This window comes from Hordeum vulgare, chromosome 6H (assembly GCF_904849725.1).
Source record: "Hordeum vulgare subsp. vulgare chromosome 6H, MorexV3_pseudomolecules_assembly, whole genome shotgun sequence".
Taxonomy (NCBI): Eukaryota; Viridiplantae; Streptophyta; class Magnoliopsida; order Poales; family Poaceae; genus Hordeum; species Hordeum vulgare.
Window position 1 is genome coordinate 402,708,964 of NC_058523.1, and position 72,089 is coordinate 402,781,052.

Sequence of the window (72,089 nt, forward strand, 5' to 3'; positions counted from 1 at the left end):
AGCACATAAGCAAACAAAGAGCGGGCGAGAAAAAGGGCGAACGAAAAGGCGAACGAAAAAGGCAAATTGGTGAAGTGGGGGAGAGGAAAACGAGAGGCAACTGGCAAACAAAGTAAATGCAAGAGATGAGTTTGCGACACCTACTTGGATGAGTTCTTGACTTGATCTTCCTCCCCGGCAACGGTGCCAGAAATTCTTCTGCTACGGCAACAAAAGTCCTTCCTTGGCACTAGGAATTCTTCTTGTTACTTCTGTGGTTTGCGTCGGTTTTTCCCTTGAAAAGGAAAGAGTGATGCAGCACAGGAGCAGTAAGTATTTCCCTCGGTTTGAGAACCAAGGTATCGATCCAGAAGGGGAGTCTCGTCAAGTCCAAAGTACCTGCGCAAACACAAACAAGCTTGCACCCAACGCTTCAAAGGGGTTGTCAATCCCTTCAAGATTGTTTGCAAAGTGAGATCTGAAGGCAGAAAGTGCAATGAAGTAAAAAGTGTAAGGCTAAAAATATGGTGTGGAGTAGACCCTCGGGGCCATAGTTTTCACTAGAGGCTTCTCTCATAATAGCAAATATCACGGTGGGTGAACAAATTACTGTCGAGCAATTGATAGAACCGTGCAAAGTCATGACGATATCTAAGGCAATGATCGTACATATAGGCATCACGTCCGAGACAAGTAGACCAATACTTTCTGTATCTACTACTATTACTCCACACATCGACTGCATATGGAGAACTTTGTATTGAAGATCCAAGAGAGAGAAGAAGCCATCTAGTTACTAGGTATGGACCCATAGGTCTATGGTGAACTACTCACGCATCATCAGAGAGGTCATGGTGTTGATGAAGAAGCCCTCCGTGTCCGAAACCCCCCCCCCCCTCCGACAGGGCACCAGAACGTGCCCCATATGGGATCTTGAGGAGAGAGAATCTTGCGGCGGCGGAAAAGTACTTTCGATGATCTCCTAATTTTTTTGGGATTTTTAGGGAATATATAGGCGCAACCCCTAGGTGAGGGGACGCTCAAGGGGCCCACAAGCCTGGATGGCGTGGCCTCCCCCTGGCCGCGGGGTGGGGGCTTGTGGGGCCCCTGGGGCTCCCTTGCCTTGGCTCCCAACCTCCCCGATCTTCTTCCGTTCCACAACAAATCTTTTCAGGGATTTTCTTCCGTTTGGACTCCGTTTCAAAATCTCCTCTGAAAGGGGTCAAAAACATGGAAAAAACAGGAACTGGCACTTGGCATTGAGTTAATAAGTTAGTCCCAAAAAATAAATAAAAGGCATGCAAAACATCCAAAGTTTGACAAGATAATAGCATGAAACCATCAAAAATTATAGATACGTTGGAGACGTATCAGTTTGCCTTCAAACTGCCACGATCAAAGGGGTCCAAAAGGACTCTGTTGCATCTTGTACACGGACATTAATCCTAGTCCATTTGTTTGCATACATGTCCATCACCACGGATTGCAAGTATCTCTCCACCTTCCTTCCACTCACCTTCAAGACCGACTACACAGTATAACAAGCAAAAGGATTATAAACAAAATGCATGTATCAAAGTCATACAAAAATTTGGCGTGACCTTGCCTAAAAGTAGGACATCTCGAGTTTGCTCGAAATTCACTGATACGGAAATAAATTGACATTTTGGCTAAGCGTAAGCAACTCATGGGCATGTACTTGCACAAATCCCTTCATATCACACACACACATATTCCCATTCTTGAAATGGTCAACTTTTTACTCACCTATCTTCCAAGAGAGATCGAGGACGGTTAAATGAGGCCTTCGCCACCTTCATTAGGGATCAAAAGTGGATGGCTATAGCTAGCTAGATCTAATTGTTGGGAGGAGAGACGACTCCAGCTAACTAATGGAGACAGAGAGAGATGAGATAGGTACCTATGAGACAAATCTAGGAGTGGGAAAGGGATATATATGTATGGAAGGACGAAGAGACAAATAAATGAGGAAGATAAAGAAGAAAGACCATTTATGGAGGAGAATTATGGTGGAGGTGGCATTAATGGGAAGAGAAGAGAGGTAGAAGGAAGAAAGAAGAAGTGCAATAATGGTGGAGAAGTAACTTAGAGAGGGGAGAGGGGAAAGGAGGGCAGTGGGCAAAGGGGGAGGAAGGGGGAGGGGGAGAGTGGGTGAGTGAAAAGTAGGCACTAGCCACGCCTAGCAGTAGCACTGTATTCGAGTCGGCGCTACTGCTAAGGTGCTTGCTACCTCTTGAGCTTGTGTTAGTTTTTCCCTTGAAGAGGAAAGGGTGATGCAGCACAATAGCGATAAGTATTTCCCTCAGTTTGAGAACCAAGGTATCAATCCAGTTGGAGTATCAAGATGAGGCACCAATGTACCTGCGCAAAAACAAACAAACCTGCACCCAATGCTATAAAGGGGTTGTCAATCCCTTCACAATTATTTGCAAGATGAGATCTGAAGATGAAAAGTGCAACAAAGTAATTTTGTATATCTGAATATATGATGTGGAATAGACTCGGGGGCCATAGTGATCACTAGAGGCTTCTCTCATGATAGCAAGTATTACGGTGGGTGAACGAATTATTGTCGAGCAATTAATAGAATCGCGCAAAGTCATGATGATATCTAAGGCAATGATCGTACATATAGGCATCACGTCCGAGACAAGTAGACCCATACTTTCTGCATCTACTACTATTACTCCACGCATCGACCACTATCCAGGATGCATCCAGTGTATTGAGTTCATAACAAACAGAGTAACGCCTTAAGCAAGATGACATGATGTAGAGGGATAGATTCCTGCAATATGATATAAACCCCATATTTTTACCCTTGATGGCAACAATATGATGCGTGCCGCACTACCCCTTTTGTCACTAGGTGAGGACACCGCACGGTATGAACCCAAAACCAATCACTTCTCCCATTGCAAGAATTATAGATCAAGTTGGCCAAACGAAACCCATAACTCGAAGAGAATTACAAGGATACGAAATCATGCATATAAGAGATCAGAGGAGATTCAAATAATATTCATAGATAATCTGATCATAAATCCACAATTCATCGCATCTCGACAAACACACCGCAAAAGAAAGTTACATCGGATAGATCTCCATGAAGATCATGGAGGACTTTGTATTGAAGATCCAAGAGAGAGAAGAAGCCATCTAGCTACTAGCTACGGACCCAAAGGACTGCGGTGAACTACTCACGCATCATCGGAGACGCAATGTTGTTGATGAACAAGCCCTCCGTGTCCGAACCCCCCTCCGACAGGGCACCAGAATGGTCCCCAGATGGGATCTTGCGGAGACAGAACCTTGCAGCGGCGGAAAAGTATTTTCATGGCTCCCTTCTTTGGTTTCGGGATTTTTGAGAATTTATAGGCGAAAGAAGTAGGCCAAAGGAGCCACGTGGGGCCCACAAGCCTGCTAGGCGCCCCTAGGCCGTGACTAGGGGGCTTGTGACCTCCCCCGAGGTCTCTGATATGTCTCCGTCGTATCTACTTTTCTGAACTCTTTTGCCCGTGTTTTGGACTCCAATTTCCATGATTTGAATGGAACTAACCCGGATTGACGCTGTTTTCAGCAGAATTGCCATGGTGTTGTTTTTGTGCAGAAATAAAAGTTCTCGGTATGTCCTGAAAATTTACGGAGATTTTTTCAGGAATAAAATAAAAATACCTGCACAAAGATCCACCAGAGGAGGTGGACCAGTGGGCCACAAGCCCATAGGCCGCAGCCACCCCCCCTGGCCGCGTCGTGAGGGATTGTGGGGCCCACGTGGCTCCACCGCCCCCAAACTCAGCTCTATATTTTCCGTCTCGCCCGGAAAAAAATCAGAGAGATGGTTTCATCGCGTTTTGCGATACGGAGGCACCGCCACCTCCTGTTCTTCATCTGGAGGGCAGATCTGGAGTCCGTTTCGTGCTCCGGAGAGGGGAAATCATCGGCATCGTCATCATCAACCTTCCTCCATCGACAATTCCATGATGCTCTTCATCGTTCGTGAGTAATCTCATCGTAGGCTTGCTGGACGGTGATGAGTTGGATGAGATCTATCATGTAATCGAGTTAGTTTTGACGGGGATTGATCCCTAGAATCCACTATGTTCTAGATTGATGTTGCTACTACTTTGCCATGCTTAATGCTTGTCCCTATGAACCTATTATGTTGTCTCCAATATATGTGTGTTTTAGATCCTATCTTGCAAGTTGTAGTCACCTACTATGTGTTATGACCCGGCAACCCCGGAGTGACAATAGCCGGAACCACTCCCGGAGATGACCAGTATGAGGAGTTCATGTATTCACCATGTGTTAATGCATTGGTCCGGTTCTTTATTAAAAGGAGAACCTTAATATCCCTTAGTTTCCATTAGGACCCCGCTGCCACGGGAGGGATGGACAATAGATGTCATGCAAGTTCTTTTCCCTAAGCACATATGACTACATACGGAATACATGCCTACATTAGATTGACGAACGGGAGCTAGTTACATATCTCTCCGTGTTATAGCTATTACATGATGAATCACATCCGTCATACTCATCCATCACCGATCCACTGCCTACGAGTCTTCTACTACTCGTCCTCGCTATGTTACTTTGTCTAGGCTTGTCCCTTGCTACAAAAGGGATTGGGCCACTTTGCTGCTACTGTTTCTATTGTTGTCACTACTGCCGTTACTCTGCTACTGCTTATCCTTGCTACTCCGCTGCTACTTCTTGCAAGACCTTTTCTCGAGCCGTTGCAGGGGAAGAATATTTCCCGTCCATGTGCAACCTACTGGCGCCATTGATACAACAGTTAGGAATAGTCTACCGTCAACAGATCGTTTCTGGCACCGTTGCTATCATACTACTTTGCTACTAATACTTTGCTTGCAGACACTAATATTTCAGGTGTGGTTGAATCTGATAAACTCAGCTGCTAATACTTGATATTATTCTTTCGCTTCCCTTGGCGAACCAACAAATTTGTGTTGAATACTCTACCCTCGAAAGCATTCTGCGGTCCCATACGCTTGTGGGTCATCAAGGCTTTTTCTGGCGCCGTTGCCGGGGAAGCACAGCTATATTCTCTGAGTCACTTGGGATTGACGTCTGCTGATCACTATGAGGAATCCGAAAGATCCAAGAACTAAAATCTTGCCTTCCACTATGAGGAGAGGTAAGTAACTGCCATCTAGCTTTGCACTTGATTCACCTTCAGTTTTGAGTAAGTTTGCGACATTGCCTCCTGCTAGAAATCTTGATATGTCGCCTGTGCTTGATGATGCTACTTCTGTTGTCCATGATGCTATGCTTGATACTATGCGTGATGATGCTATGCTTGATACTAAGCCTGCTATGCCTGATACTGTGTTGCCACTAGGTGCATTCCTTGATGCACAAGTTGCTAGAGTTGCTGCTAGACGTGATGATACTTCTGAAACTGTTGATAGTAATGAAGTAGAGCCTGCTACTATGCCTGAATTTCCTGTTATGCCTGATACGCGATATGTTATGGAGGGAGAGATACCTGAGGATTTTCTTGCGTGTAAGGATAGCTATGATGTTGATAAACTTTTGCGCAAGTGGAAAGAAAAATCTCTGAACGCTAGGATGAAATACGACCCGAAGTTTGCCACTTCATCTATCTTTGTGACCGATAAGGATTACGAATTCTCTGTCGACCCTGAGTTAATCACTCTAGTCAAATCTGATCCTTTTCACGATTATGAGTCTGAAACGGTTGTAGCCCATCTTACCAAACTGCACGATATAGCCACCCTATTCACTAGTGAGGAAAAGATCTGCCACTACTACATGCTCAAGCTGTTTCCTTTCTCGCTAAAGGATGATGCTAAGACCTGGTTCACTTCTCTTTCTCGTGGTTGTGTGCGTAGCCCCCAGGATATGGTCTACTACTTCTCTGAAAAATATTTCCTTGCCCATAAGAAGCAAGCTGCCTTGCAGGAAATATACAACTTTGCTCAAGCTGAAGAACAGAGTCTCCCACAAGCTTGGGGGAAGCTTACCCAGCTACTGAATGCTTTGTCTGATCACCCTCTTGAGAAGAATGAAACAATTGATATCTTCTATAATGGACTTACCGATGCTTCCAAAGACCACCTAGATAGTTGTGCCGGTAGTGTTTTTAGGGAACGAACCGTAGAACAAGCTGAAATTCTACTGAATAACATCTTGTGCAATGAGAATGCTTGGACTATTCCCGAACCACCTGCTAAGCCAACTCCGAAGCAAAGAGGTATTCTATTCCTCAGTCCTGAAGATATGCAAGAAGCCAAGAAATCTATGCGAGAGAAAGGCATTAAATCTGAAGATGTCAAAAATCTACCACCTATCGAAGAGATCCATGGTCTCGATAACCTGATACAAGTAGTAGAAGTAAATTCTCTACGTCGGTTTGATGAGAGTGAGGTTCCTTTTGATAAACCTGCTAGCTTATGCATGGATGAATTTGATAACTTCGTTGCCAAACAACAAAGTTTCAATGATTATGTTGGCAGACAATTGGAAAAGAATGCCCGTACGCTTAGTCATTTAAGTGCTTGTGTGGACAGAAATGTCAATGATCTTAAGCTTCTGAGTAAGCATGCCTCTACGGTTACTACTCAGGTAGAACAAGTACTTAAATCTCAGAATGACTTGCTCAATGAGTTGAATGACAATTCCGTCAGAGTCGTTACTAGAGGCGGTAGAATGACGCATGAACCTTTGTATCCTGAGGGTCATCCGAAGAGAGTTGAACAAGATTCTCAAGGAGTTAGCACTGATGCACCTAGTCATCCTAGAAAGAAGAAGAAAGATGATAGGAACCTGCACGCTAGCAACCCTGTTGCTGCTACACCTGAGAGTCCAAATGATGCCTCTGTCTCTGATGCTGAAACACAATATGGTGATGAACATGAGCCTAATGATAATGTCAATAGTGATGTTCATGAAGATACTCAACCTAGCAATGATAAGGATGTGGAGATTGAACCTGTTGATCTTGATAACCCATAGCCTAAGAATAAGTGATATGATAAGAAAGACTTCGCTGCTAGGAAGCATGGTAAAGAAAGGGAACCATTGGTTCAGAAACCGATGCCCTTTCCTCCCAAACCATCCAAGAAAAAGGATGATGAGGATTTTGAGCGCTTCGTTGAAATGATCAGACCTGTCTTTCTGCAAATGCGTTTTACGGATATGCTCAAGATGTCTTCGTATGCTAAGTACATCAAGGATATTGTGACTAATAAGTGGAGGATACCTGAGGTTGATATTTCCACCATGCTCGTTAATTATACCTTCAAGGGTGGAACTCCTAAGAAACTAGGTGATTCCGGTGTGCCCACTATACCTTGCTCCATTAAAGGCAACTACGTTAGAACTGCGTTATGCGATCTTGGAGCCGGTGTTAGTGTTATGCCTCTCTCTCTTTATCGTAGGCTTGAACTGGATAAGTTGACACCCACTAAAATCTCTCTGCAAATGGCCGACATATCAACTGCTTTCCCTATCGGCATTTGCGAGGATGTGCATGTTGTGGTTGCTAACACCACCATCTTAACAGACTTTGTTATCTTGGATATTCCCGAGGACGATGCCATGGCTGTCATCCTTGGAAGACCCTTTTTAAACACCGCGGGGGCTGTTATAGATTGCAACAAAGGCAATGTCACTTTCCATGTCAACGGTAATGAGCATACGGTGCACTTTCCGAAGAAACAATATCGAGTACATTGCATCAATGCTATCGAAAAAACTTCATCGATTCTTATTGGGAGCTTCGAATGCCCTATTCCTCGCGTCAAGATGAAGTATGATTCGCTTGTTGGGGAGATACACATCCCCATTGAGGTGACCTAGTGACTACTCGAAAATTCTCCATTCTCTTTTGCGATTCAAGAAGTTTTGTCGAGGGGATTTGATCAACCCCATTGAAGAATTTCTTTCGATGACCATGAGATGGATGAATCGAGGAGTCACAAACCTCTGTTCCAAGCTTTCACTTTAGGTTGCTTAGAAGAAAAATGATAGATTTAGTTTATTTTTCCCTGTTTTCTGTTTTAGCGTCCGGTAGAAAAGTACCCCGAAAACAAAAGTTCTTTGAACGCTGTGAAAATCAAGTATGATTTTTTCTGGTTTTTTTTGTAAAATACTGGGACAAAGAGTCTGTCTAGGGGCCACACCAGTGGGCCACAAGTCCTAGGGGCGCGGGCATCCCCCTGGCCGCGCCACCCAGGCTTGTGGGGCCCACAGGCACCCCTCCACTCATTCTTGCTCTCATCTGCTTCTCCTACCCCCAGAAAAAATTGTTTCGCAGCTCAAACCCGTGTTCTTGCTCCTCTTGCTGGGATTCTCGATCTCTTTCCTCAAATCACCGTTCTCCAAACTGTTTTGGGGAAATTACTCCTTCGTAAGTGACTCCTCCATTGGTCCAATTAGTTTTTGCCCTAGTGCCTTATACTCCGCGTATTTTTGCTGCCTTGGTGACCATGTCCTTGAGCTTTGCATGCTGATTCTAGCTGGTCCCAAGTAGTTTTGATGCGTAATATGGTCTCTAGGCACTTGTTGGAGTAGTTGCTACGAGTTTAGTTGAGCCTTGTTCATTTTTCCTTAGGGTCACTGAAAATTTCAGAAAAGGAAGATGTTCAGGAGAAACTTTCATTGTGGTTCCTCAAGCAAGAGAGGTCCCCGTCTTGCAATTCGGGAGCCTGATCCTTAAAACCTAGGGATGTGCAGGTACAACCATGTGAATGGCCTTCTGATGAATTTATGATTGAGGCAGGTTTCAAAGATGCATTTGATGCACTTGTTCAGAACGTCGGACTCGAAGAATTCATCTCCGATAAATGTGAACAGTATGTTGCTCTCATTGCCTCTTTTGTTCGTAGATTCAAATTTTCAGCTGGCCGTGAGCTATCGGTACTGTTTGATCTCTATGATAAAATGTATACCATGGATTTAGAGGATTTCAATACAATTTGCAAAATACCTACTTGGGGTAGCATCAATGATCCTCCTAAATCTTCGGTTAGAGATTTTTTCTCTGGTATTACAGTTGGAGAAACTAGAGACATTATGCAAGCTACCATGGGGAGTATTCATTTTCCTGCCTTGCATTACTTTGCCCTCTTCATAGGCAGATGCATTAATGGCAAGATTGAGCATTGTCACCTCTGCACACCCGACCTTAGTATCCTTAAGAGCGCACTGACAGGTGACAAAAGCTTCAACATGGGAGCTATTATAGCAAGGAGGCTGAATAAGAATGCTATTGAAGGGGATTTCTTTGGTGGGATCTATGGCACTCGCATAGCAAATTTTCTTGGAGTACCCATCCGCGAAGGAGATCCCCCGCTTCATACAACTTTCCTTGATCGCGTCGCTTTGACACGCTACCAGTTCCTTGAGAGGGATGATGAATCCCTCCTATACCGATTGATATTTAACCGTCAGCGTGTTTTCCATATTACCCTTCCTGCTCCTGCTTTCTTTGACTTTCAGGTAAAACGGAGATATTACATAACCAGAGGAGAGGCACAGGAGTTTGAGAGGGAGGCAAAGGCTGCTCGTCTCCCTGAGGCAGCTATTCAGGCAGTGGCTGGAGCGCTCCCATATAACCGGCATTATGATTTTGGGTTTTGCCAGGACCATCCTTGGGAGTAGACCAAGTTAGGCCAAAAGCCTAAGATTGGAGGAGTACGTGTTCTCACCGACTTTATATTCTTGCGTATGCTTTCACTTTGTTAGCCGGTGTTCACACTTTTCCACTGTATCTTCCATGCTAGTTTATTTTCTTTTTCTCGTTTTCTTTTCGTGTGTCTGTCTAGTTTGAGAAAACCCAAAAAGATTTTCTTTTTCTTCTTTTGCTTGTCGGGAGCTTTCCCGTGTAGATAGTTTTCATTTTATTTGGGACAAGGTAGAAGATATTGGTTACAATGTTTAGTGGCTCTTGCATGCATACATGTTTAGCTTTCAAAGAGCCATATTACTTTGTCTTCTCCTTTGTGTTTGCCTGCAGATTCCAGCTTTAGTCCAATGCATGAGGACTGTTATTATTGTTCACATCATTCTGTCGTGCAAGTGAAAGGCAATAATGACGATATATGATGAAGTGACTGAGCCTGGAAAAGCTGGTATGAACTCGATCTATTTTGTTTTTGTAAATATGACTAGCTCATCATGCCTGATTCAACTTTCTTGTGAGAGAAACATGTTTGAAATGACAACTTAGAGATCATAGTTGCTTATGCCATGCTTACTTAGCTAGGAGCTTATAATGGTTTGTCTTGGTTGCCCACATGAATGTTGAGATGACTATGATGTAGTATGATAGGATGGTATCCTCCTTTGAATGTTTCAAGTGGCTTGACTTGGCGCATGTTCACGCATGTAGTTGAAACAAAATCAACATAGCCTCTATGATGTTCATGTTCATGGTGATTTATATCCTACACATGCTTGCACTCAATGTTAGTTAATCTCAATGCATTTTGATGACCGTTGTCGCTCTCTATTTGGTCGCTTCCCAGTCTTTTGCTAGCCTTCACTTGTACTAAGCGGGAATACTGCTTGTGCATCCACTTCTATAAACCCAAAGTTGTGCCATATGAGAACACGATACCTACCTATGTGCGGTATCTACCTGCCATTCCAAGTAAATTTGCATGTGCCACTCTCTAAATCTTCAACATATAATATGTTTTGCATGCCCGAACCGCTCATGTGGTGACAGGGGTTATTGGTATCTTCCATGCTAGGCGTGTTATCCTTCATATCTGTTTATTCACTATCATTCACGAGAAAGGGGCCGGTAATTGGAATTCCCAGTTCCATGCTCAAATCGAAAATATAATTGCAAACAAAACTCCCCCAGGATTAATTTTGGTATGGACGGTACCCGAGGATTCGGCTAGCCGTGGAGTGTGATTGGTTGGTGGTGGGGGAGTCAAAACTTTACTTTTCTATTTGGGAACCGCCTATAGCATGTGTAGCATGGAAGATGTTGAGAACTCTTAGTCATTGCGTTGACAATGAAAGCATGCCACCCAAAATTATTATCTATGTTTTCAAAGCTTGAGCTTTGGCACCTCTGCAAATCAATGCTTCCCTTGTTGGAATTATGCCCTAGAGGCAATAATAAATATAGTTATTATTATAATTCCTGTATCAAGATAATCGTTTATTATCCATGCTATAATTGTATTGAATGAAGACTCATTTACATGTGTGGATACATAGACAAAACATTGTCCCTAGCAAGCCTCTAGTTGGCTAGCCAGTTGATCAAAGATAGTCAGTGTCTTCTGATTATGAACAAGGTGTTGTTGCTTGATAACTGGATCACGTCATTAGGAGAATCACGTGATGGACTAGACCCAGACTAATAGACATAGCATGTTGATCGTGTCATTTTGTTGCTACTGTTTTCTGCGTGTCAAGTATTTGTTCCTATGACTAATAGATCATATAACTCACTAACACCGGAGGAATGCTTTGTGTGTATCAAACGTCACAACGTAACTCGATGACTATAAAGATTCTCTACAGGTATCTCCGAAGGTGTTAGTTGAGTTAGTATGGATCAAGACTCGGATTTGTCACTCCGTGTGACGGAGAGGTATCTCGGGGCCCACTCGGTAATACAACATTACACACAAGCCTTGCAAGCAATGTGACTTAGTGTAAGTTGCAGGATCTTGTATTACGAAACGAGTAAAGAGACTTGCCGGTAAACGAGATTGAAATAGGTATACGGATACTGATGATCGAATCTCGGGCAAGTAACATACCGAAGGACAAAGGGAATGACATACGGGATTATATGAATCCTTGGCACTGAGGTTCAAACCATAAGATCTTCGTAGAATATGTAGGATCCAATATGGGCATCCAGGTCCCGCTGTTGGATATTGACCGAGGAGTCTCTCGGGTCATGTCTACATAGTTTTCGAACCCGCAGGGTCTGCACACTTAAGGTTCGATGTTGTTTTATGCGTATTTGAGTTATATGGTTGGTTACCGAATGTTGTTCGGAGTCCTGGATGAGATCACGGACGTCACGAGGGTTTCCGAAATGGTCCGGAAACAAAGATTGATATATAGGATGACCTCATTTGATTACCGGAAGGTTTTCGGAGTTACCGGGAATGTACCGGGAATGACGAATGGGTTCCGGGAGTTCACCGGGGGGCAACCCACCCCGGGGAAGCCCATAGGCCTTGAGGGTGGCACACCAGCCCTTAGTGGGCTGGTGGGACAGCCCAAAACGGCCCTATGCGCCTAGCAAAGAAAATCAAAGAGAAAGAAAAAAAAGGAGGTGGGAAGGGAAGGAAGGACTCCCACCCACCAAACCAAGTCCAACTCGGTTTGGGGGGGGAGCCTTCCCCCCTTGGATCGGCCGACCCCCTTGGGGCTCCTTGAGCCCCAAGGGAAGGTCCCCTCCCTCCCACCTATATATACGGATGTTTTAGGGCTGATTTGAGACGACTTTTCCACGGCAGCCCGACCACATACCTCCACGGTTTTTCCTCTAGATCGCGTTTCTGCGGAGCTCGGGCGGAGCCCTTCTTAGACAAGGTCATCACCAACCTACGGAGCGCCGTCATGCTGCCGGAGAACTATTCTACCTCTCCGTCTCTCTTGCTGTATCAAGAAGGCCGAGATCATCGTGGAGCTGTACGTGTGCTGAACGCGGAGGTGCCGTCCATTCGGTACTGGATCGTGGGACTGATGGCGGGATTGTTCGCGGGGCGGATCGAGGGACGTGAGGAGGTTCCACTACATCAACCGCGTTCACTAACGCTTCTGTTGTACGGTCTACAAGGGTACGTAGATCACTCATCCCCTCTCGTAGATGGACATCACCATGATAGGTCTTTGTGCGCGTAGGAAAATTTTTGTTTCCCATGCGACGTTACCCAACAGTGGTATCAGAGCGAGGTTCATGCGTAGATGTCTTCTCGAGTAGAACACAAAAGTTTTTGTGGGCGGTGATGTGCGTTTTTCTGCCCTCCTTAGTCTTTTCTTGATTCTGCGGTATTGTTGGATTGAAGCGGCTTGGACCGACATTACTCGTACGCTTACGAGAGACTGGTTTCATCGCTACGAGTAACCCCGTTGCTCAAAGATGACTGGCAAGTGTCGGTTTCTCCAACTTTAGTTGAATTGGATTTGACCGAGGAGGTCCTTGGATGAGGTTAAATAGCAACTCATATATCTCCGTTGTGGTGTTTGTGTAAGTAAGATGCGATCCTACTAGATACCCGTGGTCACCACTTAAAACATGCAACAACAAAATTAGAGGACCTCTAACTTGTTTTTGCAGGGTATGATTGTGATGTGATATGGCCAACGATGTGATGTGATATATTGGATGTATGAGATGATCATGTTGTAATAGTTAATATCGACTTGCACGTCGATGGTACGGCAACCGGCAGGAGCCATAGGGTTGTCTTTATACTAACGTTTGTGCTTGCAGATGCGTTTACTATTTTGCTAGGATGTAGCTTTAGTAGTAATAGCATGAGTAGCACGACAACCCCGATGGCGACACGTTGATGGAGATCATGGTGCGGCGCCGGTGACAAGAAGATCGTGTCGGTGCTTTGGTGATGGAGATCAAGGAGCACGAGATGATGGCCATATCATGTCACTTATGAATTGCATGTGATGTTAATCCTTTTATGCACCTTATTTTGCTTAGAAGGACGGTAGCATTATGAGGTGATCTCTTAATAAAATTTCAAGACGAAATTGTGTTCTCCCCGACTGTGCACCGTTGCTACAGTTCGTCGTTTTGAGACACCACGTGATGATCGGGTGTGATAGACTCAACGTTCACATACAATGGGTGCAAAACAGTTGCGCACGCGGAACACTCAGGTTAAGCTTGACGAGCCTAGCATGTGCAGACATGGCCTCGGAACACATGAGACCGAAAGGTCGATCATGAATCATATAGATGATATGATTAGCATAGGGATGCTTACCACTGAAACTATACTCGACTCACGTGATGATCGGACTTGAGTTAGTGTAAGTGGATCATGAACCACTCAAATGACTGGAGATATGTACTTTTTGAGTGGGAGTTTAGCGAATAATTTGATTAGGTTAAACTCTAATTATCTTGAACATAGTCTAAGTCCACTTTGAATATATTTGTGTTGTAGATCATGGCTCACGCGTCAGTCACCCTGAATTTTAATACGTTCCTAGAGAAAGCTAAGTTGAAAGATGATGGAAGCAACTTTGTAGACTGGGCTCGTAATCTTAAGCTAATCTTACAAGCTGGGAAGAAGGATTATGTCCTTAATGCTGCGCTAGGAGATGAACCACCCGCTACGTTTGATCGGGATGTTAGGAACGCTTGGTTAGCGCGTAAGGAGGACTACTCATTAGTTCAATGTGCAGTCTTGTATGGCTTAGAACCGGGACTTCAACGTCGCTTTGAGCGTCATGGAGCATTTGAGATGTTCCAGGAGTTGAAGTTTATATTTCAGAAGAACGCCCGGATCGAGAGGTATGAGACCTCCGATAAATTCTATGCTTGCAAGATGGAGGAGAACTCGTCTGTCAGTGAACATGTGCTCAAAATGTCTGGGTACTCAAACCGTCTAGCTGAGCTAGGGATTGAACTCCCGCAAGAAGCTATCACTGACAGAATCGTTCAATCACTACCGCCAAGCTATAAAGGCTTTGTGTTGAACTACAACATGCAAGGGATGAACAAGTCTCCCGGCGAGTTGTTTGCGATGCTGAAAGTCACAGAGTCTGAACTCCGTAAAGAGCATCAAGTGTTGATGGTGAATAAGACCACTAGTTTCAAGAGAAACGGCAAAGGCAAGAAGGGTAATTCATAGAAGAGCGGCAAGCCTGTTGCTAATCCGACGAAGAAACCCAAAGCTGGAGCTAAGCCTGAAACAGAGTGTTACTATTGCAAGCGTATGGGTCACTGGAAGCGCAATTGCCCCAAGTATCTGGCAGATAAGAAGGCGGCCAAAGAAAAATCAGGTATATTTGACATACATGTTATTGATGTGTACTTAACCGGCTCTCGTAGTAGTGCCTGGGTATTCGATACCGGTTCTGTTGCTCATATTTGCAACTCGAAACAGGAACTACGGAATAGATGAAGGCTGGCGAAAGATGAAGTGACGATGCGCGTAGGAAATGGTTCCAAGGTTGATGCAATCGCCGTCGGCACAGTTTCACTTCAGTTACCGTCAGGATTAGTGATGAACTTAAATCATTGTTATTTAGTGCCTGCGTTGAGCATGAACATTATATCTGGATCTTGTTTACTGCGAGATGGTTACTCTTTTAAGTCAGAGAATAATGGTTGTTCTATTTCTATGAGTAACATCTTTTATGGTCATGCACCTAATGTGAGAGGATTGTTCATTTTGAATCTTGATAGCGATACACATATACATAACATTGAGACCAAAAGAGTTAGAGTTAACAATGATAGCACCATATTTTTGTGCCACTGCCGCTTGGGTCATATTGGTGTAAAGCGCATGAAGAAACTCCATGCCGATGGACTTTTGGAGTCACTTGACACGTGCGAACCATGCCTCATGGGCAAGATGACTAAAACTCCGTTCTCCGGAACAATGGAGCGTGCAAGTGACTTCTTGGAAATCATACATACCGATGTGTGTGGTCCGATGAGCGTAGAGGCACGCGGCGGATATCGTTATTTTCTCACCTTCACTGACGATTTGAGTAGATATGGTTATGTCTACTTAATGAAGCATAAGTCTGAAACATTTGAAAAGTTCAAGCAATTTCAGAGTGAAGTTGAAAATCATCGTAACAAGAGGATCAAGTACCTACGGTCTGATCGTGGGGGTGAATATCTGAGTTTCGATTTTGGTGCTCACTTAAGACAATGTGGAATTGTTTCACAGTTGACACCGCGTGGAACACCACAGCGTAATGGTGTGTCCGAACGTCGTAATCGTACTTTATTAGAGATGGTGCGATCTATGATGTCTCTTACTGATTTGTCGTTATCGTTTTGGGGTTATACATTAGAAACAGCTGCATTCACTTTAAATAGGGCACCATCAAAATCCGTTGAGACGACACCATATGAACTGTGGTATGGCAAAAGGCCAAAGTTGTCGTTTCTTAAAGTTTGGGGATGTGATGCTTATGTCAAAAAGCTTCAGCCTGAAAAGCTGGAACCCAAAGCGGAAAAGTGCGTCTTCATAGGTTACCCAAAAGAGACAATTGGGTACACCTTCTATCTCAAATCCGAGGGCAAAGTGTTTGTTGCTAAAAACGGAGCTTTTCTCGAGAAGGAGTTTCTCTCGAGAGAATTGAGTGGGAGGAAGATAGAACTTGACGAGCTTGTCGAACCTCTCATCCCTCTGGATGGTGGCGCAGGGCAAGGGGAACCTCTGTCGTTGCGATGCCGGTTGAGGAGGAAGTTAATAATGACGATCATGAAACTCCGGTTCAAGTTTCTGTCGAACCACGCAGGTCGACGAGACCATGTGCTGCTCCAGAGTGGTACGGTAATCCCGTCTTATCAATCATGTTGTTGGACAACAATGAACCTGCAAATTATGAAGAAGCAATGGTGGGCCCAGATTCCAACAAATGGCTAGAAGCCATGAAGTCCGAGATAGGATCCATGTATGAGAACAAAGTGTGGACTTTGGAGGTACTCCTGAGGGCCGCAAGGCTATTCAGAACAAATGGATCTTTAAGAGGAAGACGGACGCTGACGGCAATGTGACCGTTTATAAAGCTCGACTTGTGGCAAAGGGTTTTTCACAAGTTCAAGGAGTTGACTACGATGAGACATTCTCACCCGTAGCGATGCTTAAGTCCGTCAGAATCATGTTAGCAATAGCTGCATTTTTCGATTATGAAATCTGGCAGATGGATGTCAAAACGGCGTTCCTTAACGGTTACCTTAAGGAAGAATTGTATATGATGCAACCCGAAGGTTTTGTCGATCCTAAGAATGCTAACAAGGTGTGCAAGCTCCAGCGATCCATTTATGGACTAGTGCAAGCATCTCGGAATTGGAACAAACGCTTTGATGAGGTGATCAAAGCATTTGGGTTTATACAAGTGGTTGGAGAATCTTCTATTTACAAGAAAGTGAGTGGGAGCTCTGTGGCGTTTCAAATATTATATGTGGATGACATATTGTTGATTGGAAACAACGTGGAGTTTTTGGAGAGCATAAAGGATTACTTGAATAAAAGTTTCTCTATGAAGGACCTAGGAGAAGCTGCTTACATTCTAGGCATTAAGATCTATAGGGATAGATCAAAATGCCTGATAGGACTTTCACAAAGCACATACCTTGATAAAGTTTTGAAGAGGTTCAAAATGGAACAGTCCAAGAAAGGGTTCTTTCCAGTTTTACAAGGTCCGAGATTGAGTAAGACTCAGTGCCCAGCAACTGATGAAGATAGAGAGCATATGCGCTCCGTCCCCTATGCTTCAGCCATAGGTTCTATCATGTATGCAATGCTGTGCACTAGACCGGATGTTAGCCTGGACATAAGTATGGCAGGTAGGTTCCAGAGTAATCCAGGAGTGGATCACTGGACGGCGGTCAAGAATATCCTGAAGTACCTAAAAAGGACTAAGGAGATGTTTCTCGTATATGGAGGTGACGAAGAGCTCGCCGTAAAAGGTTACGTCGATGCAAGCTTTGACACAGATCCGGACGACTCTAAGTCGCAAACCAGATACGTATTTATTCTTAATGGGGGTGTCGTAAGCTGGTGTAGTTCCAAGCAAAGCGTCGTAGCAGATTCTACATGTGAAGCGGAGTACATGGCTGCCTCGGAGGTGGCTAAGGAGGGTGTCTGGATGAAGCAATTCATGACGGATCTTGGAGTGGTGCCAAGCGCAATGAATCCAATAACCTTGTTCTATGACAACACGGGTGCCATTGCCTTAGCAAAGGAGCCGCAGTTTCACAAGAAATCCAGACACATCAAACGACGCTTCAACCTCATCCGCGACTACGTCGAAGGAGAGGACGTAAATATATGCAAAGTGCACACGGATCTAAATGTAGCAGACCCGCTGACTAAACCTCTTCCACGGCCAAAGCATGATCAACACCAGAACTGTATGGGTGTTAGATCTATTACAATGTAATTCGCATGATGATGTGAGGACTAGATTATTGACTCTAGTGCAAGTGGGAGACTGTTGGAATTATGCCCTAGAGGCAATAATAAATATAGTTATTATTATAATTCCTATATCAAGATAATCGTTTATTATCCATGCTATAATTGTATTGAATGAAGACTCATTTATATGTGTGGATACATAGACAAAACACTGTCCCTAGCAAGCCTCTAGTTGGCTAGCCAGTTGATCAAAGATAGTCAGTGTCTTCTGATTATGAACAAGGTGTTGTTGCTTGATAACTGGATCACGTCATTAGGAGAATCACGTGATGGACTAAACCCAAACTAATAGACGTAGCATGTTCATCGTGTCATTTTGTTGCTACTGTTTTCTGCGTGTCAAGTATTTGTTCCTATGACCATGAGATCATATAACTCACTGACACCGGAGGAATGCTTTGTGTGTATCAAACGTCGCAACGTAACTGGGTGACTATAAAGATGCTCTACAGGTATCTCCGAAGGTGTTAGTTGAGTTAGTATGGATCAAGACTCGGATTTGTCACTCCGTGTGACGGAGAGGTATCTCGGGGCCCACTCGGTAATACAACATCACACACAAGCCTTGCAAGCAATGTGACTTAGTGTAAGTTGCGGGATCTTGTATTACGAAACGAGTAAAGAGACTTGCCGGTAAACAAGATTGAAATAGGTATACGGATACTGACGATCGAATCTCGGGCAAGTAACATACCGAAGGACAAAGGGAATGACATACGGGATTATATGAATCCTTGGCACTGAGGTTCAAACGATAAGATCTTCGTAGAATATGTAGGATCCAATATGGGCATCCAGGTCCCGCTGTTGGATATTGACCGAGGAGTCTCTCGGGTCATGTCTACATAGTTTTCGAACCCGCAGGGTCTGCACACTTCAGGTTCGACGTTGTTTTATGCGTATTTGAGTTATATGGTTGGTTACCGAATGTTGTTCGGAGTCCCGGATGAGATCACGGACGTCACGAGGGCTTCCGGAATGGTCCAGAAACGAAGATTGATATATAGGATGACCTCATTTGATTACCGGAAGGTTTTTGGAGTTACCGGGAATGTACCGGGAATGACGAATGGGTACCGGGAGTTCACCGGGGGGGCAACCCACCCCGGGGAAGCCCATAGGCCTTGAGGGTGGTGCACCAGCCCTTAGTGGGCTGGTGGGACAGCCCAAAAGGGCCCTATGCGCCTAGGAAAGAAAATCAAAGAGAAAGAAAAAAAAGGAGGTGAGAAGGGAAGGAAGGACTCCCACCCACCAAACCAAGTCCAACTCGGTTTGGGGGGAGCCTCCCCTTGGGGATCCTTGAGCCCCAAGGCAAGGTCCCCTCCCTCCCACCTAAATATATAGATGTTTTAGGATTGATTTGAGACGACTTTTCCACGACAGCCCGACCACATACCTCCACGGTTTTCCTCTAGATCGCGTTTCTGCGGAGCTCAGGCGGAGCCCTGCTGAGACAAGGTCATCACCAACCTCCGGAGCGCCGTCACGCTGCCGGAGAACTCTTCTACCTCTCCGTCTCTCTTGCTGGATCAAGAAGGCCGAGATCATCGTCGAGCTGTACGTGTACTGAATGCGGAGGTGCCGTCCGTTCGGTACTAGATCGTGGGACTGATCGCGGGATTGTTCGCGGGGCGGATCGAGGGACGTGAGGACGTTCCACTACATCAACCGCGTTCACTAACGCTTCTGCTGTACGGTCTACAAGGGTACGTAGATCACTCATCCCCTCTCGTAGATGGACATCACCATGATAGGTCTTTGTGCGCGTATGAAAATTTTTGTTTCCCATGCGACGTTACCCAACATCCCTCTGCGAAGGGCCTCTCTATTTAGGTTCCTATTGAGTCATCCTCCTCTTACAAAAGCACCAATTAGAGAGCACCTCTGTCATTTTTATGTTTTGCTTTTAACTGTGTTGAGTATGACTATGACTGGATCTTCATTGCCATGAATTACAATGTTTAGTCATCCCTTGGTCTTTGAAGGTGCTCTGCATTTATGTTTTGCGGTCTCGAGAAGAGCTAGCGAGATATTGTTATTGCTTCATGTTGTTTTGATTGAACTGTTGACGTTTGAGACTTATTGTTATTTGCTCGCTAGTTGATTATGCCATTGATATGAGTTTACCGTGAGACCTAGATGTCATTTGCTTATGTGGTTTGATTGTGATCTTGCTGAAATTCTGTTTATGAGTTAGACATAGTTGCAACAACAAGATCAAGCAGAGTTCGTCAAAGTTTTTCTTTTGTCTCTTTCAGTTTTTCAACTGAATTGCTTGAGGACAAGCAAGGCTTTAAGCTTGGGGGAGTTGATATGTCTTCGTCGTATCTACTTTTCCGAACTCTTTTGCCCTTGTTTTAGACTCTAATTTGCATGATTTGAATGGAACTAACCCGGATTGACGTTGTTTTCAGCAGAATTGCCATGGTGTTGTTTTTGTGCAGAAATAAAAGTTCTCGAAATGTCCTAAAAATTTACCGAGATTTTTTCTGGAATAAAATAAAAATACCTGCGCAAAGATCCACCGGAGGAGGTGGACCAGTGGGCCACAAGCCCACAGGCTGCGGCCACCCCCCTGGCCGCGTCGTGAGGGCTTGTGGGGCCCACGTGGCTCCACCGCCCCCAAACTCAGCTCTATATCTTCCGTCTCGCCCGGGAAAAAATCAGAGAGAAGGTTTCATCGCGTTTTGCGATACGGAGGCGCCGCCACCTCCTGTTCTTCATCTGGAGGGAAGATCTAGAGTCCGTTTCGGGCTCCGGAGAGGGGAAATCGTCGCCATCGTCATCATCAACCTGCCTCCATCGACAATTCCATGATGCTCTTCATCGTTCATGAGTAATCTCATCGTAGGCTTGCTGGACGGTGATGAGTTGGATGAGATCTATCATGTAATCGAGTTAGTTTTGACGGGGATTGATCCCTAGTATCCACTATGTTCTAGATTGATGTTGCTACAATTTTTCCATGCTTAATGCTTGTCACTAGGGCCCGAGTGCCATGATTTTAGATCAGAACCTATTATGTTGTCGCCAATATATGTGTGTTTTAGATCCTATCTTGCAAGTTGTAGTCACCTACTATGTGTTATGACCCGGCAACCGCAGAGTGACAATAGCCGGAACCACTCCCGGAGATGACCATAGTATGAGGAGGTCATGTATTCACCGCGTGTTAATGCGTTGGTTCGGTTCTTTATTAAAAGGAAAACCTTAATATCATTTAGTTTCCATTAGGACCCCGATGCCACGGGAGGGATGGACAATAGATGTCATGCAAGTTCTTTTCCCTAAGCACGTATGACTACATACGGAATACATGCCTACATTAGATTGACGAACGAGAGCTAGTTACATATCTCTCCGTGTTATAGCTGTTACATGATGAATCACATCCGTCATACTCATCCATCACCGATCCACTGCCTACGAGTCTTTTACTACTGGTCCTTGCTACGTTAGTTTGTCTAGGCTTGTCCCTTGCTAAAAAAGGGATTGGGACACTTTGCTCCTACTGTTGCTATTGTTGTTGCTACTACTGTTACTCTGCTGCTGCTGCTGCTACTGTTGTTCCTTGCTACTTCGCTGCTACTTGTTGCAAGACCATTTCTGGAGCCGTTGCCGGGGAAGAATATTTCCCGTCCACGTGCAACCTACTAGTGCCATTGATACAACAGTTAGGAATAGTCTATCGTCAACAGATCGTTTCTGGCACCGTTGCTATCATACTACTTTGCTACTGATACTTTGCTTGCAGACACTAATCTTTCAGGTGTGGTTGAATCTGATAAACTCAGCTGCTAATACTTGAGAATATTCTTTCGCTTCCCTTGGCGAACCAACAAATTTGGGTTGAATACTCTACCCTCGAAAACTGTTGTGATCCCATACGCTCGTGGGTCATCAGTCTCCTGCCTTGGTTCTCAAGTCACCCGCGTATCTTCTGTTATGGAAAAAATCATACTGTGTGTTTTATTTCGTTTGGACTCCGTTTAATATTCTTCTCTGAAAAAGGTCAAAAAAACAGAAAAAACAGAAATTGGCACTTGGCACTGAGTTAATTGTTAGTCCCAAAAATAGCATATTCATGCATATAAAACATCCAAAGTTGACATGATAATAGCATGGAGCCATAAAAAATTATAGATACATTGGAGTCGTATCAAGCATCCCCAAGCTTAACTCATGCTCGTCCTCGAGTAGGGAAGTGATAAAGACCGAATTTTTGATGTGGAATGCTACCTAACATATTTGTTCTTTGTAACTTCTTTATTGTGGCATGAATGTTTAGATTCATAAGATTTAAAACAATAGTTTACTATTGACATGAAAACAATAATACTTCAAGCATACTAGCAAAGTAATCATGAACTTTTGAAATAACAAGGCCAAAGAAAGTTATCCCTACAAAATCATATAGTCTGGCTATGCTCCATCATCCCCACACGACGAATTTAAATCATGCACAGCCCCGGTATTGGCCAAGTAATTGTTTTCGCACTCTTACTTTCTCAAACTTTTTCAACTCTCACGCAATACATGAGCGTGAGCCATGGATATAGCACTATAGGTGGAATAGAGTGTGGTGGAGGTTGTGAGGCAAAAAGGAGGAGATGGTCACATCGACTCGGCGTATCAATGGGCTATGGATATGCCCATCAATAGATATCAATGTGAATGAGTAGGGATTGCCATGCAACGGATGCACTAGTGCTATAAGTGTTTGAAAGCTCAAAAAGAAAACTAGTGGGTGTGCATCCAACTTGCTTGCTCACAAAGACCTAGGGTAATTATGAGGAAGCCCGTCGTTGGAATATACAAGCCAAGTTATATAATGACAATTCCCACTAGTATATGAAAATGACGAAAGGAGAGACTCACTATCATGAAGAGCATGGTGCTATTTTGAAGCACAAGTGTGGAAAAATATAGTAGCATTGTCCCTTCTCTCTTTTTCTCTCATTTTTTGTTTGGGCTTTTTGGCCTCTTTTTTCATTTTTTGGGTGGGCATCTTTGGCCTCTTTTTTCACATGGGACAATGCTCTAATAATGATGATCATCACACTTTTATTTACATACAACTCAATACTTAGAACAATGATGACTCTATAGGAAATGCCTCCGGCAGTGTACCGGGATGTGCAACCATCTAGCTTACCGTATGACATTGAAACATCTCGCTAGCTATATTACGGTCATGCAATGGCAATATGAAAGTGACGGAACATGTCATGAGACGGAACCGTGGGAGTTGCATGGTAATATATCTCGGAATGGCTATGAAAATGCCATAATAGGTAGGTATGGTGGATGTTTCGAGGAAGGTATATGGTGGGTTTGTGCATAGGCGGAAGTTGCACAGGCGAAAGTTGCGCGGTAAAAGTGCATCTATACCATGGACTCACATTAGTCATGAAGAACTCATATACTTATTGTGAAAGTTTTATTAATAATCGAAACAAAGTGCTAAACACATACTCCTAGGGGAAGGGTTGGTAGGTGTTTAACCATCGCACAATCCCGACCGCCACACAAAGGATGACAATCAATAAATCAATTATGCTCCGACTTCCTAACATAGCGGTTCACCATACATGCATGCTACGGGAATCACTAACTTCAACACAAGTATTTCTAGATTCACAACACCCTACTAACATAACTCTAATATTACCATATCCATATCTCAAAACTAATTGTGAGGAATCAAACTTCTCTTTCTGATCAATACACTTGAATATGGAAGTTTTTATTATATCCTCTTTGGATGCCTATCATATTTAGGACTAATTTCATAGCACATGCCAATTACCAAGTTACTTAGAGAGAGCACTCTCAAAAGGATATAAGTGAAGATCGAGAGTTTTTATTTCTTCAAAAAATGACACCGCCATGCTCTACAAAGATATAAGTGAAGAACTAGAGCAAAGTTATCTAGCTCAAAAGATATAAGTGAAGCACATGCGAGCTAAATTGCCTAACTCAAAAGATATAAGTGAAGCTCATTGAGTATTCTAGAAAATTTACGATGAGTGCATGTCCCTCTCAAAAAGGTGTGCAGCAAGTATGATTGTGACAAAACAAAAAGCAAAGACTCCTATAATACACGACGCTCCAAGCAAAACACATATCATGTGGTGAATAAAAATATAGCTCCAACTAACGTTACCGATGGATTGAAGACGAAAGAGGGGATGCCTTCCCGGGGCATCCCCAAGCTTAGGATTTTTGGTGTCCTTGAATTTCTCTTGGGATGTCTTGGGCATCCCCAAGCTTAAGCTATTTCCACTATTTATCCCATTGTCCATGAGAACATCATCCAAAACTTGAAAACTTCACAACACAAAACTTAAACAGAAACTCGTGACATCATTAGCATAAGAAAACAAACCACCAACTCTTTAGGTACTGTGGTAAACTTGATTTATATTTATATTGATGTTATATTACTGTATTCTCACTTTTACATGGCTATTACCACCTTATACTAACCATAGTTTCATCAAAATAATCAATCAATACAACAAAAACAGAATCTGTCAAAAACAGACGAGTCTGTAGCAATGTGTATACTTAGTATACCTATGGTATCCCAAAAGTTCTAGAAAAAATAGGAAAATTATGGCAATTCGTATATCAACCAGAGGCAAGCAGAATCGACTCAAAATCTCTTTCTTGGTAGGAATTAAAAATAATTTCGTGAGCACAAAGTTTCTGTCTTTTTCAGCATGATCAAACAACCAACACCAAAACTAATCATAAAGGTTCTACTTGGCACAAACACTAACTAAAACATAAAAAACACAATCATAACAGAATTATGATGGTGTGGACACAACAAAACAGAAAGTGAAAAGCAAAAATAAATTTATTCATTGGGTTGCCTCCCAACAAGCGATATCATTTAACGCCCTTAGCTAGGCATTGATAATTCAATGATGCTCACATAAAAGATAGCAATCGGACACGAAGAGAGCATCCATGAAACATGTGACAAACATATCTAAGTCTAACATACTTCCTATGCATAGGAATTTTATAGGAAAACAAATTATCAACACAAGCAATAACTATCATATGCAAGGAAGAAGAAAGAGACAATAGCAATCTCAACATAACGAGAGGTGATTTAGTGATATGAAAATTTCTACAACCATATTTTCCTCTCTCATAATAATTACATGTGGGATCATATTCAAATTAAACAATATAACTATCACATAAGATATTCTTTTCATGGTCCACATGCATGCAAAGTTGACGCTCTTCAAAAATAGTGGGATTATCATCAACTAAAGTCATTACTTCTCCAAACCCTCTTTCAATCTTATTGCAAACATTATTATCAATATCATATTCATCATGAGGCTTAAACAAATTTTCAAGATCGTAAGAAAAATCATCACCCCAATCATGATCATTGCAACAAGTAGTGGACATAGTAAACCAAGCAACCCCAAGCTTAGGGTTTTGCATGTTTTTAGCATGATTGACATTAATAGGATTTATAGTGAAACCGTTGCAATCATGCTTTTCATTCAAGGATCCCTCGTGAATCACTTCATAAATTTCTTTATCACAATTTTCAGATTCACGCATCTCAAGCAAAACACCATAGAGATAATCTAGTGCACAAAACTCACTAGCAATTGGTTCACCATAATTGGATCTCTTAAAGAGATTAGCAAGTGGGTGAGGATCCATATCAATATATTTTTAGCAAGCAAAGATGCAAGCATATTGAAGGCAGATAGCACACAAGCAAAGGAAAGGCAAACGAAAAAGGAAAATAATGTAAATGTGAGAGATGAGTTTGCGATAGTTACTTGGTAGATAGGCTTCACTTGAATACTCCCCGGCAATGGCACCAGAAATCCTTCTTGCTGCCTCTTGAGCTTGCGTTGGTTTTTCCCTTGAAGAGGAAAGGGTGATGCAGCACTGTAGCGATAAGTATTTCGCTCAGTTTGAGAACCAAGGTATAAATCTAGTAGCAGTATCACGATGAGGCACCAATGTACTTGCGCAAAAACAAACAAACTTGTACCCAACGCTATAAAGGGGTTGTCAATCCCTTCACGATTATTTGCAAGGTGAGATCTGAAGGTGAAAAGTGCAACAAAGGAATTTTGTAGATCTGAATATATGATGTGAAATAGACCCGGGGGCCATAGTCACTACTGGAATCCAGTTCTTTGTCGTCAGCAGTTCTTTGCCGTCTGCTGGCTGATGGCAAAGAACCTCTTTGCCGTCAGTTGACACAAGGCAGACGGCAAAGGGCTGACTGATGGCAAACATACTATTTGTCATGTGTCGGCCCTTTGCCGTCTGCCAGCGGACGGCAAAGAGACCCAGGGCAGATGGCAAAGAGGACGGGTGGGTCCCATGCCTGCCGTGTCCGACGGAAGGCAAACGTTGCCACCCCGGGGCCTTTATCGTCCGCCATGGGGCCCTTTGTCGTCGGAGGGCGGACGGCAAAGGGGCCGACCCTATAACGGTCGTCAACCCTCTCCTTGCTCACTGTCTCTCTCCCCCCGGCCACTGTCTCTCTCCCCTCACCCCACTCGCCCCCGCCGCCCTCCCTCCTTGCAGCCCTCCCCTCCACCTTGCAGCCCTCCTCCACCACCCCCCGCGGCGACCCCCTCCCCGTGGTGACCCACCCCCCGCGGCGACCCCTCCCCACGGCGAGCCCCTCCCCGTGGCCCTCCCGTCACTACGGCCCTTCTGCCCCACCACCACACCTCCTAGTGAGTTCATTTTCTTTCATTTTTTCTTTTTTCATTTCATTGCATATGTTAGTTTAGGTTACTGTCGGTGTTAATTAGGTTAATGTTAGTTTAGGTTAATTAGGTTACTATTAGTTTAGTGTTAATTAGGTTATTGTTAGTTTAGGTTAATTAGGTTACTATTAGTTTAGTGTTAATTACGTTACTCTTATAAGAGGAGGAGGAGGAGGAGGAGAAAAAAGAATAATAATAATAGTAATAAGATGATAAAGAAGAAGAAGAAGAAGAAGAAGAAGAAAGAGGAGAGAGGAGAAGAAGAAAGAAGAGGACCCCGACCCCCGACCCTCCGCCCACGACCCCTGACGCCACTAACCCCCGACGCCCGATGCCACCAACCCCCGACCCTCGACCCCCGACCCCCGACACCACTGACACCTGACTACCGACCCCCAACACCCGACGCCACCAACCCCCGACGCCCGACGCCACCAACCCCCGACCCCCGACGCCACTCACACCCGAGTCCCAACCCCCGACGCCCGACACCACTGACCCCCGAGCCCCAAGTCCCGACCCCCGACTCCACTAACCCCCGACCCCCGACGCCCGACGCCACTGACCCTCGACTCCCAGCGCCACTGACCCTCGACCCCCGATGCCCGACGCCACTAACCCTCGACCCCCGACCCCCGACGCCACTGACCCTCGACCCCCTACCCCCGACCCCCGACACCTCTTTGGCCTCTTGTTGATCGAAAAGACCGCAACCCCCGATGCTAGTGACCCTAGACCCCCGATGACACTGACCCCCGACCATCGACGCATTTAACCCGACTCCCAACCACCGACACCCGACACCACCGATCCTCGACGCCACTAAGCCCCGACCCCCAACACCTCTTCTTCTTACTGTTGAACGAGAAGGTGCTTTTCGTCCTTCTAGAGGCCCATGGGGTCATAGTTTTGTAAATTATGAGTTAGGTCACATATTTTCCGATTATGTTAATTATAAGAACATCATATTTTTGTTGATCGTGTGAATTTCAATGTGCAGTTGTTCGACGACCTCCACGTGCATTGGACGAGCTCCGCCCTGCGTTTTGTGGTGAGCACAAATGACTTCTCCTCCTACCCCCTTAATTTGCTCTGTCCCGGTCTTCATGCCGATGAAACTTGCTAGCTATAGGTTTCTTCAATAATGAGTATGCGTGACCAGTATGCGTCTCCCGTTCGAAAGGGCGACATCTATAAATATGCATTTCTTTGCATATTCATAACCGCCATCCTTTTGAATTGTCCAACATTATCCATGGACAACACAAGTATGTGTAGATTGGGTTCATTTTCCCGTATGTTGTGCTCTGGATCCGATGCAGAATTTCGTCAGTGCCTCCATGTTGTTCTCTGGGTACACATCTTCTCTGCTTATTGCCGAGACATGTATCAGGAGAACAGCGGGGAGGTGCTGCCGAAATTCTGCGTCGCATCTGGAGCAGAGCATGGGAAAACGAACCGAATCTACACATACTCCGGTTGGATTAGGACCTATCTTTACCTATTACCGTGTAGGCTGCATGGATGTAATAAAACTCACAAACTGGATTAGCGTATGAATATAGATGATGAATTATATATTTATTTCTTGTGTGCCCATAGGTAGCTAGGCAACATGAGTGATTGTGCTTGGATGTACACTGGTCACCCTAGTCAGAAAGACATGATTCATGAATGGTTAACAAAAAACCAGAGGGTTTGTGAGAGCCGCATTTGCAAATGGCCAGCAAAAAACACGGTGCCCCTGTCCCAACTGCGACAACTGGAAAAAGCACAAAGAGTTTGAAATGGGTAAACACCTGCAGAAGTGGGGTTTTACGCCTAATTATACGGTGTGGACTTTTCATGGTGAGTCTGACCAACGTGCCAGAGCTGAGGTGATTCGTCGTCGCACCGACGAGCATGGTACCGGGATGCCAAAGACGCTTAGAGCTAAGTGTAAAAATAAACGTAGAATTGAAGCATCGATGGCCAAGGCATTCATTACTGAGGAGGCCGCAAACTTCGTGACAACACACTACGAAGCCAAAAATCATCATTTGCATAACCCGAAGCCTCGGTACAATGATGGCGATCCAAAAAAAGTTTGATCCAACCTCATCCTATTCAAAGGTAAGCTCACACCATCCGGTGCTTTGAAAGGGAAATCGTTGGATGTCGAAGAATGGCGGACCATTTCATTGTATATCTTCACCAACCTAACAGAAGTGCGACCGTACATCGAGTAAGTTCTCGGTAAATTATTGTTCCACAACTTCTAATTGCTTTGAACTACTCTTATTCCCGGATATTTGATATAGTCGATACGTCGCCGAATTCTTAGTTGGACCGGACATCAAAAAGGATTCCGTCGAAGAGTATGAGCTTCTCGCAAAGCATGGAGGCAACTATCCTGGTTTCATCTCTTGGTTCAAACAAAGGGTAATTAATTACCATTAAGGGCCCATTTGATTTCTTGGTCTAATTTGCGGCTAATGCATCCATTCTTTCGTATTAAACTTGTAGGCTGATGCAGAGTCGATGGACGCCGAGTTGAGACAAGTCACTAATGGTTTTGACTATAAGGTCCGTTCATTTGACAAATACAACATCAACGGGTTTCACTTTCGTACCTTTGGCAAAGAGCTATCTATGCCCGACCTAAAGACTACAAATTGTTCTGTCTCTGCTATCGGCGAAGGAGGCACCGAGTATTATGGAAGAGTTGAAGCAATTTATGAACTTATATTCTATGGTGAAAACCCATCGACCGTCGTAGTCTTCAAATGTTATTGGTTTGAGCCGAGGGAGACTAGAATGACTCATGAACATATAGGACTAGTCTAAATCAACCAAAACACCCACTTAGATGTTCCCGATTTCTATATTACGGCTCAACACGCGACACAAGTTTTCTATCTACCGTGGGCTTGCCAAACTGATCCAAATCTCAAAGGTTGGGATGTCGTTTATGAAGTGCCACCACATTTTAGACCACCTACCCTCAATGAAGAGGATTATGAACCTCACATTAACCCACACACATATGAAGGAGAATTCTTCCAAGAAACACGTATGTCCAAGAAACGTTTCAAGAACCGCTCTACTTCGCCCCAGAACATTGAAGTAGACAGCGACAGTGAATCCGTCTTAACCCCTGAGTCCGAACAGGAAGAGCTGGAAGAAGAAGATGTTACTGCTGTGGATGACCTGTCACTTCTTGACCGATTACATAATGGTGGCCTTCCACATGTTCTTCTTGATAGTGATGATGATGATGCATTTATTGATGATAGTGATGATCATGATGCATTTATTGACCCCGAAGCATACATAGACGAGCACGGTAGTTATTAGTTCATCTCAGGTATTCAACTATTACTATATATAAATTTTGAGTTCATGTTAGGTATTCAATTTTATTAGTCATGTTGGTATTTATGACGATGATACACTTAAATTATATACATTTTATTACTCATGTTGGTATTTATGTTGTTCTAATTTCATTTACTATTTGTCATGACAGGTGTTGAAAGATGGTGAGAAAGGGTCGAAAGCACTCCGCGGCTCCTTCTTCGTCGGCGGGTGGTTGGATGGGTACTTCCATTCCTGCCTCGCCTCTTTGGAGAGCGTTGCTCTCTACTCTGCAAGGAGCGCCCCCCGTGAGAGGAGCTCGAACCCCCGCGAAGCCGAGAGGTACTAAAGGTACTCGTTGTATTCATGTTGGTATTTATGTTGTACTCGTGTTGTATGCATATTGGTATTTATATAATTTTATTACTCATGTTGGTATTTATGTTGTACTAAAGGTACACGTGGCCGCGGGAGAGCTAGGGCGGTGGCTGCCACGCCTTTTGAGGTGCAGGCTACACGGTCTCTGCCACCACCCCAAGCTGATTCACCTGAGCATAGGACTTCTAGGGTGGATTTGTCTGAGGTGGAGGCTACACGGTCTCCGATTCACGAGCCTCGGGTCGACGAGCCTCAGGTCGACGAGCCTTCGACCCACGAGACTCGTGTCCCAGAGGCTTCATTCCAGGCGACTCCGGAGCAAAGCAAGGATGAGGGTATGTCCCCAGAGACCCAGTGGGATACCTGGGCTGAGCCAACTGGCCATGCTGGTAGCGACGAGGAGCTGGGTGAGGGGGCTACCGTCTACCAGCGTGGTAGTTCGGGGCTCCCGCTCGTGTCGGCGACCTGGGAGCAGAGGTGGTCGATTAGGCCAAATGGGGACAAGTAAGTTAATTTACTCTTATTTAACCTTTTGCCTTCATGTTTTCTCAAATATCTAATGTTTTGGCTTTAATTTTTCATACCGTTGGGGTTGGATTGTTGCCAGGGGTGTGTGGAAGCCCAACATCGTCCTTGGTGTGCTTTGCCGTCAAAACTTCCCAGGGTTTGTTACTTTGCCCGGTCGGGAGCGAGAGGTAGGCATGACCTGGGAGCACTACTTCGGTGCCCCAGCCCCGTCGGAGGTGGAGATCGACGGTGTTTTGTGCCACACGAGGGACGACATGGTGATCCGACAGTTCTGGGTAATTTCTCCTTCACACAATTCTAAATCAACCATAGCTAGTTATTGTACTAATCGGTGTTGTCTCGTTTGTAGACCTACTACAGGTGTGAGGAGGGATACGAGGAGGACGCGGCAAAGGTTATCGAAACCGAATGTTGCCGCCTACTTCAAAACTTTCGGCATGAGGCTCGGGTGCAGGCTGTTCGAGACTACTATGCCACGCGGCGTATTAGGAAGGACAAGGTGAAGTGTCGTGATTATAAGATGGAGAAGGAGCATTACATGGAGGTAATTACATATTATTAAGGCTTTGTAGTTAGTTTCCTTGATTTGGTTCTTACGCGCTCAAATTTCTCTTTATTAACTTACGTGCCCCCGAGATGGTGTGTGGATAAGATGGATTGTTGGGAGGCCTTGGTGGATAAGTGGTGCTCCGAAACGTGGGAGGCCAGCCACAACAACGCCAAGGAGAGGCGTGGGAAAATGGTTGGTATGCCACACCATCAAGGGAGCGTCAACGTAATCCAATTTGGCGAGAACTGGGTATGTGGTTTGCTTCATGCCTCATGCAATTCATTCTTAATGCTATCTTGAGCCCTTTACTAATAAAATTTTCCGCTCTCTCTCTTTTAGACGCGTCACAATAAGACGGAGGTGCCACAGATGTACGACCTGTATGCGATGGCCCATACTGCCTCGTACAAGAAGGTCAAGGCATTCTCTGAGTCTAACCTCGAGCATCCAGAAAACTTCACCAACATCTCCTCCCACCACAAGCTCGTGAAGTACAAAGATCACGGGAAGGCAAGGAAAGGGGAGGACTTTAACCCGAGCGAGGGGCCTATTGATCGAGAGCTGGTAATGATAGCTGCCAACGGGAGGCCCCATGGCTCGATCGCCATTGGAGACGGCCTTATATGTTGTCCTAGCACTCTCCGGCAGATAAAGGCACGCCAAACGAGCTCCTGTCCGGAGATAACACCTCTTCCACGGCCAGTCGAGCTCGCCATTGAGGTTAGTTTAATGGACTCAACTATCTTTTCGCATTATGTTGTGCGTTGGAAACAATATGATTACAATGCTAACAATGAGTTGTGTTGCAGGTTGCTATTCTGAAAGAGAGAGGCAATGCAGGCGGTTATGGGGAAGAAGGATAAGGAGACGAGGGAGCTGGAGGTGAGGACGACTGCATTGGTGGAGGCGGAGAGGGCACGGAATGATGCGTCTAACAGGGCCATATACGAGCTCTTCGTGGTAAGTTTCTTCCTCATATTATTTCAAATCTTGCATTTTAATGTACGTTTCATTAATAACTAAAAAGTTTGACTTGTCGAAACCAAATGTACAGTCTATGTGCGAGAAGACCGGCCAAGTCCCTTCGGCGATGCCAGTCATTAACATGGCGGGGACGGTGAGTTTCATTTCAGTGCAGTGATCTTAAGAGTGTCCTCATGCTAATGCCACATTGCAAATGATGTTTGGTGCAGAATATCTCCCGAAACACATCGCATGACCCTTCTACAGTGGAGCCTTCTCCAGGGCAGCCTTCTCCAGGTGAAACAAGCAGAGCCACCGTGCTTCACCGCCGTGATGACGATAATGGTATGCTATTTCTCCTGGAGAGTGCCTTATATGACGATAATGGTATGTTATTTCTCCTGGAGAGTGCCTTTACAGATACCGCCTTATATGGTGTGTTTTAATAAAAATTACATATACTTAGCTAAGTTCTCTCCTAAATGACATAATAAGGCTTAGGTAGCTCCAAGATGACCTATTCCCCCTAACTTAGGTATTAAATGGCCTATAATTAGCTTAGCTAGATCCAAAATGGCTTAATAAGCATAGTTTGCTCCGGAATGACCTATTTTACCCAAGTTAGCTCCGAAATGACCTATAGTTAGCTAGGCTTCCACCTAAATGACATAATTAGCTTAGTTAGCTCCAAAATGGTCTATTTAATAAAAATGACATATACTTAGCTAATTATCCTCGAAATGATATAATTAGCTCCAAAATGACATATACTTGGCTAATTATCCTCCAAAATGACATATTTAACCCAAGTTAGCTCCGAAACGACATATAGTTAGCTAGGCTTCCACTTAAATGACATAATTACCTTAGTTAGCTCCAAAATGACCTATTTAATAAAAAAATGACCTATAGTTAGCTAAGTTCTCTCCTAAATGACATAATAAGGCTAACTTAGCTCCAAGATGACCTATTCCCCCTAACGTAGGTATTAAATGGCCTATAATTAGCTTAGCTAGATCCAAAATGGCTTAATAAGCATAGTTTGCTCCGGAATGACCTATTTTACCCAAGTTAGCTCCGAAATGACCTATAGTTAGCTAGGCTTCCACCTAAATGACATAATTAGCTTACTTAGCTCCAAAATGGTCTATTTAATAAAACATGACCTATACTTAGCTAAGTATCCTCGAAATGACATAATTAGCTCCAAATAGGCATTCTTAGCTAATTATCCTCCAAAATGACATATTTAACCCAAGTTAGCTCCGAAACGACATATAGTTAGCCAGGCTTCCACCTAAATGACATAATTAGCTTAGTTAGCTCCAAAATGACCTATTTAATAAAAAATGACCTATAGTTAGCTAAGTTCTCTCCTAATAAATGACATAATAAGGCTAACTTAGCTCCAAGATGACCTATTCCCCCTAACGTAGGTATTAAATGGCCTATAATTAGCTTAGCTAGATCCAAAATGGCTTAATAAACATAGTTTGCTCCGGAATGACACATTTTACCCAAGTTAGCTCTGAAATGACCTATAGTTATCTAGGCTTACACCTAAATGACATAATTAGCTTAGTTAACTCCAAAATGGTCTATTTAATAAACCATGACCTATACTTAGCTAATTATCCTCGAAATGACATAATTAGCTCCAAAAAGGCATTCTTAGCTAATTTAGCCCGAAGAAGGGGACAAGAGGAGAAGAAAGAGGAAAAATGAAAAGAAGGAAGAAGAAGAAGAAGAGAAGAAGAAGGACAAGAAGAAGGAGAAGAAGGAGAAGGAGAAGCTCCTTCTCCTTATTCTTCCTCCTTCTCCTTCTCCTTGTTTTCTTCTTCTTCTCCTCTTCCTTCTCCTTCTCCTCCTCCTCCTCCTTCTTTTACTTCTTCTTCTCTTCTTGGTTCTTCTCTTTCTCTTCTTCTACGTAGCTTAGACTCATCAAACAAAGAATAAATTGGATAATTATCCTACAAAATGATATAATTAGCATAGTTAGGTGAAAATATCATAAGAACCTTGGTTAGCTCATTAAAATGACCAATTTAGCTAGAAATGAAATAATAAGCTCAAAATGGCATAAGAACCTTGGTTAGCTCATGAATATTATGTACTTAGCTTGGCTTCCACCTAAATGATATAATTAGCCAGTTTAGCTCCAATATGGCTAAATAAGCATAGTTAGCTCCTAAATGACATATTTAACCCAAGTGAGCTCCGAAACGACCTATAGTTAGCTAGGCTTCCACCTAAATGACATAATTAGCTTAGTTAGCTCCAAAATGACCTATTTAAAAAATGACCTATAGTTAGCTAAGTTCTCTCCTAAATGACATAATAAGGCTTACTTAGCTCCAAGATGACCTATTCCCCCTAACTTAGGTATTAAATGGCCTATAATTAGCTTAGCTAAATCGAAAATGGCTTAATAAGCATAGTTTGCTCCGGAATGACCTATTTTACCCAAGTTAGCTCCGAAATGACCTACAGTTAGCTAGGCTTCCACCTAAATGACATAATTAGCTTACTTAGCTCCAAAATGGTCTATTTAATAAAACATGACCTATACATAGCTAATTGTCCATGGAATGACATAATTAGCTCCAAAAAGGCATTCTTAGCTAATTTAGCCCAAAGAAGGGGACAAGATGAGAAGAAAGAGGAAAAATGAAAAGATGGAAGAAGAAGAAGAAGAAGAGAAGAAGAAGAAGATAAGAAGAAGGAGAATGAGAAGGAGAAGGAGGAAGAAAAAGGAAAAGAAGGAGAAGGAGGAGAGAAGCACCTTCTCCTTCTTCTCCTCCTTCTTCTCCTTCTTCTTGTCCTTCTTCTTTTCTTCTTCTTCTCCTCTTCCTTCTCCTCCTCCTCCTCCTCCTCCTTCTTCTTCTTTTACTTCTTATTCTCTTCTTGCTTCTTCTCTTTATTTTCTTCTACGTAGCTTAGACTCATCCAACAAAGACTAAATTGGCTAATTATCCTACAAAATGACATAATTAGCTTAGTTAGGTGAACACATGATAAGAACCTTGGTTAGCTCATTAAAATGACCAATTTAGCTAAAAATGAAATAATAAGATCAAATGGCATAAGAACCTTGGTTAGCTCATGAATATTATATACTTAGCTTGGCTTCCACCTAAATGATATAATTAGCCAATTTAGCTCCAATGTGGCTTAATAAGCATAGTTAGCTCCTAAATGACATATTTAACCGAAGTGAGCTCCAAAACGACCTATAGTTAGCTAGGCTTCCACCTAAATGACATAGTTAGCTTAGTTAGCTCCAAAATGACCTATTTAATAAAAAATGACCTATAGTTAGCTAAGTTCTCTCCTGAATAACATAATAAGGCTTACATAGCTCCAAGATGACCTATTCCCCCTAACTTAGGTATTAAATGGCCTATAATTAGCTTAGCTAGATCCAAAATGGCTTAATAAGCATAGTTTGCTCCGGAATGACATATTTTACCCAAGTAGCTCCGAATTGACCTATAGTTAGCTAGGCTTCCACCAAAATGACATAATTAGCTTACTTAGCTCCAAAATGGTCTATTTAATAAAACATGACCTATACTTACCTAATTATCCTTAAAATGACATAATTAGCTCCAAAAAAGGCATAATTAGCTAATTTAGCCCAAAGAAGGGGACAAGTGGAGAAGAAAGAGCAAAAATGAAAAGAAGGAAGAAGAAGAAGAAGAGAAGAAGAAGAGAAGAAGGAGGAGAAGGAGGAAGAAGAAGGAGAAGGAGGAAGTAGAAGGAGAAGGAGAAGGAGAAGGAGGAGGAGGAGAAGAAGAAGGACAAGAAGGACAAGAAGAAGGAGAAGGAGGAAGAAGAAGGAGAAGGAGAAGGAGGAGAGAAGCTCCTTCTCCTTCTTCTCCTCCTTCTTCTCCTTCTTCTTGTCCTTCTTCTTTTCTTATTCTTATCCTATTCCTTCTCCTCCTCCTTCTCCTCCTCTTCCTTCTTCTTCTTCTTTTTCTTCTCCTTCTTCTTCTCTTCTTGCTTCTTCTCTTTCTTCTTCTATGTAGGTTATTTTCCCCAACAAAGACATACTTAGCTAATTATCCTCCAAAATGACATAATTAGCATAGTTAGGTAAAAACATCATAAGAACCTTGGTTAGCTCATTAAAATGACTAATTTAGCTCCAAAATGACATAATAAGGTCAAAATGGATTAATAATCATAGTTGGCAACAAAATGACATATTTTATCCAAGTTAGCTCTAGAATGACCTATACTTAGCTAAGTTCTCTCCTAAATGACATAATAAGGCTATGTAGCTCCAAGATGACCTATTCCACCTAACTTAGCTATTAAATGGCCTATAATTAGCTAAGTTCTCTCCGAAATAACCTATATATACTTCTTCATCTAGTATTATTCTTCTAACTTTCTTATTTGTCATTTTGCAGATTACATTCACTTCACGGGAAGCTTGCATTATATTAATGGAATGCTTGAAGATGATTTCTTGTACCATGGCTTCACAAAAGCTTGTATTGAAACTATTGTAGTATATGGATATATATGAAACTTTGTATGCATGTGGATGAAACTGGTGTAATATATGGTTTGGTACGGATGCAACTTGCATAATATGTATGTACTATGGATGAAAGTTATTTTAATATGCTTATGAGTACGGAAACAAATTTATTTTTGTCAAATATATAATATATCCTGATTATTTTGAAAATTATTGGTTATAATAAGAAATAAAATAAAAAGGGGTTAGTTCCCCCCTTTGTCGTCTGCCCCCACATGGCAAAGGGGGGAGGGCACACGGCAAAGAGGGGAGAGAGAACGGCTGGTTCCCCCCTTTGCCATCAGCCCCCTCATGGCAAAGGGGGGAGGGCAGACGGCAAAGAGCAGAGAGAGAGGGGCTGGTTCCCCCCTTTGCCGTCAGCCCCCTCATGGCAAAGGGGGGAGGGCAGACGGCAAAGAGGGGAGAGAGAGGGGTTGGTTCCCCCCTTTGCCGTTCGCCCCCTCATGGCAAAGGGGGGAGGGCAGACGGCAAAGAGAGGAGGCGTGCCGTTAACACCTAACGGGACCGTTGGTGGATCTGCCGTCCCATTTAATTTGTCGTCTGCCCCCTCATGGCAGAGATTCTTTGTCGTCCGCTTTACAAAAGAACACGGCAAAGAACCTCTTCACCGGAATTTTTTTTGCCGTCAGCTGACGGACGGCAAAGCCTTTGCCGTCCATGGTTCCCCCCTTTGTCGTCAGCCATGGCAGACGGCAAAATTATAAATTCTAGAAGTGAGTGTTCACTAGAGGCTTCTCTCATGATAGCAAGTATTACGGTGGGTGAATGAATTACTATCGAGCAATTGGTAGAATCACGCAAAGTCATGATGATATCTAAGGCAATGATCATACATATAGGCATCCCGTCCGAGACAAGTAGACCGATACTTTATGTGTCTACTACTATTACTCCACACATCGACCACTATCCAGCATGCATCTAGTGTTTTGAGTTCATAACAAATAGAGTAACGCCTTAAGCAAGATGACATGATGTAGAGGGATAGATTCATGCAATATGATATAAACCCCATATTTTTACCCTTGATGGCTACAACACGATGCTGCCTCTCTACCCCTTCTATCACTAGGTGAGGACACCGCACGGTATGAACCCAAAACCAAGCACTTCTCCCATTGCAAGAATTATAGATCAAGTTGGCCAAACTAATCCCATAACTCAAAGAGAATTACAAGGATACGAAATCATGCATATAAGAGAGGAGACTCAAATAATATTCGTAGATAATCTGATTATAAATCCACAATTCATCGAATGTCGACAAACACACCGCAAAACAAAGTTACATCGGATAGATCTCCATGAAGATCATGGAGAACTTTGTATTAAAGATCCAGGAAAGAGAAGAAGCCATCTAGCTACTAGCTATGGACCCGAAGGTCTGTGGTGAACTACTGACGCATCATCGGAGAGGCAATGGTGTTGATGAAGAAGCCCTCCGTGTCTGAATCCCCCTCCGACAGGGCACCAGAACGGTCCCCAGATGGGATCTTGCGGAGATAGAAGCTTGCGGCGGCGGAAAAGTATTTTCGTGGCTCCCTTCTTTGGTTTCGGGATTTTAGAGAATTTATAGGCGAAAGAGGTAGGGCATAGGATCCACGTGGGGCCCACAAGCCTACTAGGCGCCCCCCAGGCCGCGGCTAGGGTGCTTGTGACCTCCCCCGAGGTCTCCCGCCTTGGTTCTCAAGTCCCGTGTGTATCTTCTATTATGGAAAAAAATCATCCCGCGGGTTTTATTTTGTTTGGACTCCGTTTAATATTCTTCTCTGAAAAAGGTCAAAAACACGGAAAAAACAGAAACTGGCACTTGGCACTGAGTTAATAGGTTAGTCCCAAAATTAGCATATTCATGCATATAAAACATCCGAAGTTGACATGATAATAGCATGGAACCATCAAAAATTGTAAATACGTTGGAGATGTATGAGTGCTTAGTAGTAGCTCTATATTTTGGCCAGCGCTACTACTACAACTAGCGTCGGTGGACTCGTTGGGTTCCACCTAGCAACAATGTTGTATTCCAGCCGGTGCCACTGCTAACGAGCTTTGCAGTACCATGGTATTTTGGGCCCGCTACTGATGTCTACTACGCAACCTTCTCCTTGTAGACTTTGTTGGGCCTCCAAGTACAGAGGTTTGTAGAACAGTAGCAATTTTCCCTCAAGTGGGTGACCTAAGGTTTATCAATCCACGGGAGGCGTAGGATGAAGATGGTCTCTCTCAAGCAACCCTGCAACCAAATAACAAAGAGTCTCTTGTGTCCCCAACACACCCAATACAATGGTAAGTTGTATAGGTGCACTAGTACGGTGAAGAGATGGTTAAACAAGTGCAATATGGATGGTAGATATAGGTTTTTGTAATCTGAAATTACAAAAAAAAAACAAAGTAACAAGTAACAAAAGTGAGCACGAACGGTATTGCAATGCATCGAAACAAGGCCTAGGGTTCATACTTTCACTAGTGAAGTGCTCTCAACAAAGATAACATAATTGGATCATATAACTAGCCCTCAACATGCAGCAAAGAGTCACTCCAAAGTCACTAATAGCGGGGAACAAACGAAGAGATTATTGTCGGGTACGAAACCACCATAAAGTTATTCTTTCTGATCGATCTATTCAAGAGTTCGTACTAGAATAACACCTTAAGATACATATAAACCAAGACCCTAATGTCACCTAGATACTCCATTGTCACCTAAAGTATCCATGGGCATGATTATATGATATGCATCACATAATCTCAGAATCATCTATTCAACCAACACATAGGACTTCAAAGAGTGCCCCGAAGTTTCTACCGGAGAGTCAAAACGTGTGGCAACCCCTATGCATAGGTTCCCAATGTTATGAACCCGCAAGTTGATCACCAAAACATACATCGAGTACTCACATGAATCCACGTGTGCCAACCCATATGCATAGGTTCCCAATTGTCACAAACCCGCAAGTTGATCACAGCAGATAGAGATGTCACTACAAGAAATATGTCAACTAACGACCTTCAATATTGTCCACTGAATGGTCATTGATTTCCATTTGTGACTTTTTTATGACTAAAAACAAAAGGTCTAAAGCTGAGGGTCTTTAATGAACTATAACGACCTTTTTTCTGGATCAGTCGTAGGATTTTATGACCAAACAGAAGGTCGTAGGTTTAACGACCAAATGGTTTGGTCACTAGCAATCTGCCCGCACCACGTCAGAGCCACCATGGCAGGCCGACGTGGCAGAATTATAACCAAATGAAAAGGTCGTAAATAAGATTCAGCCGGTCCATTCCATTCGTCTACATGGGTCGGGCCCAATATTTTGGCCTTTTATTTTCTGGGATAGAATCTTTTACTCAGCAGGTTTTTTATTAGTCCACTTTTCTTTTGGGCCTTGGCCTACTCTTTTTAGTCCAGTTCTTGTTTGGGCCTTGGCCTACTCTTTTTTTAGGCCAGAGCCTTTTTAGACAAATTCTAATTTGGGCCTTGGCCTACTCTTTTTTTAGGCCCAAGCCTTCTTAGTCTATTTCTTGTTTGGGCCTCGACCTTTTTGCTGTCCAAACTAACTTTAGTGCCCAAACAAAATGGTCCAAACAAAACTTAAATAATTGACAACTTCACAAAATACTTCATCAGGTTCACAGGTTCAAATAGAGCAAGACATTGTTTCATCACCAGAATGACCAATCACTTAAATAATTGACAACTTCACACGTGCACAGCTTCACAAAAACTCATCACGCATTTCCACCGAGCTCTCAAAGTCCATGCCCAACGGACTTTCTTGATGGTCCGTCGCAGCCGCCATAGTTGCTTTCTGCCTTGTGACTCTATCAGGTTCATCGGGTTCCAGGATCCTCTTTCTTTGTCCTGGAGGTGGGGCCATCACCCTTCCTGGAGGCATTGCAGCAGATGCTTTTGAGATCTTCCTCTTCTTGCTGGCTTTCTTCAGTGCCTTGTATAAATAGCACACAAAAAAATTAGATCACAAGATAAATATGTGAGCACAAGGAAACACAGAGCATACAAGAACCCGAACCCTCCAAGCAAGACAGAGTTTCCACCTTAACAGTCTTGTGCACTACAACTTCATCCTCCTTAGGATTGTACTCTGGGTCATCACTGATAACTCCACTACCTTCCGGAACCCCATTAGTTGTACCTTCTTGTACATCATTTGTTTTCCTAATCATTGACGTTATTGCATCAATGCCAAGGGACTGGAATATCCGATTGTTCCTCATGATATTTCTAGCCCTAACCTTCTCGTACTCGGTGAGAGGATGCTCATCTTTGCAAGGCAAAGTAAACATAATTATTAGGTTAATTGTTGGAATGCATGGACAGACAGCCAAGCATATCTTATGATATTTTGTTATCATTTAATCCTACTTATTCATCTAAGGAAGAGTAACAGCACACAGGCACAGCTAAGCCAGCTAATTCAGATTACAGCAATACATTTGCATAATAAAATTTGACAATATTTTACATCACCAGCCTCCAATATATTTTACTTAGCATATTAAGACACATTTTATAAATCTGACAGTATAACCACAAGGAGCAACTTGCATACCACTGGTTGGCCTCGGGTTTGACCTTGTCATCCTTGACATGGATGATCTTGAGGTGGTGCTTACAAAATAGAATAAACAACAATCAGATACAACAGGGATAAAGTAAAATGATGCACTTATATCAATAAAGGAAAGCATTTAGACGAGCATGCACATACATGTAATACATGTGAAGCTAGCAAACTTGTTGGATCAACAATATAGTGATGTAGTTAATGCATTAGTGCTAATACATGTAAAACACTTGGACCAGCATGCACATACACTTGTAGCAATGCACATACAGTTAATGCATCAGTACTAAACTGACAGTTGAGGCAAGCAACTAAATTGAAGCACTTGGACTAGCATGCACATACAAGTGTAGCAATGCATCAGTATTAAAACATGTGAAAACAGGAGGTAGTAATGTACTAAACTGATAGTTGAAGAAAACTATATATGTGAAGCAATTTATTAACTATTTACAACAATTACTTTTATGTTTTAACTTCCAATTTTATCCATGTACCTGCCATCATCTATAAGCAAAGTAATTACTCAACTATATCCCTAATGGAGGCAAACATATGCATTCATAGCAACTGGTTGCCCAACATTTGGTGAATAAAGAAGCAAGCAGTGTGCAAGCAAGCAAGCAAAGTGCATAAGTGCTACTAATACAAGCAAGCAAGCAAGCAAAGTGCATAAGTGCTACTAATACAAGCAAGGAAGCAAAAGAAGTGCTACTGATAGAAACAAGCATAGTGCTACTGATAGAAACAAGCAAGCAAGGAAGAAAATTGAAGAGGAGCAAGCAAGCAAGTACTGTTGATACCAACCCTAGTAGCTTCTTCTCCAAGTGATACTGATACAAGCAAGTATTGCTGATGGTAACTCTAATTAACCATGTATGCTAGCAATCAAGCAAGCCATAGTGGTCAAGCAACATGAACATGAACCCTAACCCCATGAAGCAGACTACCAGAGGGGGATAGAACGAACCACTAGGAATAAATCCCATGAACATGAACAAGAACCTCCAGGAGCTCCTAGATTGACTGAATCCTAACCCTAGATTGACCAGGTGGGGGATGTACCCCCATTTGTTACCCATCACAAATGCAGGACCCCATGATCCAGCCGCATTGATCCAGCCCCATGACAACTACAACCCTAACCCCATGAATCTAACCCTAACACCATGAACCCTAACCCTAACCCCATGAATGTACCGAACCATCCCAATTGATCCAGCCCCATGAACCCTAGAAGAACACATGAGGGGGATCTATCAAACCCTAGAAGAACACATGAGGGGGATCTATCAATGGGAGATGGGTCGAGGGGAGAGGTACCTATCGTCGTCGACTGTTGATTATGTAGATGTACCTGCTATTGTTGTCGATGTAGTCTTAGTTGTCGACGTCGATGTAGATGTAGCCGTCGTCGTCGATGTAGATGTAGCCGTCGACGTCGTTGATGTAGTCATCGTCGATGTAGATGTAGTCGTCGATGTCGTCGATGTAGTCGTCGATGTAGTCGTCGTCGGGGAGAGGGGAGAGGGGCGGAGGGGCGGCGCGGAGCACGGGAGGGGTGGCGGGGCGGCGCGGAGCACGTGAGGGGCAGCGGAGTGGGGAGTGGAATGGATCCCGCAAGGGTAGCAGGGAGTGCAATGGAGAGGGGAGTGGGAGAGGGAGTGGTGGGTCCCGCGTGGTAGTGGGAGAGGGAGTGGTGGGTCCCGCGTGGTAGTGGGAGAGGGAGTGGAGGGAAATTGTGGTGGGGTGGGAGGGAAAAATTTCACTAGTTTTTTGGGGTTTGGAGGCAGCCTTTTTTTTCTTTTTTATAAACATTGTAGAAATAATGGTTAAAATCATACTGAATAGTTCAAGAAGACATCGGTACTCAAATTTATATATCTTTTCTAGTTGGCAGGTCACATGTGATGATGTGACACGAAGGTTTCCCTTTTTTATTTTTTTTGAATTTTTCATGGTCGTTTCAAAATGCGGTCGAAATGGCGGGCATGACCGTTCCTACCTAGTGGTTGAATCATGGAAACCTTTTGGTGTTTCTATGATTAAATAGATACTTGTGTACCCAGAAATGATTTTGGAAAAAATAAAGAGCAAACTATAAGGCAGCCGCTGTTCAAATTTGACCCGCTTCCAGCTGATTCGACATAGATTTCTCTTTTTCACGAGAGATGGATAAAAGCTTTTGGCACCCAAACATTTTGTCAATTGTACATTAAATATGGCCTAGTATGTTAGAAAAATGATTTGGACCAATTTTGAAACAAATATATGGTAGGTCCTTCACAAAAAAACTCATTTCAGGCACTTGAAAAATGAAAAATGAATTTTTCATACAAGGAACACGAAAACTTCCTTAATCAACATTGTTTTTCATTCGAACATGCACCATTATGCAAAATATGAGACCATTTCAACAAACTATGCCATGAATATGGCCATGAGATTGATCATGTGGCTTGAAAGCCATGAATCTTCACACATGATAGCTCATTTGTGTGAACACTTTTTAAAAATAATTTTCGTATTACAAGTTTATTATTTTACATGCTAACTTTATCACATATCATGACATAATGCAAAGGTTTCCCATTTTTTGTTTTTTTTTGAATTTTTCATGGCCATTTCAAAATGTGGTCGAAACGGCGGGCATGACCGTTCCTACCTAGTGGTTGAATCTTGGAAACCTTTTGGTGTTTCTATGATTAAATAGATACTTGTGTACCTAGAAATGATTTTTGGAAAAAATAAAGAGCAAACTATAAGGCAACCGCCAAATTTGACCCGCTTCCAGCTGATTCGACATAGATTTGTCTTTTTCATGAGAGATGGATAAAAGCTTTTGACACCCAAACTTTTTGTCAATTGTACATTAAATATGGCCTAGTATGTTAGAAAAATGATTTGGACCAATTTTGAAACAAATATATGGTAGGTCCTTCACAAAAAAACTCATTTCGGGCACTTGAAAAATGAAAAATGAAATTTTCATACAAGGAAGATAAAAACTTCCTTAATCAACATTGTTTGTCACTCCAACATGCACCATTATGCAAAATATGAGACCATTTCAACAAACTATGCCATGAATATGGCCATGAGATTGATCATGTGGCTTGAAAGCCATGAACCTTCACACATGATAGCTCATTTGTGTGGCTTGAAAGACATTTGCAACAAATAAGAAGTCACTTAAACCAATCTATGAACACATAAGATACAACAAGTAAGATCAACCATTCTATCAACATACTTGGGTGAACAAAGATAAAGTCAATTAATCATACATAATTAAGAGATTCTTCTCATCTTGCATTACAACATTGCTACAAAAGAGCAACACACCAACAATAGCATAGTACAGTTACAAACATAGCATAGTGGAGTCACTTAATCATACATAATATAGAGATTCTGATCATCTTGCATTACAAAATTGGTACAAAAGAGCAACACAGCAACACAACAACACATCAACCATAGCATAGTGGACTTCATCTTCATCTGATCAGCTCATCCATCCAAAATGTCCCTGATCATCTTCAACTTCTCTTGGTTCTTCTCCAATGCCTTCAACTAATCAGCAATCTGGATCATCAGCTCATCCCTGCGTTTAATCAGATTCTCAATTCCTTTCTTCAGACCATCAATGTGAAGGTTGAGCACCAAAATTTCATCATTAAGTTTGTCCTTCTCCTTCAAATGATTTGCCTTCTGGGTCCTAATGGCCCCGCCTTGAGCTTCTGCAAGGTTGAGCATTTGATTCCCATCTTCTACTAGTTTGTCATAGTTTGCATCAAGATTTATTTTCTCCTCTGTGAGGTGGTGAATTTTCAGTGAATTCTCCAAATTATCATCCCTCCTAGCACTCCTGCTGTTTTCCAACATTTCCCACAGTTTTAACAATGCATTTTGCATTGTGGGAGGCCACTCTTGGTCTACCCAACCAACAAAACCACAGTTTTGAGGTGGCTGCAACACAAAATAACCAGTGCTTCAGCAATACAAAATAACCAGAAAATAACAAGCCAGAATTCTGTAATAAACATGCAATGACAGTGTTGTAATAAACAAGCAATGACAGTGCTGTAACAAGCCAGAATATTTTAGCTAAACTAGCAATGATAGTGTTGTAATAAACAATGACAGTCTGAATATTTGAGCTAAACAAACAATGACAGTGATGTAGTAAACACTGACAGTCTGAATCTTTTGAGCCAGATAGAAAAATAGAAGCAACTTCATGCATGTCTAACACTAAAGAAGATAGAACTAACCGGCTGAGCACACACTAAAAATCTTCTCCCTGTCTCAAATCCTTCGAATGCTACGCGACGCTCAGGCGGCAGCCCATGCTCCAAGCAAACATCCAGGATAGAATTCTCGATGCCCATGTAGTCTTTGTCGTTGATGCTAGAAGGGATCTAAAGAAGAACCAAGAAACAGAGATAAATCCCCAATGTGAAGAAACTGAAACCCTAAACCTAACCCTAGCTCTACAAATTACCCAGTACATCATGCCGTCCGAGGAAGAGCTGATGTCCAAGCTCGATAGGTTGTTGCTACTCTCATCCTCGTAAACCATGGGCGACGGAGGTGGTGGCGGACGACGAGCTTCGGCAACGAGGGGGGCAGAGTGCGAGCAGAGTAGACTGGCTCGGTCTACCAGGTTCGAGCGAGACACAAAGACCGACCAAACCGGTTCGTGCCGACCAGGTTCAAGCGGGCCATTTGTTTTTTTTAAGGTGTCTATGCCATTTGTTTTTTTGTAAGATGTCCCGGACGGCACGTGGCAGACGGGACGTTGCAGGAACTGTCACATCGTATAAAGAGGGAAATGCCACTTCGTCTCCCTTGTCGCCTCGTATCCCTCGTCTCCCACTTTGTCGCCTCGTCTCCCTCGTCGCACCGTCCCCCTCGTCGCCTCGTCTCCCAATGGAGGGTGCTCGTCGCGCCGTCGCCGTTGCGGATCTGCTTGGCATGCCGAAGCAGCAGGAGGACACGACCGCAACCGCTGTCGCCGCCGCTGCGGAACTTGAGGAGGTACCTATGCCGAAGCAGGAGGACACGACCGCAACCGCTGTCGCCGATGCGGATCTTAACGAGGTGCCGAAGCAGGAGGACACGACCTCGAGCGGTGCTGCCGACCATGAGGTGGTTTTTTTAGATAGGGTTTTCTGGTTTTTTATAGTTGATTCATGCTTGAATGCTACATAGATTTATATATTGAGACTTGGATTTCTTTAATTTCAATCTTTATTTGCGCATGTGGATGTGGTAATGCTTCCCGTTCCCCTGCTTTCATAGTTATCGTTGATAAGCAGAAGATTTAGCATATATTCACAGAGCAGAACACACTCTGCCTTTGCATGTGTTGGCGAACTTTTGCATTTTGTTGGCTTCAATCAACGGAATCTTTCTCTTATTAGTAAAGATTTCACCTAAGTCATGTGCTTCATATATACGAACACCCATTCCTAAATTTCGCCTAGGTCTGCCCCCTCTCTTGCATTTTATTGGGATTATTAGTAAGGATTTAATAAGAGTTAGCTTTTGAATTAGGATCTTGATTCCTGCATGTGCTTAGATTTTATTATGTGCCGGATATGTTGATAGATTTGTTGTGATTATCCCCTCACCGGGGCACGGCAGGGGCTGAGCAGCCCAATAGTGCAATGTTCCGCTATATAAAATGCAGAACAGAGAGAATCGTCTTATGCTTACAAATTGCTTGCAGACATCACATTTTGGATGAAAGCGCTCCTTGTAACACGTTTTATGGTATGGATGGTTTCCTGACATAGAGAACTGCATGCTTTTGTTGGTAAAGTCAATACCAATGAACTGCTTAATTAGTACACAAAACAACAAAGAGCTACGTACCTCATAGTCATATATTGGTTGATTACAAGCATGGCAGCAAAAGCACTCTGGATGCCAAACAGCTCCCATGCAACTAAGAAAACGTCCATGGCCAATTTCATTGTGACATCCAGCACATGTCCTGACAAAAGAAGTGTATACATAACATGTAGTTACAGAGTACAGTTTGATTTTTTGAAAGGACATTTAAATCTTTGTATGAAGGATCGAAAGATTGTATAAGTGAAATGCAAAAAGGACAGACCCAGTGCAGAGAGAATAGGGTGGCTGATGTAGCAGCAATATGAATGTAATTAGAAGCACATTGTTGAATGCTTGACCTTTTGAATACTGTGTTACATAGTTTGTACTAATCGAATTACTTATATTGTAGGAAAAGGAAGCTGCGGGCATGAAGAGAAAGCTCGCCAAGCCTGGGTTCAAGAGCCCGTATGACTCTGACTACGACGACGATGAACCGTATGAGGTAATACCAACTATTTTAGTTCAGCATAAGCACTATATGAATGCATGTTGGTGGGCTTTTTAATGAAATTTATGTAGAGAGTGTTTTAATGTTGTTTGTTTAATTAGATTATTGTACATGACTTTTTTCTTTGTTTGTTCATAAAAATTTGGTAAATGGGAATTATCTGATGTTTGTTCATTGCATTATTCTGAATCTGAAAAGGATCAAGATGGACCTAGAGGGGGGGTGAATAGGTACAGTTCCAAATTTTAATAATTACTTAGCAATTTTAGGCAAAAGTGTGGAATATGAGTGTAGGCCTAATAATTGCTATGACAAGGAGTAAGCTATTTAGAGTGAAGTAAGGCAAGCGGTAAACAATAATCAAATACAAGTACGTAATAAGGATTAACACAAGTAGAGATTTACGGTTAGGAATAACCAAAACTCCAAGAGAGACGAGGATGTATCCCGATGTTCACTTCCTTGGTGTGAAGCTACGTCACCGTTAGAGGGGCGGATGTTACCACGAAGGCACACCAACGCCACGAAGGCTCACCCTATTCTCCCTTGAGATAACTCCACGAAGGCGTTTCTCAACCACTAGTGGTAAGCCTTGAGGTGGCTTCCAAACCTTCACAAACTTTCTGGGGGAAATCACAATGGTTTGATTCCTCTCCGAAGACTCCTACCGCCTAGCACTCTCCAACCTCCAAGAGTAACAAGATCACGGGTATTGCTCAAAACTTGCTCAAATCACAAATCACTTTGGTGGGAAGGAGGAGAAGGAGACGATCTATCTTTTGACTGGAACAACACTCAAAGGGAGTCACAAATGCTCTTGGGATCTAAGATTTGGTGTAGACAAGAGTGAGTGAGAAGAAGGGTGTTCTTGGATGTATTCTAGTTGTGTTGGACACCCTCTCACGAAGTGGGAGGGGTATATATAGTGGGGAGTGTAAAACAGCCATTGGGGACACTTTAAGTTACACAGGGTTCGGACGTCCGGCAGTTTACGGAAGTCCGGGCGTCCGCAAGGGGTCGGACGTCCGACAGGGGTCGGTCGTCCGAGAGCTGTAGATATGTATGGAAACACTATGAGTTGAACAGGGACCGGACGTCCGGAGAAGGCCGGAAATCCGAGTTATTCGACTCAACTTCTTCTGGTGCAAGGTTCCGGATTTCCGAAGGGGGACGGACGCCCGGCCCTCGGACGTCCGGAGGGAGTCGGAAGTCTGAGTTATATGGCTCACGTTCTTCTGGTGCAGGGCTCCGAATTTCCGAAGCTGGTCGGTCGACCGGCCCTCGGATGTCCGGACGGAGCCGGAAATCCGAGTTATAGGGCTCAAGTTCTTCTGGTGCAGAGCTCCGAATTTCCGAAGCCTGTTGGTCGTCCGACCCTTGACCGGCCCTCGGACGTCCGGAGGAAGCCAGAAGTCCGAGGCATTAGACCTGTTTTGAGATAGGAGCAGAGTAGAGAATATGTGGTATTGAGCAGAATAGTGAAGATGTGGTACGAGCAAGTTCATCGCAAAACCTGTGATCCCCTCTTAATAGTGCGGGATCCCTATACTCAAGAATAGTAAACTCAAAAGGATAGTCTACATCACCTTTTCTCAATCCCGAGCCTTCTTGACATATAAATCCTGATCTTCTGAGACCACCTTTGGCACATAATTCTCAATCTACTAAAGTACTTGCCATCCTGAGATACACTCAACAAATAGGATTAGTTTCCTATGTATGTGTTGTCATTAACACCAAAAGTCGATTAGGGGCATAGCATGCACTTTCAGTCTCCCCCTTTTTGGTAGTTGATGACAACATTATAGCCTTGGAGAGATTTAGTACGGAGCTCCCCCTTAGTATGTGCATGATAAACTATCGGAGCTCCCTTTTAATGTGTGTATCGAACATATAATGGATCATCATGTAAAGATAATAGATCATCATAGAAGGACAATAGATCATCATAGAAGTAGTGGAGCAAAACATAATAGCCTATGATGATATCATAGCAATCCATAGCAATCACAACATTCATAAGTAGCCATACATGAGTTTATCCATTACATTACTCAACCATGCAAATTTACACTAAATCTCCAAAGACTAAAAACTACGATACATTACTCCCCCTTTGGCACCAAGTACCAAAAAGGGAGGCACCAACAGCATCAACCATGCTCAGAGCTCATCAGCATCATCATCAGCATCATCCTCATCGTCAGGCAAGCCACTGCCACCAGCCTCGTCAAGGAAATCAGCCCACTCAGGACCAGATGGGAAGCCAAAGTCAGAAGGAGGAGCAGCAGGAAAGGCCTCATCATCACTCACATCAAGAGCGGCCGAGTCTCTCAGACGAGCCTTGAGGGCATTCTTGGAGGAGACTAGGTGATAAAGCACATCATGGGTTTGACCACACTAGAAAGAGGCGGCCTTCATCATAGCAGAATGTGCCTTGCCAATAAATTTGGCAAAGCGACCGAGAGGAGCGGAGCTAGATGAGGGGGTTGCTGACCGGGCAGCAGTGCGGCGAGTGGATGTGGAGGATGGGGTTTTCTTGGGAGCATAGTTATCCGCCATGTGAGCGGGAATGACCCACTTGTGATGTGTGTGAGTGAAAGCAACAGAGAAATCAACAACATGATTAAGAAGAGCCTGGATGAAGGGGGCATGAGAGAAAGCTCGCTTGTATTGAAAACTAGCAAGCCGAATCTCATGCCATAGAAAGTGAGGCACATTAATTTTGCTCTTGGGGTGCTCGTACAAGTGTGACATGATGTCAATACAGTAGCCACTGCAAGAGCCCTTATCACCCATCTTGGGATAGATGGTGTGGATAAGACAGTGAAAGATGATAAAGTAAGGTGAACGCCAGATGGATACCTGGTTAAGATCCTTCATGCGTTCATCCGCATCAAGCTCACAGAGTGGTTTGAGGAGATACCCACATGCCTCAATGGACTTAGGTGCATGGTTAGGATAATTCCTATGTATTTTGAAGCCGGAGTTGGGGAAACCAAGTGCGGCAACAAACGTATCATAAGAAGCTGTGAAGTGAACGTCAGAGGTGATCCAGCTAACAGTGTGGTTGGGACCAAAGAAGCATGTGGCATAGAACTGGTGAATGGCAGCAACGTTAAAATCACGATGAAAAGCAAACGGGGCAGCAAGCCCCGATGCCTCAATAAGCTCAATGGCACCCGGGTATTTTTCCGGGTGCATGCGAATATGCTCAAAATCTATGAAGTGATGAACAGAGACCCTTAGGAACTATGACTGTAGTAAAAATGTCCGCCTGGACGTGTGTGCGGAAACGTGAGTCCGTAGAGTCACGTACGACAGAGAATTGATCAATGTCGCGGCGGAAAGTGAGGTATGAAGACTTGGCAAGTGTGGTGAAGTTCGTGACTTCACGACCTAAGGTAGCAGGGGGTTCAAGTGAGATGCGACGAGCTTCACCTGCGGGCTGAGCAGGAGGAGGTGGTGGCATATAGGACGCCCTCAGAGTCCCGGGCTTTGGCATGTACCTCCGAACGGCGGCCTGGTCATCACGGTCCTCGGCGACAAGCTCATCCTCGAAGTCAGAGCCATCACCATCAGACGACGAGGGGAGTTGTGGAGAAGGAGGACGCCGGGTGGTCCGTTTGAAGGGACGACGTTGCCCTTCCGAGTCCGACCCCGTGCTAGTAGGGGCACGAGCGGATGAGCCAGCAGCGTTCTTCCGGGCGGCGTGCTTAACTTTCGGCATGGTGCACAACAACCTACATGGATGGAAACCCAAATGAGGAACGAACATGGTCAAACCATATGAACGAACACGTGGACTTGGGAGAGAGGGAACCAAACGCAAGGGGAACGGAGGAGATACCTACAGATGGATCCCGCGGAGGAAGAAGAGGAAGAAGAGAAGGATCCGCAGAGGAGATCAGGCAGATCTCGGGGGTGGCGGCGCGGGCAAGCGCTCCAGGTGCTGGCGGCGGCGGCTGCTGGGGAAAAAGGGGGCGCGTGAGGGCTAGGGCAAAGCCCAGCCCCGCGCCCATCTATTTATAGGCCCCGATGTGTCGAACGTCCGACAGGCGTCGGACGTCCGGAGAGGATTTTGCCGTCAGACGACCGACACTGGTCGGACGTCCGGAATGAGGTTAGCCGCCGAACGTCCGAGACACGTCGGACGACCGAGAGAGAGGAGGAGGCAGAGGCTGACTCTGGAATTTTTGATGATGAGATGATGATTTTTCATGGTTTCTCACAAAGAGCACGAACATAGTTGCCTACAAGCATTACATATACTACTTATGGACAGAAGTTGATTTATGCATACTTTGTAAGCTGACAACACAAAATTATGACCAACTCCCCCTAAATGCATGCCCACATCAAGACACAAACATAATGTGAGTGTGTGTATGTGTGCAAGGTTTCAAGTTATGTTAGCAAGCTCCAAGATACCAAGTTCACGCCTAAGTTGACAGAACCTAGCTACGCTAAGTGGCTTAGTGAAAATGTCGGCGAGCTGCATGTCGGTACCCACATGGGTAATATCAATGTCACCCTTTTGCACATGGTCTCTCAAGAAATGATACCTAATATCAATATGTTTTGTGCGAGGATGATCAATGGGGTTCTCGGAGATCTTTAGGGCACTTTCATTATCACAGAGAAGAGGAACGTGTCGATACGTGATATCATAATCCTTTAGGGTTTGCCTCATCCATAGAAATTGGGTTGCACAGCTTGCGGCTGCAATATATTCGGCCTCGGCTGTGGAGAGAGAAACACAGTTCTGGTTTTTCGAGGACCAACTTACCAAGAAGCGTCCAAGAAACTAACATGCACCGGAAGTGGATTTCCGTCCCACTTTGTCACCGGCCCAATCCGCATCGGAGTACCCAATAAGATCGAACTTTGCATCCTTAGGGTACCATAAGCCTAACTTTGGGGTGTGAACAAGGTATCTAAGAATATGCTTAACCGCCGTATGATGGCTTTCCCTAGGGGAAGCTTGAAATCTAGCACATATGCCTACACTTAACATAATGTCCGGTCTAGATGCGCAAAGATAAAGTAGCAAACCAATCATGGAGCGGTAAGTAGATGGGTCAAAAGGAATACCGTTGGTGTCTTCATTTAGAACTACATCTGTGGCCATGGGTGTCTTCATTGGTTTAGCATTTGTCATATCAAATTTTTCAAGAATGTCCTTGAGGTACTTAGTTTGAGACAAGAAAATCCCTTCTTGAAATTGTTGTATTTGAAACCCAAGAAAGAACTTCAAGTCCGTGTTGAGTGACATCTCAAAGGTCTTGGTCATGGAGGCCGCAAACTTCTTGCATAAATGGATCTTAGGAGAACCAAAAATGATGTCATCTACATAGATTTGGCATAAGATCAAGTCACCATTTTCCCTCTTAGTAAAAAGAGTGGGATCGATCACCCCCACCACAAATCCATCATCGAGTAGGAACTTCTTAAGATGATCGTACCAAGCACGGGGTGCTTGTTTGAGGCCATACAGAGCCTTGTGAAGTTTGTATACATGGTCTTTGTGGTGAGGGTCAACAAACCCAGGTGGTTGTGATACATATACCTCTTCTTGTAGAGGACCGTTAAGAAAAGCACTTTTCACATCCATTTGATGCAAAGTAAAACCATTGAAAGCAGCATAGGCCAATAAAATGTGAATGGATTCAAGACGAGCAACAGGGGCGAAAGTTTCACCAAAGTCCAAACCTTCAACTTGGGAGTACCCCTGTGCTACTAACCTTGCCTTGTTGCATAGGACAGTCCCATTCTCATCTTCCTTGTTCTTGAAAATTCATTTAGTTCCAATGACATTATGTTCCTCAGTTGGTCGTTCTACCAATGACCATACTTCGTTGCGTGTAAAACTGTTTAACTCTTCTTGCATAGCAAGGAGCCAGTAATTGTCACAAAATGCATCATGAACCCTGTGTGCCACGGTACTAGAGAGAAACAAAAAGTGAGCACAAAAGTTTGTTAATTATTTACGAGTCACTCTACCTTCCGACACGCCGGTGAGGATTTGATCAATATGAACACGACCGGCCACACGTGGCATGATGGAGGTCAGGGTTTCACGCGGTTCGACTTTGTTTCCATCATCAACGTCCTCAACATATGGATCATTTATGTGCGGAGGAAGATATTCCTCTTCGCGTTGCACCTGTTGAGGTTCATCATCAAGCATATCCATACTTTGGTCTAGCTCTTGAAGATCAACTTGTTCTTGAGTGTGATCAGAGTGAGAGACATGTTCTCCCACTTGATTCTCAACAACTGGCATGATATGTGTGTTAGTATCTTGTGGAGGTACGGGCAGTGAACTGTCTTGAGGATGAGAAATACTCTCATCATCTTCATCATCATCATGGGGTCTTTGTTCCATGGGAAGAAGTGCACCTACACCCATGTTCAAGATATCTTGTGAGGAGTGTTCTTCACCTGCATCACTTAGATCAACTTGCTCCCCATGGGAGCGGTTAAATTCATCAAACGTCACGTCACAGGTTTCTATAACACATTAGTGGATTTGTTGTAGACTCTGTAGGCGTGAGAGTTTGATCCATAGCCAACAAAAATCCCTTCAGTTATTTTGGATTGAAATTTTCCTAACCGTTCCCGTTTGTTGAGGACGAAACACTTGCATCCAAACACACGAAAGTACTTAACATTGGGCTTGTTCCCAGTTAGGAGCTCATATGGAGTCTTCTCCAATATTGATCGAAGGAAGAGCTGGTTTGATGCATGACATGTTGTGTTGACGGCCTCAGCCCAAAAACTATGTGGTGACTTGTATTCGTCTAACATGGACCTTGCCATTTCCACAAGTGTCCGGTTCTTCCTCTCTGCCACACCATTTTGCTGAGGGGTGTAAGGTGCGGAGTACTGATGTTCAATTCCCTCATCACTAAGAAATTCTTCTAGGGTGTAGTTCTTGAACTCAAAGCCATTATCACTTCTTATTGCCTTGATGTCCTTGTCAAACTTCCGCCTGGCTTGTTTGGCAAAATCAATGAAGGTGATCTTCGTCTCATCCTTGGACTTGAGAAAGAACACCCATGTATATCTTGAGTAATCATCAACAATGACTAGGCCATACTTTTTCCCTCCAAGACTTGCCCATGAAGGAGGCCCAAACAGATCCACATGAAGGAGCTCTAACGGCCTCGAAGTGGATACAATGTTCTTGTGTGGATGTTTTGATTGATGTTGTTTCCCAGCTATGCATGCACTGCACACACGATCTTTCTTAAAAGATACATTTGTTAGTCCAAGGATGTGATTGTCGTTTAAGAGAATTTGAAGATTTCTCATGCCGACATGGGCGAGCCGGCGATGCCACAACCATCCCATGTCGGCCTTGGCCATTAGACAAGTTGTATGGAAGGTGCTCTCTTTCGAGAAATCAACCGTGTAAAGGTTGCCATCCAACTCTCCAACAAAGGCCACTTCGAGAGTGTCTCTCTTAAAGACTTCCACATCCGTTAGTCCGAATAATGTGTCATAACCAACGGAAGCCAATTGGTGAACTGAAATTAAATGATATGGAAGAGATTGGACAAGCATGACATTTGCAATAGACATGTCATTAGTGATTGCCACCTTGCCCAACCCAATTACCTGCCCTTTCGACCCTCCACCAAATACAATGCTCATGTATGGTCGAATGGCTTGCATGAAGTCATGGAGCAAGTTACTATCTCCGGTCATATGATTGGTGCATCCACTGTCGATCACCCATTTGGCTCCTCCAGAGAAAACAGCCTGTAACGAATTAAGACTTGGTTTGAGGTACCCATTTCGTCATGGGGCCTTTCACATTAGTTACAAGAGTCTTAGGGACCCAAACAGCACAAAATCGGAATGCATTACGGGGACCAACGAATTTAGCATAAACCTCTCCTTCCTTTGATTTGCGAAGTACATAGGATGGAGGCATGAATTCAGTTGTCTTGTTGTGAGTAGGCGAACCCCTAGTGGCCGACCCACTCACAACCTTACCTTTCTCCTTGTGTCCCTCTCGTACAATTTTTTCTTTAAGCGGAGTGGTACACTTGAGAGGAGATGCACTTTTCTTGGCGGTGCTTGGATTGAACCCAAGTCCTTCCTTGGAAAGGCCTCCATTGTGTTGACTTAAGTTCTCATTGAGAGTCTTTTGTCCTTGTGCACATGTCATAAGACCTCTGTCTATTTGTGCCTTTAGCAAACAGTTTTCCTCAAGGATAGATGTGAGTTCACTACTAGAGTTAGTAGTGCAGGTATCAACATTAATAATAGGTGAGGAGTAAGCTTTAGCTAGAGTGTCAAGATAAGTAACCTTGAGTGCCTCAAAGCTCTTTGTAAGAACAGTGAGTTTCTCTTCCTTGTCTTTGAGAGACAAGGATAGACGCTCACAGTCCTTAGAAAGGGAAGCATGAGAGTTCACTAGTCGGTTTTTATCACTTAGTAACTCTTGGCACACAGATTCAGCCTTTTTCAAGGAGCAAGATCATTAGCATGTTTATCAAGGTTTTCACCAACTTTTGAGCATAATGCATCATTTTGTGCTTTCTCATACAGGACTTTCTGCTCAAGGATTTCATTTCTTTCCTTCTCCTCAGTGACGAGGGTTTCGAGTTCCTTGATGGTATTGGTGTGCTTACTCACCATTTCCATAAGTATGCGAAACATAATGGGCTTCTTTCCTTTAAGAGAGCACATAAATTTGTTTATTTTGGCAAACATGAAATGATCTAAGTCATTATCCTCATAGTGATCTTCCGCATCAAGATACTCATCAGGAGAGGTAGAAGCTAGACTGAAAGAGTTTAACCGTGGAGTTACCTTAACCTTATCATGGGAGCTTTGGTCTTCCTCATCTCCCATGGCAGTCTTTGCCATCAAACACTTGTGGGCGTTGCCCTTGTAGTCTTTCATATAGTTGTAGTGAACAACATCACCACTTTTGTTGACTAGCCTCAAGGTGTTTTGTGTATCCTGAGCTACTCCGGCAACCCCACCAACGTCTTCTGGATCTGATTCTTCTTGTGCAACCATTGCTCTTCCATCTGTTCTCTTGAGCTTGGAGTTCATAGGGTTTGGCAACTTCTTCTTTACAAAGGTCTTCGGAAACCTTGGTTTATCTTCTCTCTTCTCATAAGGGCAGTCATTGGAGAAGTGGTTGCTTTCCTCACAGTTATAGCATTTCCTTACCTTCTTCTTTGGGAATCTTCCCTTGAATTTTCCTGCACTGAACTTCTTTACAAAGAGAGCAATGTCCTCATAAGATGGGCTTTCATCACAGTCAATATCATCACCATCTTCGCAGTCATCATCACCCTCTTCTTCTTCACTTTCTTCTTCATCACATTCATGCTTGGCTTTCAAAGCAAGATTGATCTTTGATGTTGAAGTGCCATGCATGGCAAGGTGCTTTGTTGCATTTGCCTTTGACTCTTTAAATAATTGGAAAGTGGATATGATGTCGTCTGGAGTCATTTCTTTGAACCCATGGTGCTGCCTCATGTCCCATACCATTTGATGGTGGTACGGAGCAAGAGCATGAAGTAACTTGTCCACGAGAAATCTCTTGGTCAGATTGAAACCATCTTGCGTCTTGTCATAGTCACAGGACTCAATGTCTGCGGCGAGAGTCATGAGCCGTTCTAGCAGTTGCTTGGGAGATTCACCCTTTTCCATACAGAAATTTTGTAATTGCCCCTTGGCAATTTCATATTGAGCAAGCCGAAGAGTGGAGGTACCGGTCTTGGTCCTTATACTGCTATCCCACAGTTCCTTGGCACTTGTGATGTGAATGTAAGGTCTCCGTTGCTTGTCATTCATTCCTTTTCTTATGCACATGATCGCAGTGTCATTAAGATGCTTGTCATAAGTTTCTCTGGGAGTGAGGCACCTTGGATCTACAGGATTGTACCCATGCTTGAGGATGTCCAACATCTCATCATTGGTGTACCTAAGATGATCCTGCATACCAACTCTCCACAAAGAAAAATCGGAATTGTCATCAAGCAAGGGAGATTTTCCTCCAGGATTGTACTTAGGTTTCTCAATTTGAGATCTAGCATAAAGCCATGGAACACTGGTTTGGTTCCTTTCCAGAGGTTGTTGGCCAAATGAAGAACCGTGCACATGTGGCCCTAAGGCCCTCGAGGATGTGGCTGTCCCCGTGGTTAATGATGCCAGTATTATTTGGACCAAGGCCTCAAGAGAAGCATCAAGCTCCACTTTTTGCTTGGCAAGGGCCCGTTCCAGGTCCTCAAAGGTGAAAGACTTGACTTCCGTGGAAGTCCCGTCCCTCTCCACTGGAGCTACCGTAGACGGAATCCCGTCCATCTCACTCTAGGGCGGTTAAGCCATAAGAATAGAGCACGAGGCTCTGATACCAATTGAAGAGGATCGAGATGGACCTAGAGGGGGGTGAATAGGTACATTTCCAAATTTTAATAGTTACTTAGCAATTTTAGGCAAAAGTGCGGAATATGAGTGTAGGCCTAATAATTGCTATGATAGGAGTAAGCTATTTAGAGTGAAGTAAGGCAAGCGGTAAACAATAATCAAATACAAGTACGTAATAAGGATTAACACAAGTAGAGAGTTAGGGTTAGGAATAACCGAAACTCCAAGAGAGACGAGGATGTATCCCAATGTTTACTTCCTTGGAGGGAAGCTACGTCACCGTTAGAGGGGCGGATGTTACCACGAAGGCACACCAACGCCACGAAGGCTCACCCTATTCTTCCTTGAGATAACTCCACGAAGGCGTTTCTCAACCACTAGTGCTAAGCCTTGAGGTGGCTTCCAAACCTTCACAAACTTTCTGGGGGAAATCACAATGGTTTGATTCCTCTCCGAAGACTCCTACCGCCTAGGAGTCTCCAACCTCCAAGAGTAACAAGATCACGGGGATTGCTCAAAACTTGCTCAAATCACAAATCACTTTGGTGGGAAGGAGGAGAAGGAGACGATCTATCTTTTGATTGAAACAACACTCAAAGGGACTCACAAATGCTCTTGGGATCTAAGATTTGGTGTAGACAAGAGTGAGTGAGAAGAAGGGTGTTCTTGGATGTATTCTAGCTGTGTTGGACACCCTCTCACGAAGTGGGAGGGGGTATATATAGTGGGGAGTGTAAAACAGCCGTTGGGGACACTTTAAGTCACACAGGGTTCGGACGTCCGGCAGTTTACGGAAGTCCGGGCATCCGCAAGGGGTCGGACGTCTGACAGGAGTCGGTCGTCCGAGAGCTGTAGATATGTTTGGAAACACTGTGAGTTGAACAGGGACCGGACGTCCGGAGAAGGCCGGAAATCCGAGTTATTCGACTGAACTTCTTCTGGTGCAAGGTTCCGGATTTCCGAAGGGGGACGGACGTCCGGCCGTCGGACGTCCGGAGGGAGCCGGAAGTCCGAGTTATATGGCTCACGTTCTTGTGGTGCAGGGCTCCGGATTTCCGAAGCTGGTCGGTCGATCGGCCCTCGGATGTCCGGAGGGAGCCGGAAATCCGAGTTATAGGGCTCAAGTTCTTCTGGTGCAGAGCTCCGGATTTCCAAAACCTGTCAGTCGTCCGACCCTTGACCGGCCCTCGGACGTCCGGAGGGAGCCGGAAGTCCGAGGCATTAGACCTGTTTTGAGATAGGAGCAAAGTAGAGAATATGTGGTATTGAGCAGAATAGTGAAGATGTGGTATGAGCAAGTTCATCGCAAAACCTGTGATTCCCTCTTAATAGTGTGGGATCCCTATACTCAAGAATAGTAAACTCAAAAGGATAGTCTACATCATCTTTTCTCAATCCCGAGCCTTCTTGACATATAAATCCCGATCTTCTCAGACCACCTTTGGCACATAATTCTCAATCTACTAAAGTACTTGCCATCCTGAGATACACTCAACAAATAGGATTAGTTTCCTATGTATGTGTTGTCATTAACACCAAAAGTCGATTAGGGGCATAGCATGCACTTTCAGAATCAGAAGTGTGTGTTCTGGCTCCATAATGCCTATATGAATGCATAATGTGTGCAATTAATTTGTGTGTGCAGTATAACTCTGGAGATGACGTGGAGGACGGCAACAAAGAGTCCTTCATTGAGAAGGAAGCCCATAAGATCAGGGAGAAGGGGAAGGCATCCTACTTCAGGAGGGGAATGTTCAGATGCCCATACTGCACCACAAAGCCAAAGCCGAGGGATGGGATTTATGAACACCTTATGTCACATGCACGCGGTTTATCGCGGAGTGCTGATCAAGACATCAAGACCAAGGCAGAGCATGCAGCCCTCCTGAAGGCTCTAGGTCCCATTTAGTCACCCTCCATGATCCTCGGTTTATCGATGTCGTTGTGAACTGTTGTACTTTTGCGCACTGATATTATCGGCAGGTTGTTGTGAACTGTGTTGGAATGTGTTATACTTTTGATGTTATGGCAGGATGTTATGGCTGCTTCTATTTTGCTTCACTGATGTTATGGTAGGATGTTATGGCAGGATGCTATGGTCGACTAGTTAGCAACAGGCAACATCTCAATTCAGCTCTCTGATGTAGATAGCAACAGCAACAGCAACAACTGCCGATGGGTGAGGTGGCCGTGGCGTCAGCACCACCACCGCTGGTCACCAGCCTAGTAACGACCATTCATATTGGTCATTATCACCTAGAAATAAGGCAGTGCCAGGTGTTGTCCGCTTTATGACCTTTTCCAATAAGCAAGTGGTGACCTTTCTCATGAAAATCGTCGTTGGTTTTTGGGGCTAGGACCCCTCCAGACAGCTTACGACCAAATGGTGTCAAATGGTCATAGATTTATGACCATTCCTTCCAGCGTCACTGACAAAAGGTCGTTAGTTGACATATTTCCTGTAGTGTGTGCAAGACATACATCAACTGTTCTCAAAGACTCAATCCGATAAGATAACTTCAAAGGGGAAACTCAATTCATTACAAGAAGGGAGAGGGGGAAGAACATCATAAGATCCAACTATAGTAGCAAAGCCCACGGTACATCGAGATCAAGACATCTCAAGAACACGAGAGAGAGAGATCAAACACATAGCTACTGGTACATACCCTCAGCCCCGAGGGTGGACTACTCCCTCCTCGTCATGGAGATCGCCGAGATGATGAAGATGGCCATCGGAGATGGATTCCCCCTCCGACAGGGTGCCGGAACGGGCTCCATATTGGTTTTTGGTGGCTATAGAGGCTTGCGGTGGCGGAACTCCCGATCTAGGTTTCTTTCTGGAGGTTTCCGTATTTATATGACCAGATGGCATCCAGAACAAGTCAGGGGGACCCACGAGGAAGTCACAAGCCCTTGTGGTGCAGCCAGGGGGGGTGGGGGCGCCCCCCAGGCTTGTGGCTTCCTCGGGACTCTTCTTTGGTATCTTTTTCTTCCGGTATTTTTGATATTTTCCATAAAAAATCATCGCGAAAGATTTATTTTGTTTGGACTCCGTTTGAAAAAGGGTCAAAAACACGGAAAAAACCGAAACTGTCACTTGGTACTGAGTTAATAGGTTAGTCCCAAAAAAGCGGTGGACTCGTTGGGTTCCACTTGGCAACAACGCTTTATGCCAGCCGACGCAACTACTAACGTGCTTAGCAGTAGTGTGGTATTTTGCACGCTACTACTACAGCTAGCGTAGGTGGACACGTTAGGTCCCACATAGCAGTAGTGTTGCTTATATTTACAACGCTAATGCTAAGGCATCACTTGTAGCGATGTCCAAATCCAATGCTACTTCTAATTAGCAGTAGCGCTCCTGATTTTTCAGCGCTACTAGTGATGTTCTACCTATAAGCATTTCACTAGTATTCTCATGGGAGCAGTACTACCACTTGGGCATCTGAGCCAGCCGCATAGGGCAGTGGCACGAAGATTGATAGTGTCATCGAAGCGGTACTACACCTCATAGGTGTGGTACTACTGCTTGTGAGTGATAGTACCCTGTCCTACTACCGCCCGGAGCGAGAAGAGGGTTCTGGGGTTCACAAGGTTAGCCGGTAGTAGCGAGCGGTACTACCGCTCGTGGGCGGTACTACCGCTTACTACTACCGTTCTAACTACCGTGCAAACCTTCTGATGAAACGAGGCAGCAGAAGGTTAGCCAGTAGTTTGGAGTGGTACTACATCTGCACGGTGGTACTATTGCTTGCTGGAGCAGTACTACCATTTACACCCTTCAGAACCAGAACAAGAAACGGATGAACGGAGGAACACAATACGACAAGAGCTATCCAACAGCAAAGGTTATAATAAGAAGATGCAGTATAGAAATGTCAATGATGATATAGATATGTGAAACTTATATGAATTAAGAACCGACAAAAACTCCAACATCGAAAACATCATAGAAGATTCATATGAACTCCATTTTCGATGAACTCGAGCTTGTCATGAAGATGACCATAAGATCTAAGACTCACAAAGGGAAACACCAAACAAGAACCAAGAAAGATGATGCAAGGATGCAAATGGTTTGAGCTCTCAACGGACGATACGATCAAGCTAGTCACTCGAGAGCCCCCCTTGATAGTACGCCTATCGATCCTATAACGTGGTCTCCCAACTACCACCATGAGACCGTTAAAATAGAAAACCTATCAAGGGCAAACCTATAACTTGCACATAGTCCACTTGAGCAAGATGATGATGAACTTGACTTCCTCAAGATGGACTACCTTTCTTGATTGTGTTGGCTCGATCAAGACTAGTTAATTTCTCCCCCATACTCCACTATGGGTGAGCCAGTCTTCGACACATATTCACAAGTCCATTGACATCACAATGGACGGCAAGCTTCAAGCATGATCTCTTCCCGATGCTTCACTTGAATATTCGCACTGCAAACTTGATGATGATCATCACTTGATGTCATCCTCCATGGGTCGTATGAGATCTTCCTCTTGACGCAAGTCCATGGACACATACCTAACCCCACATTTAACTCTCACATAGATTATGGGTTAGTTCACAAAGCATAATGGACAATGCTTACCACACCATGGGGTCATTTCATACCAGTTGGTACATCTTGTATGCTTTGTGTGTTGATCAACTTGATTCACTCTTTGACATAGTCTTGATCAACCTTGTATCTTATCTTCTCAATGACCATTCTTTGTATAAAACCTTACATACCACCTTGGTCACCATATAAACTCCTTGACACCAACATATGGACTCCAAAAAGTGTCTATGGACAAATCCTTCGAATATATCTCAAGGCAACCATTAGTCCATAGGGATTGTCATCAATTACCAAAACCACACATGAAGAAATACGCTCTAGCAGCACTTCAATACATAATGCTCACAAGACCATATATTACCTTTGTAGTAAATCGAGTATGTAAATTTTTGCATGCACCAACCACTTTTCACTTGTGTGCACCCAAATGCATTTTGAGGTATTTGAAATACACTTGTGATATGGGGTTGCCCATACGCAAGTCTCCCTCCATGTGTCTCACTTTTTCTCAGATGCAGACTGGGCTGGGTGTAGTGATGATCGTAGATCTACCTGAGGCTTTGCATTTTTCTTGGTCCTAATCTTTTCTCATGGAGTTCAAGGAAGCAAGCTGTTGTTCCAAGATCTAGCACAAAGTCTGAGTACAAGGCTCTTGCAAATGGAACAGCTGAAGTAATCTAGATATAATCTGTTCTTGAAGAGTTGGGAGTTTTCATGCCAAGACCAGCAGTTCTATGGTGTAACAACTTGGGAGCCACCTATTTATCTGCCCATCTTGTTTTTCATGCAAGGACAAAGAACATAGAAGTGGACTTCAATTTTGTTTGAGAGAGGGTTGCACGAAGGTATTGGAAATTCAGTTCATCTCTTCCAATGAATAGATTGCACACATATTTACTAAACCTTTGGCTGAGACGCCATTTCTGTATAATATGTTCAATCTTAAACTTCTTTCTGGAAGTTAAGATTGTTGGAGATATTCCCTAGAGGCAATCATGTATGATGATATTTCCTATGTGTTTATGAATAAAGATAGTCCTTGGACATCATCAATGATGTGTATTAACAAGTACGTGATTTGTTTGTGAGAAAACTATGCATTGTATGATGACTGTCCTAAATGGTCCCTAGTCGAAAGGGTTGTGTGGATGTGCATCCAATCAGACTAGCATATGATATGGTAGATGGTCCGGTCTCCCTGACCATGTAGCATTGGATGCTAGCCGGACAATATGGACTCGAAATGATCTTGTCGAATTCGACGTAGTTGGATCCGAGTGGAGATAAGGTCCGAATTGATCAGAACCAACTATGAGACACAATGATAGGTCATTTGTGAGTCTCTAGTACAACATACGTTGTGTGTCCTAAGACCTTAGCTGACGCATGTGCTCGGGATGGTGACATACCTGCTTTGGGCCCACCAAACGCTACTCTGTAACTCAGTAGTTACAAAGGTAGGTTTCGAGCTTTTCTAGACCCATGCTAAGAGAAATGGTCGAGCAAGACGGGATTTGCCTCTCTGATTAGGAGAGATATACTCCGGGCTCCTTGGGTGATCCGACATGGATAAACATGTCCATGTGATGACGGTTATGAGATAATCCACAGTGTTGCTCGGATTCACCAGAACGAGAAGGAGGTGCCGCTACAACAACGATGACCGTGTCGCCTTGTGTACGACAACATATATCGTGTGGCAAAGGGAACAGACCTATGAAATACATGTTCGCCTAACCGGCTTCATTGTACACTTGGAGTCAGCACACTTTGCTAGAGGCTGCTACCGACTGATCGAGCCGGATGTGATCTGACTTGCAACCAAGTGAACGAGAACCTAAGGGGTCGCTCTCTTAAGCGAAGTTATATGTGGGCTTTAGGATTCGTGCGTGGCCCAAGAGTTGAGCCTGTGGTGGATGCCATTAGAGACAATGTTCCTCCTGCACGCACAGATACCATTAGACTCGATGCACTTGCACCGCTTCGGCGAACGTGTACATGGGATCTGGCGATCGGATGTTCGAGGGAGATTGGATGAGGAGGAAACGGACCTCACGGACGCGCTGCCCCAACTCTACTTCCGTTGCACGGTACTGCACATATAGTGGTAACGATATGTGATCCATCTTTGTAGCATGATCTTGGATGTTCTGCGCATAGGAAAATTTTAATTTCCATGCGATGCACCTACGGTAGAACCCAAGAAATATTGAAGGGGAATGTTAAACATGTCACATAGTTGAGATATGGTAGTTAGGATAACTACTATGTTTGTTGTAACAACCTTTGTAATCTCGCATTGCCAAGGTGCCCTAGAGCATGTGTATAAATTGACCCAAAGCCATCCAGTTTGATGCGACAAACCCATCTCTCTTTTTGTAGTTTCACACTTCGCTGCCCTGGCCGAGCTCCCGTATGGCCCTGCTGGATACGCCATGAGCTCACCACACCAATGCAACCGGTCATATCCGACAAATCATCCCGCCCCACGAGCACAACTTCCGTTCAATCTGGCAGCTATGCCACCAGTGTCGAAGATACCGGACAAGTGCTGCTTTGCGGCTGTCGAGCCCTATTGATAAGTATATGTCGCACACAGAATGGAATCGAGAGCGAGAGTTATACATTTGTGTCAAACCATGGAAAGGTAGTAGATGACAAAAAAATACATCTTGCTATGTTTTCAACTACTTTGTATAATTCAACTCCTCTAGTGTCACTCACATGAGTATGTGTATACATACATTGTGATCCACATAACACGAGGAAAATATTGCTTTACATGGATATGGGTTGATCTCGTCCAGAAGTATGTAAGCGAGTTGCTCGACTACCTCATTGGACCACTGAGACGAGAGATAGATGAGATGCAACTCAAGAATGATGTGATGCGAGGCTAAATAAAAAAGTCAAGATGCTTCGATATGCACTTTTAGCGGGTTGCATGCTTAGCCTATTTCTTCCAGTTGGATCGATGACAGCATTTGTACTCATGGCCATCATCACACTAATGATGTTCTTAGTCTAGATCTAGTAGTAGTAAACTATATCTGTTATTGTTTATTATCCTTTTGTAATATATGTAAGCAGGCCAGATTAATTAATGAAATCTATGTTGTTCTCATATATTTGTATTATCTTTTAAATTATTATTTTAATTATACATATATATATATATTCACAAAAAAATAAAATGAAAAACATAATTAATGAAATAAATAAGGTAATAAATAATAAACTAAACATATATAGAAATACAAAATAATGTGTACCAAAAAATAAACTAAAATAAAAGTACATAGAAAATGGCGTTAGCCGTGTGGTCCAACGCTAGCAAACATACCATCGTCCGGCAAATCCAACTAAGTGGCTAGTTCAGTAACCTCATCAAGTTCTACCTTCCTCAAACTCAGTTATTTTGAGAGAAACTCCTTCTCTAGAAAGGATCCATTCTTGGCAACAAAGACTTTATCTTCGTATCTGAGATAGAAGGTGTACGCAATTTTTTCCTTAAGGTATCCTATGAAGACACACTTCTCTGCTTTGGGTTCGAGCTTATCACGCTGAAGCCATTTGACATAAGCGTTGCAACCCCAAACTTTAAGAAATGACAGCCTAGGTTTCTTGCCAAACCATAATTCTTATGACATCGTTTCATCGGACTTAGATGGTGTCATATTTAAAGTGAATGTACTTGTCTCTAATGCATAACCCCAAATCTATAGGGCAAATCGATAAGAGACATCATAGAACACATCATATCCAATAGAGTAGTTACGAAGTTCGGACACACCATTACATTGAGGTGTTCCACGTGACGTGAGTTGTGACTTTCACATTGTCCTAAATGCAAGCAAACTCGTAACTCAGATATTCACCACCACGATCATATTGTAGGCTTTTTATATTATTGTCACGATGATCTTCAATTTTACTCTGAAATTGTTTGACCTTTTCAAACGTTTGAGACTTGTGTTTCATTAAGTAAGTATCCCAATATCCACTAAATTCATTCGTGAAGGTAAGAAAATAATGATATCCAACGCACGCTTCAACACTCATTGGACCGCATACACCAACATGTATTATTTCCAATAAGGCATCTTGCCCATGTGGCATGGTCCGCATGTCTCAAGCAATTCCTAACCAAGTGAGTATAAAGATCCATTAGCATGGAGTTTCTTCATGCGCTTTACACCAATATGACCTTACCGGCTAATACGTCTCCAATGTATCAATAATTACTAAAGTATTAATGACATATTACCTATGTTTACAATACTTTTATATAGTTTTGGTCCACTTTATATGATTTATTTATAACTAACCCGGACTGATGTTGTTTTCAGTGGAATTATCGTGGTGTTATTTTTGTGTAGAAAATAGAAGTTCTTGGAATCGCCCGAAACTTTTTTATGATTTTTCTCGAGAAAATAAGAAATGTGAGAGAGAATAACCATCGAAGGGGAGCCACCCGTGGGCCACAACTAACAGGGCACTTCCACTGATACCCCATCTTGCATCATGAATTCTTATTAATATTTATGTTATTCTTTTCCATTATTTCTCAATATGGTACAATTGTTATGTCTTTACGCTCTAAATATGCAAGGTACATCACAAAGAGGAAAATTGCTAGAAACTGGAATTCTGGACCTGAAAACCAAGGAAAGGCTGAAAAATCACTGGACTCCAAATGACATGAAACTTCACGGAGAATTATTTATGGAATATATAAGAATTATTGGGCCAAAAATATACCATAGGGGGGGCCACCTGGTGGCCACAAGTCAACAGGGCTCACGCACCCACCCTGCCATGCCCTGATAGCTTGTGGGGACCCAACAGGTCTCCCGACCCCCACTCTTCTCCTATATGTTGTGTTTTACCCCAGAAAAATCATAAGGATACTTTCAGGACGAAGCACCGCCGTCTCGAGGCAGAAACCTGGGTAGAGGCCCTTTTGCTCTTCGGTAGAGTGATTCTGCCGGGGAAACTTCCCTCCGGGATGGGGAGATCTAAGCTATCATCATCACTAATGCTTCCTCATTCATGGGATTACTAATCTTCATCAACATCTTCACCAACACCATCTCATCTTAAACCATGGTTCATCTCTTGTATACAATCTTTGTCTCAAAACCTCAGACTCGTACATGCGGGTTACTAGTAGTTTTGATCACATCTAGTAGTCAATGCTTGTTGGTTTAGCTGGTGGAACATATTATGTTTAGATCCTTTATCACCATTATTATACCTTTAATCTTGAACATGTTGATGAGGTGTGAGTAGTTACTATTTTTCTCGAGGACATGTGAGAAGTCTTATTATAAGCAATCATGTGAAGTTGGTATTTGTTCAATATTTTGATGTTGTGTATGGTGTTACTTCTCTTAGCGGTTCCATGTGAACATCGACTACATGACACTTAACCATGTTATGGGCCTAACAGAAGGCACTGTGGAGTAACAAGTAGATAATGGGTTGCGAGAGTGACAAAAGCTTAAACTCCAGTTTATGCCTTGCTTCATAAGGGGCTGATTTGGATCCACACGTTTCATGCTATGGTTGGATTTATCTTAATTCTTCTTTCGTACTTGTGGATGCTTACGAGATGGGTAATCATAAGTGGGTCGCTTTTTCAAGTAAGAACAACACCACAGCACCGGTCCACCCACATATCAAATTATGAAAGTAATGAACACGAATCAACTCAAACATGATGAACATGACTAGACAAAAATGCCCATGTGTCCTCGGGAGCGCTTGCTTCATATAAGAGTACTTTCAGAACTGTACTTTGTTATAAAAGGATTGGGATATCATTCCACTAACTTCCTACTATTGTCACGTGTCACTTATTACAAATTATCTTGCTACAAAACTATCTATCACTATTACTTACAGCACTTGTAAAGAATACCTTGTTGAAACTGCTTATCATTTCCTTCTGCTCCTCGTTGGGTTCAACACACTTACTTATCGTAAGGACTATGATTGATCCCCTATACTTGTGATTCACCAAGACTCTTTTCTGGCACTGTTGCCAGGGAGTGAAGCTCGTTTGGTAAGTGGAAATTGATAAAGAAATGTTTTCTCCATGTGCTGGAATTTACTATTGCTTGTTTCTATAGACGATCAGCCTTTGAGTGGCTTGTTTAGGGCATCTTCACCTTAAAGGAAGTGGAAAAGGTTGTGTCTCAACCTACTAAACCTACTGAAAAAAAATTATGAGATTCCTTCGGGCATGGTAGAGAAACTACTAGCTAATCCTTACAATGGTACAACTCATCCTGATTACCACTTGATATATGTCGATGAGATTTATTAATTATTTAATCTTGCAGGTTTATCTAGAGACAAAGTTAAGAAGAAGTTTTTTCCTTTATCTTTGGAGGAAAAAGCATTGATGTGGTACAGGCTATTGGATGATATTGGATCATGGGACTCGAATGGCTTGAAGCTTGTATTTCATCAAAAGTTTTTACCCTATGCATCTAGTCCATCGTGATCAGAACTTTATATATAATTTCTGGCCTCATGAAGGAGAGAGAATCGCTCAAGCTTGGGGGAGGCTTAAATATACGATGCACCCTTGTCCCAACAATGAGATCTCAAGAGAAATTATTATACAAGAATTTTATGCTCGGCTTTCTCATGATGATCAATTACAACTCGATTCTTCTACTACTAGTTTCTACATGAAGAGGACTATGGAATTCAAACGGGATCTTCTGGAAAGAATTAAACGCAACTCTCAAGATTGGAAATTCAGCAAAGGTAAACATTGAGGTATAAAGCTTAAGTTTGATTGTGTTAAATCTTTTATAGAAACTGATACCTTCCATGAGTTTAGCAATAATTAAGGGCTTGACTCTGAGATAGTAGCTTCTTTTTGTGAATCAATTGCTACTCAGGTTGATCTCCCTAAGGAAAAGTGGTTTAAATATCATCCACCTATTGAAAAAACATTAGAGGAACCCGTTAAAGTTAAAGAGGAAATAATTGTTTATCATGTTGATCTAGTTGTACCTATTGCTTATATTAAGAAACCTATTTTTCCTGTTAGGATTAAGGAACATGCTAAAGCTGCAACTATGGTTAATAAAAAATACCTTAGAACACTTAAACCCTGTAAACAAATAAATATTGAGCCTAATATTGCTATGGTTAAACATCTCCTAGTCGATAACATTGATGGTCGGGTTATTTACTTATGTCATGAAGCTGCTAGAATTGCAAAATAGGTTAGAAACCATCATGATAAGTTAGACAAAAATAAACCACTTATTGGCATGTGTGTGGTTTCTATTAAGATTGGAGATCGTTGTTTTCATGACTTGTCTGATATGGGTGCTAGTTTTAGTGCTATACCTTTTACTCTATATCAGGAAATTATGAATGACATAGTGCCCGCCGAGATTGAACATATTGATGCCACTATTAAACTTGCACACGAGGACACTATTTAATCACTTGTGATTGTAAGACATGTTGAAGTCTTGTGTGAAAAAATTAAATACCCTACTGATTTCTTAGTACTTGGTTCAAAACAAGATAACTTTTGTCCCATTATATTCGGTAGACCTTTCTTGAATATTGTTAATGCTGAAATTATCTCATACTTTGAAATATGCTTATCTTTATGAAAATAAGATATATCATGTTATTGTTAGTGTGAACCTTTCAGAGCATGAAGAAAATAGATAATTTAAAACTCTCAAGAAGCACATGACTATTATTGGATATACTCTTGATAATCTTAAGGGCATAAGCCCCACAATATGTCAGCACAAGATTAAAAATCTGAGTTTATTTCTTGTAGTGATTCCACCACCTGGATGAAAAGTTGTAGAAATAACTTCACTAATTTTTCAAACCAAAAGAAATATTTGACGCTCTCATAACAAAAGAAGTCGTATGAACAAACTAGAACATGAAAGGCGCGCGTTGCTGCGCCCGTCCATTTTAAGGTTATAAATGTTAGTGATCGACACAATTATATGCCATGTTTGTATTTCAACTATTGGATATAATTATCACATTATACACATATGATGCATTTTAGTATAGAAATATATGTTTTTCCAGAATTTTGAAACATGGTTTTGTGCCTGTTTATGTTGGTGTGAGAATGCTAGGTATTGATGGAAACAAACACCCAACTTCATTAGTATTTTGTGTAGGGATATGTTAGATGGTATGAAGGCTAGTACTTGTCTAATTTTAATTAGAATATCAAGGGTTCAACCAGAGGAAGGGGAGGAGTCAAGAGAGGAAAACAGAATGTGGGTACTAATTATTGTAGGGACAACTATGTATCAGCTACAGTGAAAGGCCGGCAAAAAATTCCCCAGTAAAACTGTAAACACACCGCTATTTACTAAGGGGCAGATGCTCTTTTAGTACCTACTGCTCATTTCTTACCAACTCACTGCCACCTTACACACATTGATTGACCCGAGCTGCAGAAATAGAAACAGAATAAATTCTTAAAAGGCAGGACTACAAGCTTTGAATTTTACATGTAAAAGAAACTATAGACAGAACGAAGAATAGGTTAAATCATAAAGGTTACAGTACAAGAAAGTCTGATATTGCTAACATCAAGAAAATTAGAGGCATGAAACATATAGGTTAAATACAAAAGTGATAGGATATGCAGCTGACACCAATACAATTAGAGGTTAAATACAATAGGAATAGCAATTTAAGAAAAGCGACAAACTTGTAGAAAATGGTCTTCCTGGATTAACAAATACCGTTTGTGCAGTTTTGAATCTCATTATATGAAAGGGCCAGCACCAAGCTATTAAAAAAATGAGTACAAAATATAGTTAGTAGCAGACGGTTGGTAACAAAAACATTATGTGATGACGCATCAATCAATTGGACTTATAACATCCGCCACCTCAAAATTCTGAGG